Genomic DNA, 71,037 nt, shown 5'->3' on the forward strand with positions numbered 1-71,037 from the left:
AATGAGCCAATTGTATTTTCAGGAATGAACCAAAGATCTACTACCCATCAAGGTGAATATTTGCATTCTTTCTGAAGAATGTACATGGTTGTGTTTCCTTTTACCTTCTGTTGACTTTATTATGTGAACAGAGATGATCCACAAGCCGTGGAGCTCACCAGCTCAGATATTGCCTGTCTTAACCCTGGAGCATTTTTGTCATCACCAGTGATAAACTACTACATCCAGTAAGAATATCTCTATTTTTCAGCTGCAACTTTGTATTATCCTACTCTACAAAAATTACATTTTTTTAATCTTCTTGAGTGCATCCCTTATTTTTCAAACAAACAGGATGTAATCAATTCAAGGTTTGCTAAGGTAATATTTAGGTGTTATATTTTCTTTTTTAATGCTGCTTCACATTGTAATGTCTTGAATATCATCAAACTATTTATGGTGGGATATTAACTGAAGAATTGGTTAAAAGTAATATTATGTGAACTCTGAAATATGCTATTTGCGGAGAGGTATTGAAACTGAATAAAGGATTTCTGAGTTCTGATTATGCTGCATGTTGTCTTGTTTCGATGATGATGCTGTGCAGGAACATCAAAAGGACCAGATTGAACCGTGAAGATTGCAGAGACAAATTCTACATATTTAACACGTATTTTTATGGAAAGCTTGAAGAAGCATTGCATCCGCGGGTACGATCTTTTGTGTCATGCCGTCATACTTCTTTTACTAAATGACTTGCAATTATGTCTTTGTGCAAAAATGGGATAATTATACTCTTCTGGGTACGTGGTACATGAGTGCCTTGTAATAGAAGTTTTTGTTCTTCGTTTTTTTCCCTCGGATTGGCAGCAGATGTTCGCTGTTTTATTAAGAAGGAATGAAACACTAGTACAAAAGACAGCAAAGAAGGAAAAATTGAACACACAAACGCACCCCAACTCAAATTGTTAAATGTACACAGCCATGTCCAAGAGGAAAAGCCACCCAAACGAACATATTTATAGGATAAGGGAACTCAAGGCAGAAGCTTCTGCCGAACAACACAGCGAACATTCTTAAAGAACATCGCGGACCACAGCCAAGGTACTTGGATTCCGATTCTCAAACGCACACATTGCGATGCTTCCAGAGAAGCCGGACAACCAAAATGGCCAGAAAGTTAAAACCTTTCCGCCAGGGTTCATCCATTGATTGTACCGCAATACGGCACCATTCTTGAAAGGAGATAGGATCAGTGCCTTGCAAATAGAGGTTTTTTTCTTGATATGAGATAGACCCTTTTTTCTTGGGTAGAATTGCAATTAAATAAAAGTGCATACCCATTTTTCAAAAGCTCCATAGGGAAGGAAATTTCTAGACAGCAGTAGCCTTGCTTATTCTGTAAGGAAGCTGGTTCGAACCCAGGACCTCCAAGCTGCAAGTAGAAAGACTTTACCACTGCGCCAGGCCTGGCTTTCTTGAGCGATGAATTAAAAAAAAAATCTTGACCAGGGGGAGAGACATCTACCTGATTTTTATCTTAAGAAGCTTGTGCCGTGACTCCAACACAGGCTGGTTCAGCGAACCGCTTCTCTGGCGTGTTCATCTGATCAGTTGCACCGTGAGAGTGTTGGCTTGAGCGAGGAATTACAATGAACAATTTTTTTCCCCTTTGGTGAGGAGTTAACATTTGTTTCTTGTTCCCCTGCGATCATGACTGCTTAAGGGTTGGCCAGTTGCGAACATATTTGAGTTTTGTTTCAACTGCATTTCAATACTTATTTCATTTCGAACGTTCGCCCATCAGTCCTTTACAAAATTTCATCCTCCTTTTTTCTAATGACAAAATTCAATTCTGAATAAAACATCCGTCCAAGTTTTTTTCTTCAATCATTTATTTTGTCTTGGCATTATCTTCTGTGCTACTTGTTTGTTCATCATGTTTTTTATTATCTTCAGATGATATTTTAGATTAGAAAATTTATGCTTCCTTGGATTTTTTTATAGGGTGACTTCTCAAAGTTGAGAAGATGGTGGAAAGGTGTCAATATATTTCATAGAGCATACGTCATCTTGCCGATCCATGGGACGTAAGTTGTTGCTGAAATAAGACATTTACATTATGAAGCCAAATTACTATTACTAGCCAATATGCCCGTGTGTTGCCACGGTCGAAGGGCCTGTACGGATCAGTTTTTTTTTTTTGAGAAAGATACGGATCAGATTTTTTTATGTGGTTTTTTCTTCAACATAGAGTTTATTGTATTTTCACGTTCTCATTGTATTCTAGTCCATTTAGGTTACGTTATATAGTAGTATAGTTGTTCGATTCTCGTTATATACGCTTTGGGTCCACTTGTCAGTGATACGTGTTGGACCAAACGAAAATTTCTGGTGGAAACGTTGCTAGTTTTAGTAACTAGCAAATATGCCCGTGCGTTGCTACGGTCGAAAGGCCCGCACAAGTCGTAGCTGATTTTTTTTCCTATGATGGGTTTTCTTAAATAAAAAATATTGTTGTGTTTTCACATTCTCACTATATTCAAGTCCATTTAGGTTACAATATAATGTTGTTATTTGGTTCTCATTATATACACTTTGGGTCCGCCTGTCGGTGATACATGTTGGACTAAACCAAAAATTTTTGGTGGAAACATTATGTGCTTTAGAAATAGGTATAGATTTAGATCCATGCAGTATAATGATTAGTTTTTTTAGCAAGTTTCATGGTTCATCTGGATCTGCCTAGGGTCATGCATTGATTCAAATATGGCTCCTGTGATTCCTAATATTCTTTGGAAGCATTGCAACGATTACGTCTTCAACAATGCTACTCTGAATGCATCTTTGATCGTGTGGATAGTAGAGGAGGGAGTTTTATGGTGCAGCCGGAGCCTGGGGCCTTGTTTTCTCCTTCTCGCTTGGGATGTTGTTTTTTAGCATGGCATTCCTGCTCTCGATTTCCTAGGGTGTGTTGTGTGTATGTCGTGTGTGTTGTACATTTGGTACTCATTCTTCTTAACGAAATGTGTGTTGTACATTTGGTGGTGTTTCTTCTTAATGAAATGACACCTATCCTGCTTCGCTCGAGAAAAAGTACCTAATATTCTACTTCTTGATGTATTGTCCTTTTTAGAATATGCTGAATGCATTTGAAATCTATAATCATGTCTTTCATGCTGTAGTTTGTATATGTAGTATATTAAAAGTTACCTCTTTGCTTGTATATTCAGGGCTCACTGGAGCTTGGTAATCATTTGCATGCCTGCAAAAGAGAGTGTTTCAGGACCAATCATACTTCATCTGGACTCCCTTGGGATGCATAGCAGTACTAAGATCTTGAACACAGTTGAGAGGCAAGTAACAATCTCAGCTATAGTCATCTAGTTGTTTTTACTCCTGCTATTCAGAAACAAGAAATTCTAAAATGTGGCAAACTTGCTTGCTACTGCATTTTAGTGCAAGTGGTTGACCATCTTGCTTCTGTATTACAGATACTTTGAAGAAGAATGGCGGCACTTAAAGAAGAATCCTTCTCCTGAGACATCAGTTTCGGAGATAATATGGGAGGATCTTCCAAGTTATATACACAAGGAAAAAGTTCAGGTACATAATTTGAACAAATATTGCAAAGTAACGCTATAAGGTGCTTCCAGTTGCTCTTGGTATATTGGTTTCCAGATGTTTGTTTTAGATAATTGTCCAGATTGTTGCTATTTTGTACAATTTACGCACCAATCAATCTAACATGATTTTAACAACTACAGGTTCCACAACAGAATAATGCATACGACTGTGGCATCTTCATGCTTTATTACATTGAACAGTTTATAAGAGAGGCACCAGAAAGGTTCACGATAGATAACCTTGGCATGGTTATTGCTTCCTACTCTTTTCTATACTTATTCAGTTCTTGCGATGCTTTTTCTGTTGAGCTCTGTAAGACTGTTTGAGATAGTTTAATACTGAATTTGTGTTTGCTACACAGTATACTGAACTTGTGTTTGTTACACAGTTTGATTGCAGTTGGTTCAAACCTGAAGATGCTTCTGGGCTAAGGCTGAGAATAAGAGAGCTACTGCAAGAAGCATTTGAAAGTGCCAGGCTGGATGATGCTATGTCAGAAGCAGCCGCATCTGATGGCTCTTATATTGGTGACAGCATAAAGGGTGGAGAATTGGAAGCAGATGCACCTTCTGACAGTTCAGAAATGGTCTTAGAGTTTGGAAACACTGGCAAGAGAAATGAAGGCATCAAGGTTGCAGCCTCAGGAGAGTCAGGCAACTCTGGTAAGTGTAATGAAGGCATCAAGGTAGCCGAATCAGAAGAAGCAAGTGGAGAGTCTGGAAATGCTGGGAGAAGTATTGAAGGATATGAAGGATATGTTGCAGAATCAGAGGAAGAAAGTGGGGAGTCTGGAGAGGCTGGTAAGAGTGATGAAGGCATCAATGTTGCAGAACCAGAAGAAGCAAGTGGAGAGTCTGGAGATGCTGGTAGGATTATTGAATTTATCAATGTTGCAGAATCAGATAATGCAAGCGAGGAGTTTGGATATGCTGGTAAGACTAAGAAAGGCATCAAGGTTGCAGCATCTTATGGAGCAAGTGTGGAGTGTGTATCCACTGATAAGAGTATGGTGTCTGTATCAGACAAAGCACCGGCTAGCAACAGCAAATGTGTTGAAAATACTGCAGGCTGTGCTCTATCAGAAGCAGCTTCATTTTCTGATAGCGTGAAAGATGAAGAAGGTACCATGAAAGCAGATTTGGGCAGCTCAAAAACTGAGAAAGAAGGATTGATTGCAATTGTATCGCCAGAAAGGCCGAGGAACGAGGGGGGCATTCCTAGGACACCCATTCCAGATGTAGTTTGTGACAGCTGCAACAGTGACACTGAACCCACGATGAAGATTTTAAGAATTTTCAGAAAAAGTCCCCAAAAAGTTTCCGGCCGGTTAAAATGGGATAGCTGACCCGAGGGGCCAAGCGCGGTACTTTTGTTGCTTTCCCAGGAAGGTGGCAAACAATGCCAGATGTCAGCAAGGCTACTTTGACGTGGCTGGTACCTGTTGGCCAGATGATGTTACCTGTTGCTGTGTGCCCACCCGGTATCCGAGAGGTAAACCGAAGACTTGGCATGCAGTGTGCGGGTCAGACACATGACCATCTTATATTCTTTTGCTCTCGGGTCCTTGCTCCTGGTAGCAGCTTTTGTGTAGGAAGGCCATGGGCATGGGCGCGAGACATGTAAAGTGTACAGGGTTAAAGTAGTTAACCATATAGGGAGTATCCAGGATGGAAGTTATGTTTGTTACACCTTCGGACACCTGCAAGTGGTGCATGCATTCCGTTCTGAGATAAGCTATTGAAAATTGAAATTGTAGCAAGGTTCAGGTTCTGTGTGATTGATGTATGTCCATGGCGTATTTCTTTTGTTCCTTTGAGCAAACCAGCATGTGCGTCGTCGGTGCCCAACAAATTCCCCGCTCTCGCTTTGATAACATTTCTTTTGACCTGGGTGGAGCCTTCATGTGCGAAGCTGCTGTGACAGTGCAATGGCATTGGTGGATGCCATGACCAGATGCTGATTGGAAGGTTCATGAAGTGGTATGGTTGGCAGATTAGCATCTTCGCGTTGCTTGGTAACCCTACCATCTCGATGGATTGATGTTTGGCTGTTTTAACTCGACTTCACTCGAGTCCTCTTTTGATGTTACATGGACAGTCGGAATGATGTTTCAACCAACTTGGCAGCAATTAGCTAGTGGGCGATTCAGAGGAGATGGACGGAAGCGATCCAACGCTGCAAGCAACGCCACGAGGGGATGTAGCTCAACGTCGCTGAATTTGTGGTAGAACAAAGCACAAAAGTGTTTGCTGCACTCTTGTTCCTTCCCCCTAAATTCTCATGGTACTCAATGCTCGTCAATTGACAGACTTCCAGTTTCACTTTACTGTCTCAAAACGAGCAGATTTAGAGCTGGTTTGATTGGATGTTAAGATATTGGTATGCCAAAATATAGGTATGTCAATATTTTACTAAAATCTTGACAAGTTTAAAATAACACTTGGTTAAGTGGATCGTTTTTTAACCTTCAACTAAATAAGTGCTAAAATTTACCCATAGCATGATAACAGTTTGGAGACGAACCAATCGCACCCTTAGCATCTTTCTCCCTTTCAAGGAAAAAAGAAAACCATTCTTTCCTGGTTGCGCTGTGTGTGCCTCCCAGCTTTAGCTTTTGCTCTCCCGGGCGCCGTGCACGTCTCTTTCTCCCTCGACGCGTCCCATGTCGTGGAGATCGGCGAAGGCGGAGCCCACGTCGCTGCCAGCCGGTTTGGCGGTTGCTGTTGCAGCTGCAGCCACAGGCCCACAGCCACACGATAAGGACAAGGGAGACGCCACCGGAAGGCGAGGGCAAACCTGGCCTAGCTCCCGGATCTTAGCTCCATCTTCCTCACTGCTAGAAAATCTCTAATTAGTACCGGTCGGAAACCTCCGGTTTGTACCGGTTTCCCGACCGGTACCGCTCCTCCGGTACTAAGTGCACGCGCACTTAGTACCGGTCAGCTGGCCCGGTACTAAACGGCCTGTTTAGTACCGGTTGGTAACACCAACAGGTACTAAACTGCTGGCCACGCCAGCAGCTAGGCCGAGCAGTTTAGTATCGGTTGGTAATACCAACCGGTACTAAACGATTTTTTTTTATGTTTTATATTTGTTCTCTTTTCCTTTCAATTTCAATTAATTAGTATTAGTAGTCGTACTCGCAGCGGTTTGTGTATTCGTACTCGTACTCGTATCTAGAATTTGTATTTGTATATGGAGCAAAGCAAATAAAAAAATTATACACATACATGGATAAAAGAAATGTTAGAAATTATATACATACATGGATAAAAGACAATAATATTTACAAGTATGAATTCTCATAAGTTTTTTCCGACAAATTCTTCAATAATTCTAATCATCTGCATCGTCATCAGCACCAGCATCCTTCTTGCGGCGTTTGTTGAGTTTATCAGCTCGAGCCACACTTATCATTGGATCGGAATGAAATTCACCTTTTGGATTTATCACCTCATCCAACAGGAATCCACAGAGTGCTTCTTGAATTGCCCTAATTCTTTCCGGTTCGATGAGGTTCTCTTTCATTCTCCAAATCTGTCAACAACAAATAAACACCAATAGTTTAATTTAGTACCTGCATGGAATTAGATACAAGAAATTGTTACTAATGTTATATGTACTTTGAAGTTTTCTTGTGTCACCCTCTTGGTATCTCTGTAAAAAAAGTGCATGTGCTCACATACGTATATATCTACCAAATTTTTACAAATATCTACAAATTTACTATAATTTGAAAAAATATCTATAATTTCCACTATTTACTTCATTTGTATAAATATCTACAAATGTTCGAGAAATTTACTATAATTTTTTACATGAAAAATATTGTAACCATTCGTACTATTTTCTATAAATTTTTACTAATGTTCACAAATTTTCACAAATGTTTGATGCAATTCTTCATTTTCTATAAATGTTCACAAATTTGTTCAAAAGTTCACAAATTTCGTTGATTTTAACAAATGTTCACAAAGTTCATAAATATCTATAGACATTCCATCGATTTGAACAAATTTCTAACGATTTCATCAATTTTCTGCAAATTTCTAACAATTAAATAGCTTTACTGACGTCAGCACGTACTCGTGCTGACGTCAGCCCCAGTTCTCACAAATGGCGACGGCGGCAGTAGCAGCGGCGGCGTTCGAGGCGGCGGCGCCCGAGATTCCGGATCCCCCGGACGACGGCGCGGATCGAGCGGCGGACGACATAGAGGATCGTCGGAGGGCGCGCGGTGGACGGCGCGGAGGAGGGTGGCGCGTTCGAGGCGGCGTACGTCGGCGCGCGCGCGGATCGTGCGGAGGCCGGCGCGGAGGTGGCGCTGCGGATGGCCCGAGGCAGCGCAGGAGCCGGAGGCGGAGGGGGCCGGGAGCCGCGCGGCGGCGAACGGCAGCGTGCGCGAGCAAGGAGGCGCCGGCGGCCGGCGTGGAGATCGGGGGCGCCCGCTTCCGAGGAGGAGAGGGCCCGGCGTCGTGGTGGAGGAGGCAGAGGCGCGACGGGCGTCGGCGCGGAGACGGAGGCGCGGCGCGGCGGTGGGGCGGAGGCGGAGTGGCGACCGGCGGCAGCAGCGGCGGCGAAATCGATCTGGGCGGAGGCGAGAATTGAAGGTGAGGGGGAACGGCCGGGGCTGTGTTATATATATAGGGGCGCCACTTTAGTACCGGGCCAAGGCATCGCCTGATACTAAACTGGCGCCAGCGCAGATTAGTACCGGGCGTAGCCACGGCCCGGTACTAAATGTCCACATTAAGTACTGGTCAAGGGTATCGACCGGCACTAACCTGCCCTATCTGGCGGGAAAATTTTCACGTAGCATTGAGTCTAAATTTTTTATATCTGTTTCAATTGTGTGTTTCTGTGCAAACTATTATATAAATGCATAAAAAATAAAATATAAGTTATTTCATACACCATATATTACATCAATCACTTGGTTACATGAACATGAAAGTATAACATAATGATTACACATCATTGTTTAATGGAACATTGACAACATTTCTTTTTACGAATGTCCCTTGATCATGATCGAGGCGTAAGTAAGGAGCGTCCTCTTTGGACAACAGGATGCTAGGGTCAACATCGATAGAGAATGGAGGACGGTCGTAAAACTGATCAAAGTCTTCTGACTTGTTCGAAATGTCTTCAACTCCAACGATTTTTCTTTTTCCTAGAAGAACTATGTGGCGTTTTGGCTCGTCGTCGGACTTGCCTTGATTTTTCTTAGGTTTGCTTGCCATGTCCTTCACATAGAAAACCTTCGTCACATCCTTGGCGAGGACGAATGATTCGTCTTTATATCCAATCTTTTTGAAGTCCACTATTGTCATTCCATACCGGTCTATCGTTACACCGCCACCTGCTCGGTTCATCCATTGGCATCGAAACAAAGGAATCTTCAAGGGGCCATAGTCAAACTCCCATATTTCCTCTATGACACCAAAGTAGCTGTCTTTATTTCCATCATGGCCTATTGCATCAATACGCACACCACTATTTTGGTTCGTGCTCTTTTCATCTTGGCCTCTTGTGTAAAATGTATATCCATTGATCTCGTATCCTTGGTATTGCATGATTGTGGCCGATGGTCCCCTAGCAAGCCATTATAGTTGTACATCAATCGTGCTGTCACCTATGAGTTTTCTTCTCAGCCAAACCGCAAAGCTATCTATGTGATGACGTGTAATCCATGCCTCAGACTTCCCTATGTTTTCATATCGGACAATATTGATGTGCTCATCCATATATGGGGCCACGAGGGATGAATTCTGTAGAACAGTGAAATTTGCTTTGCGGATTTCATTTTCAGAGATGTGCATATTAGATTTCTTACCTAATGTGCCCTTTCCTTCCAATCGCCCATCATAGCGTGACATGGGGACCCCAATCGGACTAAGTTCATCAATGAAATCAACACAAAACTCAATGACCTCCTCTGTTCCATAGCCCTTGGCGATACATCCTTCTGGCCGAGAACGATTCCGAACGTACTTCTTTAAAACTGCCATGTATCTCTCGAAAGGGAACATATTGTGTAGGAATACAAGGCCTAAAATGTTTATCTCTTTCACAATATGAACCAGGAGGTGGGTCATAATATTAAAGAATGAAGGTGGAAAGACCATCTCAAAACTGACAAGACATTGGACCACATCATTCTGTAGCCTTGTGAGCTTATTTAGATCGATTGCCTTCTGCGAAATTTCATTAAGAAAGACACATAGCTTCACCACTGTTAATCTTACATTTTCTGGTAGAATACCCCTCAATGCGACTGGAAGCAATTGGTTCATCAAAACGTGGCAATCATGAAACTTTAGGTTTGTGAACTTTTCTCTTTCATATTAATTCTTCCCTGCATATTCGAACTTTTTCTCTTTCATATTAACCTCGACCCTGCGGTGATGACAATGTCTTTCGGGGGGACACGGTGCGGTACAAGGATGTCACCAATCGGTCAGTCGCAGCACCAATATTTCCGGTTAATAGGAACACAGCACTAGGCACAGGCAGCGTGCTCGTTGATATGCTCTCAGTGCAACAACGGCCACGCTGACTGCGTCAAATGCTGTCTTCGTATCAATCGGAAGTGCTGGTGATGCGACCAGCCGATTCACGACGTCTATATAGCGCATAGTGTTTCCCCGAAAGGTAGTGTCATCACTATTGGATGGAGATTAACGATGTATACTTGTTTCGAAATAAAGATTTTTTTAGCTTATAGATAGTTTCAATGTGAGACTGAATAAATACATCACTAGAGTGTCAAAATAATCAATTCATAATAAAAAAATCTATTATAATTCTTTCATTAGTTCATTATAAAAAAAATTAACTATCCACATTATGGTTATATCTACTACAATCACATGTTTTGTCTACACTCATTCTAAAAATTTCTACTATCCACATACTCATCTGAATCTAAAAATAAAAAATGTGCTACGGTCATTTGTAATATATAGAAAATGATTGAAAAATGTCTATAAATTTTTCATATTCAACCTAGCCAATAAATCTACTCCCACATTCAAGTCATCGGTTCTATATATCTCAAATTATTGCATAAATCAAAGAAATCATACTCATCCTCACTATTTCTAAAAGTCACAAATTTCTCTAACTATAGGGCATAAAACGAAGAATAAAGACTATCAATGAAGAGAGGATGAAGTTGCAAACCTTTGGCGTACTTGGATAACTATAACACTCACTAAAACTAGAACAAATGGCGGCAACTCTCTAAGGGAAGAACAACACCGAGCTCGAGCTTCTCTGGTGAAATGGCACTGGCTCGGGCTCAGGGAGGAAGAAGGGTGCTAATTTATGGTGGGCGCATTAGTACCGGCTGGTGGCTCCAGCCGGTACTAACGTGCTACATTTAGTACCGGCTGGAGCCACCAGCCGGTACTAAATTTCCTCGCGGCAGTTTAGTACCGGCTGGTGGTTCCAGCCGGTACTAAACTGTCACTAACTGTCGGTGGCGGATGTCAGAGCCTGTCAGTGGTGGACTTTAGTACCGGCTGGAGCCACCAGCCGGTACTAATAGGCTCCTAGGGCCACTATTCCTTTGGTCCGGTACTAAATTTGCACGTTAGTACCGGCCAAAGCCGTGACCGGTACTAACGGCTGCGGACGAATGTGCGTTTTTCTAGTAGTGCCTGTTACTTCTAGAACTCATCATGCAGTTTTTTTTTTCAAAAAGACCGAAGCGTGAAATTTCGCTCGAGCCATTATCTGTCGTACAAGTTCGGAATTTTCCTTTATATTAGGGGTGCAAATGGGTGACTCTTAGGTGTACCTCCAATACTCTTTAGTTCAAAATTTTGTGCTAATTTTCCAAATTGAGATATAATTTTGGAGATTTAGTACAAAATTTTGAACTAGAGAGGATTGGAGGGGCACCTAATAGATACCCATTGGCACCCCAACTTTATATGGCGTTGCGAATTGGTCCAAAATGCCCCTAACGCCCGAGTGAGGTGCTCACCCGCTAAGGAGCATGCTGTGGCAAGAGAAATCGGAACCTCCCACTCGTGGGTATCTATTCCGTTTTGGCTTTTATATGAGATAATGATGACGGTGATGACGATAAGCTACTAAAACACCGGCACGCTTAATCTTATTCTCGGTGTTCCAACATGCACCGTTAGTTTTATTCTATCTCTATCCCCCAGCTTGATAACATTTCTTTTGACTTGGGAGGAGCAGCTAGCATTCTTGTGATCGAAGCCAGGTGTCAGAGCTTATCATCAAACCTTTGGTACCCCCACAATATTATTACTGTGTGTGTGATGATGATGATTCAACGTGGCAATTCTGTGATATTCCATTGCATAATAATCACATCAGCCCCAAAAAAAGAAAAAAAAAACGTACGTCTTGATCAGCCGCAGAAGAGCATGGAACACTGTTTCCCTGATGCCCTCCTCCTGAGTCCTGATGAAAACGGCCTGTTTGTTGCCGTTTGATAGTTGCTATTATATTATGATCGACCGTCGTGGAATCTTTTATTTACCCTTTCTCCTCCACTTGCATTTGACTGTACTAAACTACCACGGCATTTTGACAAAAAAAAAACTACAACGGCATTTGCCATTGCTAGATGTGATGTGGCGGCAGCCTATCACTAGATGTGACCAGGGTTAACCATTTCGTTTTCCGGTCAAATCCCGGTGTTTACCGGAAACGAAATTTCGTTCCGAAAACGAAATTTCGTTCCGAAATTTCGGTAAATTTCGGCGAATTTCGGTGAATTTCGGTCGAAATTTGTTGAATTTTGAATTTGAAAACGAAATTTTCCGAAAAATACCGAAATTTCGAATCCCGGTAACTAGCGGAAACGGAAAATTTTCTGAAATTTCGGCGAAATTTCGCCGAAATTGTTAACCCTGGATGTGACTGCCGTTTTTGAGGGTAGGTGCAGTGAACCTGTCCCTGTACGCCGTCGCAAACCGAGGGTGTGTTTACTTGCTGAAAAAATTTGAGTTTTGGTGTTGTAATATATTTTATTGTTATTTGACAAATAATGTCTAATTATGAACTAATTAGATTTAAAAGATTCAGCTCATACTAATCAATTAGACTATGTAATTAATTATTTTTTAACTGTATTTAATGCTTCATGCATATATCTGAAGATTTAATTTGACAGGTACTGTATAATTTTTTTTGAAACTAAACAGGCCGGACGAAGTTTAGGTGCTCACTCACTTGTCATGCTCTCTCGTCGTTATCGCTGGTTGCTGACGAGGATGATCGATCGCGGTTTTTGTTTGGATTCTAAAAGGAGAAAAGAATGATAGCGATTCCATAGAAACACTACCACTCGCTCTGAACTTGGATACTGTACATTTGTTTTCACCTGGCCGAAGACAAATTGTGACTTGTGCAGTTGTGCTTCTCTGTCACTTTCTGCCTACCTACCAACTTCTAACCCATTTCACATCTCTCATGTATGCTAGGGTCAACATCGATAGAGAATGGAGGACGGTCGTAAAACTGATCAAAGTCTTCTGACTTGTTCGAAATGTCTTCAACTCCAACGATTTTTCTTTTTCCTAGAAGAACTATGTGGCGTTTTGGCTCGTCGTCGGACTTGCCTTGATTTTTCTTAGGTTTGCTTGCCATGTCCTTCACATAGAAAACCTTCGTCACATCCTTGGCGAGGACGAATGATTCGTCTTTATATCCAATCTTTTTGAAGTCCACTATTGTCATTCCATACCGGTCTATCGTTACACCGCCACCTGCTCGGTTCATCCATTGGCATCGAAACAAAGGAATCTTCAAGGGGCCATAGTCAAACTCCCATATTTCCTCTATGACACCAAAGTAGCTGTCTTTATTTCCATCATGGCCTATTGCATCAATACGCACACCACTATTTTGGTTCGTGCTCTTTTCATCTTGGCCTCTTGTGTAAAATGTATATCCATTGATCTCGTATCCTTGGTATTGCATGATTGTGGCCGATGGTCCCCTAGCAAGCCATTATAGTTGTACATCAATCGTGCTGTCACCTATGAGTTTTCTTCTCAGCCAAACCGCAAAGCTATCTATGTGATGACGTGTAATCCATGCCTCAGACTTCCCTATGTTTTCATATCGGACAATATTGATGTGCTCATCCATATATGGGGCCACGAGGGATGAATTCTGTAGAACAGTGAAATTTGCTTTGCGGATTTCATTTTCAGAGATGTGCATATTAGATTTCTTACCTAATGTGCCCTTTCCTTCCAATCGCCCATCATAGCGTGACATGGGGACCCCAATCGGACTAAGTTCATCAATGAAATCAACACAAAACTCAATGACCTCCTCTGTTCCATAGCCCTTGGCGATACATCCTTCTGGCCGAGAACGATTCCGAACGTACTTCTTTAAAACTGCCATGTATCTCTCGAAAGGGAACATATTGTGTAGGAATACAAGGCCTAAAATGTTTATCTCTTTCACAATATGAACCAGGAGGTGGGTCATAATATTAAAGAATGAAGGTGGAAAGACCATCTCAAAACTGACAAGACATTGGACCACATCATTCTGTAGCCTTGTGAGCTTATTTAGATCGATTGCCTTCTGCGAAATTTCATTAAGAAAGACACATAGCTTCACCACTGTTAATCTTACATTTTCTGGTAGAATACCCCTCAATGCGACTGGAAGCAATTGGTTCATCAAAACGTGGCAATCATGAAACTTTAGGTTTGTGAACTTTTCTCTTTCATATTAATTCTTCCCTGCATATTCGAACTTTTTCTCTTTCATATTAACCTCGACCCTGCGGTGATGACAATGTCTTTCGGGGGGACACGGTGCGGTACAAGGATGTCACCAATCGGTCAGTCGCAGCACCAATATTTCCGGTTAATAGGAACACAGCACTAGGCACAGGCAGCGTGCTCGTTGATATGCTCTCAGTGCAACAACGGCCACGCTGACTGCGTCAAATGCTGTCTTCGTATCAATCGGAAGTGCTGGTGATGCGACCAGCCGATTCACGACGTCTATATAGCGCATAGTGTTTCCCCGAAAGGTAGTGTCATCACTATTGGATGGAGATTAACGATGTATACTTGTTTCGAAATAAAGATTTTTTTAGCTTATAGATAGTTTCAATGTGAGACTGAATAAATACATCACTAGAGTGTCAAAATAATCAATTCATAATAAAAAAATCTATTATAATTCTTTCATTAGTTCATTATAAAAAAAATTAACTATCCACATTATGGTTATATCTACTACAATCACATGTTTTGTCTACACTCATTCTAAAAATTTCTACTATCCACATACTCATCTGAATCTAAAAATAAAAAATGTGCTACGGTCATTTGTAATATATAGAAAATGATTGAAAAATGTCTATAAATTTTTCATATTCAACCTAGCCAATAAATCTACTCCCACATTCAAGTCATCGGTTCTATATATCTCAAATTATTGCATAAATCAAAGAAATCATACTCATCCTCACTATTTCTAAAAGTCACAAATTTCTCTAACTATAGGGCATAAAACGAAGAATAAAGACTATCAATGAAGAGAGGATGAAGTTGCAAACCTTTGGCGTACTTGGATAACTATAACACTCACTAAAACTAGAACAAATGGCGGCAACTCTCTAAGGGAAGAACAACACCGAGCTCGAGCTTCTCTGGTGAAATGGCACTGGCTCGGGCTCAGGGAGGAAGAAGGGTGCTAATTTATGGTGGGCGCATTAGTACCGGCTGGAGCCACCAGCCGGTACTAAATTTCCTCGCGGCAGTTTAGTACCGGCTGGTGGTTCCAGCCGGTACTAAACTGTCACTAACTGTCGGTGGCGGATGTCAGAGCCTGTCAGTGGTGGACTTTAGTACCGGCTGGAGCCACCAGCCGGTACTAATAGGCTCCTAGGGCCACTATTCCTTTGGTCCGGTACTAAATTTGCACGTTAGTACCGGCCAAAGCCGTGACCGGTACTAACGGCTGCGGACGAATGTGCGTTTTTCTAGTAGTGCCTGTTACTTCTAGAACTCATCATGCAGTTTTTTTTTTCAAAAAGACCGAAGCGTGAAATTTCGCTCGAGCCATTATCTGTCGTACAAGTTCGGAATTTTCCTTTATATTAGGGGTGCAAATGGGTGACTCTTAGGTGTACCTCCAATACTCTTTAGTTCAAAATTTTGTGCTAATTTTCCAAATTGAGATATAATTTTGGAGATTTAGTACAAAATTTTGAACTAGAGAGGATTGGAGGGGCACCTAATAGATACCCATTGGCACCCCAACTTTATATGGCGTTGCGAATTGGTCCAAAATACCCCTAACGCCCGAGTGAGGTGCTCACCCGCTAAGGAGCATGCTGTGGCAAGAGAAATCGGAACCTCCCACTCGTGGGTATCTATTCCGTTTTGGCTTTTATATGAGATAATGATGACGGTGATGACGATAAGCTACTAAAACACCGGCACGCTTAATCTTATTCTCGGTGTTCCAACATGCACCGTTAGTTTTATTCTATCTCTATCCCCCAGCTTGATAACATTTCTTTTGACTTGGGAGGAGCAGCTAGCATTCTTGTGATCGAAGCCAGGTGTCAGAGCTTATCATCAAACCTTTGGTACCCCCACAATATTATTACTGTGTGTGTGATGATGATGATTCAACGTGGCAATTCTGTGATATTCCATTGCATAATAATCACATCAGCCCCAAAAAAAGAAAAAAAAACGTACGTCTTGATCAGCCGCAGAAGAGCATGGAACACTGTTTCCCTGATGCCCTCCTCCTGAGTCCTGATGAAAACGGCCTGTTTGTTGCCGTTTGATAGTTGCTATTATATTATGATCGACCGTCGTGGAATCTTTTATTTACCCTTTCTCCTCCACTTGCATTTGACTGTACTAAACTACCACGGCATTTTGACAAAAAAAAAACTACAACGGCATTTGCCATTGCTAGATGTGATGTGGCGGCAGCCTATCACTAGATGTGACCAGGGTTAACCATTTCGTTTTCCGGTCAAATCCCGGTGTTTACCGGAAACGAAATTTCGTTCCGAAAACGAAATTTCGTTCCGAAATTTCGGTAAATTTCGGCGAATTTCGGTGAATTTCGGTCGAAATTTGTTGAATTTTGAATTTGAAAACGAAATTTTCCGAAAAATACCGAAATTTCGAATCCCGGTAACTAGCGGAAACGGAAAATTTTCTGAAATTTCGGCGAAATTTCGCCGAAATTGTTAACCCTGGATGTGACTGCCGTTTTTGAGGGTAGGTGCAGTGAACCTGTCCCTGTACGCCGTCGCAAACCGAGGGTGTGTTTACTTGCTGAAAAAATTTGAGTTTTGGTGTTGTAATATATTTTATTGTTATTTGACAAATAATGTCTAATTATGAACTAATTAGATTTAAAAGATTCAGCTCATACTAATCAATTAGACTATGTAATTAATTATTTTTTAACTGTATTTAATGCTTCATGCATATATCTGAAGATTTAATTTGACAGGTACTGTATAATTTTTTTTGAAACTAAACAGGCCGGACGAAGTTTAGGTGCTCACTCACTTGTCATGCTCTCTCGTCGTTATCGCTGGTTGCTGACGAGGATGATCGATCGCGGTTTTTGTTTGGATTCTAAAAGGAGAAAAGAATGATAGCGATTCCATAGAAACACTACCACTCGCTCTGAACTTGGATACTGTACATTTGTTTTCACCTGGCCGAAGACAAATTGTGACTTGTGCAGTTGTGCTTCTCTGTCACTTTCTGCCTACCTACCAACTTCTAACCCATTTCACATCTCTCATGTATGTACCTTTAAATTTTAATAGTTGTCATTTTTTTTTCACTTTTGCTATGGGATTACTGGTTGCCATTTGCGACATTTGAAATGTGTGATTTCCCCCAGAATCGAAGTGTTTGCGATGAAGTTGGCGGGAGCGAAATTTCTTGTATTCCGAGGCAGATTGCTAACTAAATTTTCACAAAAAGACTAGTATTAACTAAACATAATTTAAGAAATAAAATTGATAATGTTTGGAGATAACCATAACAGCCCTACTAGGATCCGGATGTCCGATCACGATTTTTTCATCGGACAGTCCGTCGCAACATTAAAAAATAATAACTGCAACATTAGAAACCAAGTTTGCAATGTAAAAAAATGTGTACAAATGATTCTGATATCCAATTTGCGAATGGAAATTCGCACCGCAACATGAACATCATGTTTCATACCACATTAACTGTGCAACAAAAAAACTAATAATTGCAACATATGTAAACTCTTGCAACACAGCATATCACACGTCCTAATTCTAGCATTTCGTAACCATAAACCCTACTGCCCCGTCAAGGCCATCACAGCCGAGCCCCATCTTCCCGGCGCCGCTCTCCTTCCTCCTATAAATCCTCCCCACGCCGAAATCCAAATCCCAAACCCCAAATTCCAGCCTCCACATCGCGAGCGAGCAAGGCGAAGCTCACAGCGCCCAGCAGGAGCGGCAGCAGCCAGGGCGAGGCGAGAGATGGTGGGGACCGCCGGCGGCGGCGCTGAGGAGGCGGTGCGGCGGTGGGTGGAGGCCGGCGGCGGGCGCCTCGTGCTGGACGGTGGGCTGGCCACGGAGCTCGAGGCCAACGGCGCCGACCTCAACGACCCGCTCTGGAGCGCCAAGTGCCTCCTCGCATCCCCGCACCTCATCCGCAAGGCAAGCCGCACCACGCCACCACCTTTCCCCCAAAAAACTACCACTCTTCCGGTGAAGCAGATTTAGTTGGTGTTCTACTTTTTTTTTGATTCGTTCGATCTTTGTCTTCTGTTCTTGGAGGAAAAACTAAAGCTCGCGGCGATGCGGCCTGCAAAAATCTAATATTTTTCCCTTTTTTTGTCCCAAGATTGGGAACAAAATTAACAATTGAAACTCCACGAGTAGTCAAGATTGTGATATCGTTGGGACGACAATTCACCACTATAATTTACACGGAAGTGTGGGGAGCATTCTTTTCCTAGTTCCAAGGGTGTTGGAACTGGAAGGAAATATCGCCGTATAAAAAGAATATGGGGAATGTCCCCACAGCTCCAATAGAGTAGGTAGGCTAGTACCACGACTAGTCAAGAACAGGGCAGTAGCATGGTACTCCTATGCTGGCATATGGGCTTGTGGTGGGGATTGGACTAAAAGATCGATAATTCATGCTTTTCTGCCGAATTTGCTCATGCATCAAGAGACAGTTTATGCTACCTACCGAATTTGGTGGGCATTCAGGAACAAATTTTGCTTTTTGATGATTTTGAGCTTGCTCTGGACCACTCTTAGGCAGTTTGGCACAGACTGTATGGCCGCATCGCAATCATGTATTTGCTGACTGGTCCAGCGTATCAAATTCCCAGATCTTATCCAGACTTAGACTTATCCTCAACCGAGTCTATCACAATGGCGCTCAGAATTCAGAAATCAGAGTAAAGTTCATCTCCAGTCCTTAAACTTGTCTGATTGCGTTACTTAGGTCCCTATACTCTCAAATTGCAGATCTGGCTCCCTAAACTTGGCCTCAGGTGTCGTTTAGGTCCTTGTACTCTTAAAATGCAGATCTTACCCCCTAAACTTGGGTTTGTATGTCGTCTAGGTCTATATACTCCCAGAATATGGTGTCATCCAATCAATAAAGTATGATAGGATCAAATTGTTATGCTTTCAAGCAAGCCATTACACTCATTGTCTTCTCTTTTGACTCATTTTGTTGCCATGGCGTGTTTCTAAGCCTTTGATTCTAGTTTGCAAAGTACAGCTACGAGTTATTAAATTTTTGAACAATCTTCCAAGAATAGAGCATGGCTGCCATGTACATCTAGCAAGATAGGAATTGCGTCAGAAGTGAAAAATCATCAAGCTTTCTAGATTGATAATCATCAATATTCTCTACACATGCTAAGCAAAAAATTAATTTATTTGAGTATAATTAAGTTATATTTATAAAAAATAAGCAATATAATTGGAATGATGCTGCATTTTGAGAGTATTGATCCTAGATGACAACCGAAGCCAAGTTTAAGGGTCCAGGTATGTATTTTGAAAGTACAGGGACTTTTGATGGCCCCTGAAACCAAGTTTAAGGTGCTAAATATGCAATTTGAGAGTATATGGACCTAAGTGACACATACAAACAAGTTTACGGACCATTCCTGCACTTTACTCCAGAAATCAGGACCCATGTTTGACTTAAATCATGGAAGCTGGACTTACGTGTGTAAACTTCTAGGTTAGCAGTGAACTATTAGGTGTAATGAGAAATCAAAGTAAAAAGGGTATGAAATAGCAAATTCTTGTGGTGATCAGTTGTTCAAATCTCTTTGTTGTTTCAGCAGTTACAAAAGGGCGTACCCAGTGCCGTAGGCTTCCCGCACTGTGCGGGGTCTGGGGAAGGGTTGTTTTTAAGCCCCAAGCCTTACCCACACAAATGTGCAGAGGCTGGGGCTTGAACCCGGGACCTTCCGGTTACAGACGGTAGGCTCTACCGCTGCACCAGGCCCGCCCTTACCTAAGAAACATTTCTCTCTCTCTCTCTCTCTTGAATTTTGATTTAAATAGTTATGCTTTCATACGCAAACAGCAATTTTTGGATTGTTATGGCATATTAACGCCCCTTTGTTTACTTTTGGTGAAACAGGTCCATATGGACTACCTAGAAGCTGGTGCAAACATTATAATCACAGCATCATATCAGGTTCCAAGCTGGAACACCATACTTCTTAGTTTTATGTGATGTTCATTTGTCAACAGTACTGACTGTCATCTTGGATATTGCAGGCCACGATTCAAGGGTTTGAGTCAAAGGGTTTTTCAAAAGAACAAAGTGAAAACTTACTAACAAAGAGTGTCAAGATTGCACAGGAAGCTCGTGAGATGTTCCTGAAGGAACATTTAGATCAATCCATTCCTGCACAAAAACCTATTCTGGTTGCAGCTTCTATAGGAAGTTATGGGGCTTATCTTGCTGATGGCTCTGAGTACAGGTATTTAACTACTTAACTACAAAGAACATGTTTTCACATACGAATGCCAGACTTTGACTTCTATTTTGCTGAAATTAGTGGGGACTATGGTGAAGCTGGTACAGTAGAATTCCTGAAAGATTTTCATCGGCGGAGGCTTCAGGTTCTTGCTGAAGCAGGTCCTGATTTGATTGCTTTTGAAACGATCCCCAACAAACTTGAAGCTCAGGTCTACTATTTTGTGATCTTAATCTTTTGCCTTGCACTTTATACTCATCCTTGTCAAGTCTCTGATCGTTGGCTAGTTTTGTCTTTTAGGCATATGTTGAACTTCTTGAGGAATGTAACATACATATCCCTGCATGGTTTTCCTTCAACTCAAAAGATGGAGTTAATATTGTAAGTGGAGACTCGTTGATTGAATGTGCTACTATTGCTGACAAGTGTGCAAAGGTTGGTGCTGTTGGGATAAATTGCACACCTCCAAGTTTTATTCATGGACTGATACTCTCCATTCGAAAGGTATGCACCACCTTATGCCCTCAATTACAAAATTAGTTCCTCCTAAGCATACAAAGTGCATATCAATGATTTGCATTCTTGTTTCTCTTACACATTGCACAGATCATTGTGTTGAGCAGGCTGCAGTTCTATTTATTTGACTTGCTATGTTTAATTACCACAGATCACAGACAAGCCTATTCTGATATATCCCAACAGTGGAGAAAGATATGATGGTGAGAAAAAGGAGTGGGTGGTAAGTTCATCCGGCGCACTTAAGCTTATTCTTACAGCAGCTATCTTCTTTGGAACATGAAAAAATGAAAATGAAATACCTGGTTTTATTTCTTTTTCTTTTTCTTTTGTCTTTGCTGTTTGGGTTTTCATTCCACCAAAGTTAGAAATGTAAATGCATGCAAGTCCTTCCCTAGGTGCAAGGAAAGTTGTACTAGAACAGCTTATCGTTATCCCTTCCTTTTCCCACGAACAACATGGCTGTTTGTTGGTGTATATTGAGCTCATGTGTATAGAGGCCCATGTATATGAATTATATATACTCACCCTTCTAGGGTTGGAGGAATACATCCATTATTCCCTCCTACATGGTATCATTAGCCTAGGATTAGCCTCTCTCTCCTCTCTCCCAGCCGCCGCCGCCGCCGCCGGTAGCCATGGCCGGCCGCCGGCACCTCCACTCCCCTCCTCCTTCCCTCCCCTCCCCCCTCCTCCTCCCCTGCGCCGAGCGCCGCCGCTGCAGCAGGAGATGCGGCCCGATCCGCCGCCGTCCTGAGCGCCGCGGACGCCGCCGCCGCGGCAGGGGCCGCGGGCGCCACTCTGGGCGCGGGATCTGCCGCCTCCTCTGCGTGGGCCGCCGGCGCCGCTTGGCCCTAGCTCCGGCCGGCGGTTGCCCTTGCCCTGCTCGAGCCCGCGCCCGACGGCGCCGCCGCCGCCGCTGCTGGCGCGGCTGCCAGGGCTGCGGGCGCATGGGGAGCCGATTTCCACCCACCGCCGCTCCAGGCGCCGCCTCCTCCCCTGCATGCGCCGCCTCCTCCCCTGCGGCGCCGCCCCTGCCCCTGATGCAGCCCGATCCGGCAGGGGCCGCGGGGGCTGCGGGTACTGGCGCCGCGGGGAGCCCTGCGGCCGCCGCGCAGGCCGCCGCGCCACCGTCGCCGCCGGGAAGCAGCCTGCTGACGCCGCCCTCCGCGGGTAGCAGGCCGACGCCGCTCTCGCCGCTGCTCTCGCCGCGGCCCTCTTCGCCGCCAAGTCGGAGGCTTCGGCGGCCCAGGAGCGGGTCCGCGTGGCTGCCCTCGCCTGGGAGCGCGAGCGCGCCACGGCCGACGTCCTCGCTCTCCGGGTCGCCGAGGCGGAGCGCTTCCTCCGCGTCTCCTCCGGCCAGCCCGTCGACCCCGAGCACGGTGCCTCTTCCTCCCACCAGGCTCCGCCCGCTGGATCTGGAGCCCGGTACGACCCGACCGACCCCATGGTCGCCCAGCTCCACCTCCAGGCCGCCGGTGTCCAGAACATCAGGGCCCTGGTCTTCGTCCTCCTCGACCCCGCGTCCTCCTCCTACGGCCGCTGGCGGGACCAGGTCCTCCTCACCCTCCGCCGCTACGCCCTCGACGACCACATCCTCGTCGACTCGTCGATCGAGGCGCGGGACGTGGCGTGGCTGCGCCTCGACAGCGTCGCCATGTCTTGGATCTTCGGGACCATCTCTCTAGATCTTCAGGACCTCATCAGGACCCACGGCGGCACCGCGTGGCAGGCCTGGGTGGCGCTCGAGGGGCAGTTCCTCGGCAACGCCGAGTACCGCGCCCTCCAGCTCGCCGCCACCTTCCGCACTTTCGTGCAGGGGGACCTCTCCGTCGGTGAGTACTGCCGGCGGATGAAGAGCTTGGCCGATGCTCTTCACGACCTCGGGGATCCGGTGTCCGATCGGGTCTTGGTGCACAATGTCCTGTGGGGCCTGAGCAGCACCTACGACCACCTGAAGAGCTGGATCGCCCGCCAGAGGCCCTTCCCCACCTTCCTGCAGGTCCGGGACGACCTCGCCCTCGAGATCACCAGGGGTCTCGCGCCCGGATCGTCCTCGCCCACCCACTGCGCTCGTTGCTGCTCCACCGGCTTCCTCCGCTGCTCTTGCCACCTCCCTCCTTGGTGCTGCTCCCGCCGGGCAGACCGAAGGAGGGGGGGCGTGGACGTCGCCGGGGGGGGGGGGGGGACGGGGTGGTGGTGGTGGCACTGGTTGCCCTGCTTCTGGGGGTACCGGTACCGGTGGGGGCCGTCAGGGCGCGCCAACTCCGGCTCCCGCTCCTGCCCCTGGAGGTACGCCCTGGCCATCCTTCAGCAACCCAAGGTCAGGGCGCATCTCGATGTGGCCGTTCCAAGGTCCGGGAGGGGGGGCTCGTCCTAAGCTCTAGCCAGCGGCCATGTTCACTGGCGCTGCTCCACTCTTCGCGCTGTCCTGGACCCTGCCCGCTCAGCCCAGCCAGCAGCCGACCTGGCCTGGGGGGTGGGACCAGACCGCTTTGGCGCAGTCCTTCAGCACCATGGGACTGACGCTGCCGGCCAGCACCGAGTGGATCGCCGACTCGGGTGCCTCGTTCCACACCACTCCTGATGCCGGTATCTTCTCTTCTGTCCGACCCTCACACCCCTCTTGTCCTTCTATCATGGCTGGTGATGCCTTCCTGTCACCGCCGTGGGTTCTGCTCCTCATCTTTCTAATGTTCTTGTTGCTTCTCAAATGGTTCACAACTTTCTTTCTATTCGCCAGTTTACTGCTGACAACTCATGTTCTATCGAATTTGATTCCTCTGCTCTTACTGTGAAGGATTCGGCTTCCCGGCGTCCGCTCCTCCGATGTGACAGCCCGGGGCCCCTTTACACTCTTCGGCTTCCTGCTTCCGCTGCCTCGCCTTCGGCTTTTTCGTCTACTGCTTTTGCCGTGACGCCTTCTTCCACCACCTGGCACCGCCGGCTTGGTCACCCCGGCCGTGACGTTTTGGCTTAGCTCAGTCGTAGTACCGATGTTCCATGTACTAGGGCTCTTGCTGAGCACCTCTGTCATGCGTGCCAGTTAGGTCGTCATGTTAGACTTTTGTTTTCTTCTTCTTCGCATGCTGCGCATGCTTTTGATCTGATTTACTGTGACCTGTGGACATCTCCTGTACTCAGCATGTCTGGCTATAAATATTATCCGGTCATTGTTGATGATTTTTCTCATTACTCTTGGACTTTCCCTTTGCGCGCCAAGTCTGAGACCTTCCCCACCCTCCTCCACTTCTTTGTCTGGTTGTCCACTCAGTTCGGCCTCACCGTTAAGACCGTCCAGTGTGACAATGGGCGGGAGTTCGATAACTCCACTTTCCGGTCCTTCTTCCTGTCTCGGGGTGTTCAGCTGCGTATGTCTTGTCCGTATACCTCTCCTTAGAACGGCAAGGTTGAGCGGATGATTCGCACGATGAACGACGTCGTGCGCACCCTTCTGATCTAGGCTTCTCTGCCCCTGCGCTTCTGGGCTGAGAGCCTCCACACTGCCACCTACCTGCTCAACCGCCTTCCGTCTACTGCTTCTCCTGCTCCCACTCCACACCACGCTTTCTTCGGCACCCCTCCTCTCTACGACCACCTTTGGGTCTTCGGGTGTGCGTATTACCCTAACACTTCCGCCACCGCTTCTCACAAGCTGGCGCCCCGCTCGACTCGTTGTGTGTTCCTCGGGTACTCCCTTGACCACAAGGGGTACCGATATTTTGACCTCACCTCTCGTCGCGTTCTGATCTCCCGACACGTCGTCTTTGACGAGTCGGATTTTCCCTACTCCTCCTCCACACCTTCTCTTGACCCCGAGCTGGAGTCTCTGTTTCCGACTGACCCGGTGGTTCAGCCACCGTAACCTGTCTGTCCTTTTCCTGCAGGTTTTCCCGGCACGCCGGCACCGCTTCCGGTGATCCCTGCTGCGCCGAGCGCGGCCCCGGTGTCTCCCCCTGCACTTGCGCGGTACGCTCAGCCGGTGCAGGTGTACTGGCGTCGCTCGGCGCCGCAGTGGTACGCTGAGCCGATGCAGGTGTACCTGCTCCGGAGGCTCCTGCGGCGCCGTCGTCGCCGCCGCCTCCTCCAGCTCCCTCTCGAGCCGAGCCGGAGGTGTACACCCGCCAGTCATCTATCGGGATCCTCGGCATATCCATCCCATGGTGACTTGGCGGATGACGTCTCAGGCCGCGACTCTCTCCGCCACCGAGGGAGAGCCGCGGGTCTCTCTAGTACCCTCCTATGTCCGCGACGCCTTGGCGGAGCCTCACTGGCGTCGCGCGATGGAAGAGGAGTACGCGGCTCTTTTTGCCAACCAGACATGGGACCTCGTGCCGCGTCCGTCTGGTTGCAATGTGGTGACTGGCAAGTGGATCTGGACGCATAAGCGTCGGGCTGATGGCACACTGGAGCGCTACAAGGCTCGCTGGGTTCTCCGGGGGTTCACTCAGCGGCCTGGTGTGGACTATGATGAGACCTTCAGCCCAGTCGTGAAGCCCGCTAAGGTGCGCACGGTCCTCTCGCTTGCGCTCTCGCGCTCTTGGCCTGTGCACCAGCTGGACGTGAAGAATGCGTTTCTTCACGGAACTCAGTCAGAGACTGTTTACTGCTCTCAGCCAGCGGGATTTGTGGACTCGAGTCGTCCGGATATGGTCTGCCGGCATAACAAATCTCTCTATGGATTGAAGCAGGCTCCTCGGTTTTGTTACTCTCGGTTCGCCACGTTCTTGCTGACATTGGGGTTCATCGAGGCCAAGTTTGACACGTCTCTCTTTGTCTATCGCCGTGGGGATGAGGCTGCATATCTGCTGTTCTATGTCGATGATATTGTGCTCACAGCCTCCAGTCAGCAATTGCTTCAGAGTGTCATCTCCTCGCTGCAGCAGGAGTTCGCTATGAAGGATTTTGGTTAGCTCCACCACTTTTTGGGCGTCACTGTTGAGCCTTGCCCGTCTGGTCTTCTCCTTCACTAGCGGCAGTACGCACTTGATATCCTGGAGCGAGCTGGGATGACTGATTGCAAGCCCTGCTCCACTCCTGTCGACACTCAGACGAAGCTGTCTGCTGATCTGGGTGATCCGGTGGCTGATCCTACTGCCTACCAGAGTCTGGCCGGCACGTTGCAGTACCTTACCTTCACTAGGCCGGACCTCACCTACGCTGTCCAGCAGGTCTGTCTCCATATGCATGATCCCCGGGAGTCACACCTTGCTGTGCTGAAGCGTCTCCTCCGCTACGTCCGTGGCACAGTGGATCTCGGTCTGGTGCTTCACCGCTCGTCCTCTGCTGAGCTGGTGGTCTACACCGACGATGACTGGGCTGGCTGTCCGGACACTCGTCGCTCCACCTCTGGCTACGCCGTCTTCCTGGGCGGCAACCTGGTCTCCTGGTCGGCCAAGCGGCAGCCAGTTGTCTCCCGCTCCAGTGCCGAGGCGGAGTACCGGGCTGTCGCTAACGGCGTGGCGGAGGCGTCCTGGCTACGACAGCTCTTGGCGGAGCTCCACAGCCCGCTCGCCAAGAGCACGCTCGTCTACTGTGACAACGTCAGTGCCGTGTATCTCACCACCAACCCCGTCCAGCATCAGCGGACGAAGCATGTGGAGATTGACCCGCACTTCGTGCGTGACAGAGTCGCCATCGGCGATGTTCGGGTACTCCATGTCCCGACTACCTCCCAGTTTGCTGACATCTTCACCAAGGGGCTGCCCTCCTCGACCTTTTCAGAGTTTCGCTCCAGCCTCAACGTAGCCAGTGGTTAGTTGTGGCTGCCGGGGGGGGGGCGGTATTAGCCCTTTGTACTCTCTTCTTGTTCAGTCTTGAACACCGCTGCGCTGGTTGTTCAAACTGCGGGGGGGGGGGGGGGTTGCCGTGTTGGCTTTCTTGTTGTCCAGTCTTGAACACCGCTGTGTCGGTAGTTCAGACTGCGGGGGGGGGGGGGGGTGTTGGTGTATATTGAGCTCATGTGTATAGAGGCCCATGTATAGGAATTATATATACCTACCCTTCTAAGGTTGGAGGAATACATCCATTATTCTCTCCTACACTGTTCAGTCTAGTATTTGTGGGGGACATTATGAAGGAGAGATGCATTCTCTTATTCCTTTTCCTTTTGGATACATATGCATAGCCAACATTGTGCATTTTCTCCCTTCTCATGTTCAGTATTTTTTTCATGTTAAATACAAGCCATCCTTAAGCCAAATAGAGTATGTCAAAACAAACATGGGGTGGTCTGAACTCTGGAAGTTCCATATGCTGTGCAGGAATCCACTGGTGTATCAGATGGTGATTTTGTTTCCTATGTAAGTGAATGGTGCAAAGATGGGGCTGCCCTTATCGGAGGTTGCTGCAGGACAACTCCAAACACCATCAGGGCCATTCAGAGAACTCTAAACCAAGGCTCCAACACGCTGCAGTTACCTGTGGCATAGAGCTGTGCTATACTTCCAGATGCGTATCTCCTCACGGTTACCTTGACCAGCGGCCTGATGTACTGTTGCATATCCTGCAAATGAGATGGTTCTGCACCTATGTCTGTAAATTCTGGTGTATTTCTGAGTTCTTAAGCTTTTGCACTTGGAGGTACAGCTAGGGAAAGGATATGAAGCAACATGATGATCGAGTTCTACTGAGTGGGTGAATCAACTTGCGGCTGAGTTGATTAAGCTTTATTATCAGTACTAAGAGTTCAAGAGTTTGTACAACTGAGAGTTGCTTTGGAGATGCTTTCTTGCAAAGAGTACTTCCAGTTCCCTGTGAAATATTTGTTAAACCATGAGTTTCATCGGATAAATATATGAATGTCCTGAATTGAAAAGTTCTTTTATTTTGTCACCGCCGAGCTTCTGTGAGGGTGCCATCAATTTTAGACTTCGGGGGGGGGGGGGGGGGGGGGTCCTCACTGGTATTCCAGAAGTACAATACCAGCTTTCTTTAGTAAATTGGATGACATCAAACTGCTAAGAATTTTTCCCACTGATAACAGATCGAGTAGCACAGGCTTACCGCCTTGTGTTCACGCAATAATGTATCCAAGCAAAGGTTCATAACATGGTATCCATTAGGATCTGTCATCAAAGGAATTGTTATGTGGCTCGATGCAGTCACAACCATCGAAGCAGCCTCTGTCACACCTATCGAAGCCGCCTTTGTGGTAGCTATAGTCTCGATGACCTTTTGCATTACACGAGTCCTGAAATTTTATCTCTAAAAGATAAGAGACTAAAGCAGTAAATATTAGTGATGAAATAGCAACGATCAGATTATGTTCATACCCATGCGCGTTGCAACAAATTTTAATAAGCTCTGCAGGTGCTTTGGTAATTTCATAAATTATGCGCATCCTTCAATCATTGATTCCAAGAATATTCTGCACCAAAAAGTTGGCAACCGGATCAGATTATGTTCACCAATATGATCAATTATTCCATAAAAGACTTTATCAGCATCCTCTTGAGTGCCTTCTGTTAATATTTTCAGCAGAAAGTGGAAGTTTTTCTGCTCCTTAGCTAGGATACATATTCTTCCAACAACTTCATCAACTGTCAGCTCAGTTTTTTATGAAAGTAACTGGAGCATGGAATTACTACTCTGAATGCCAAGGTGGTCATGACCATAACCATTAATCCTGTGGTCCATATCAGCATAGCCATTAACTGAGGGAGCAAACTTGATAGCTCTAACTGAATTTCCAACATCATGACTCCTCAGGAAGCTTTCTGGATAACTGCCTGTGTTGAATCTACCAGATGTCTGATGATGCGAGAAACCTAGTCTATATGGATGAGCAAGGTAATCTGTTTGCTGATGATGCGAAAAACCTTGTCCAGATGGATGGAAATACTTTTCAGCTTGCTGACGATTGCGAAAATCACCGCTGCCACATGAACTGTCAGTGTAAGATGTAATGCGTAGGCTGTCTGTGAATGTATTATTCAGCCAGTTATTTCTGTTCTGAAAAGCAGCAACATTGAAGTAAGGATACCCATTTTCCAGCCCATGAGAATTTGGTGTTCCAATATACGAGGATGGGACATTTGCAGGATTACAAACTGCAGCATGTTCATTTCATCTATGTTGATAAACATCAAAACCAGAAACTTGTTGCATTTGTGGTTGCACAACAGAGTATGGTTGTACACCATGTGGCCATACGAAGTTTGAGCTTACATTCTGATTATGGGGCCTGTACATCTGAGATTGCTCATCAACATAACATTGTTGCTGGAAGGGTGAAGCAGATGCAGTTGATGGGTGGTAAGGAACACCAAAATTGCAATTCAAGCTTTTCAGCCCAGAGGTTCTTGAAAAATTCCCCAAGTGCGCTGGAAACCCATAACCTTGTTCTTGGTGTTCGACATCAGACTTTTGCTTAGCATGTGCTACACTAAACTGTGGAGGCAGGGAATCATCTTGGCGTTGTTGCAGGCACATGTTGCTTGTTTGGGGTAACATCCACATGTCCAGATGGATGGTGTCCGTTTGTCAGTGCCACATTGTGATGGCTGGTAGGCGGATCATCTGCACGGGTCTTGAAACCGAGAGTCATGTCGTCAAAAGCAGATGTGAGGGACTAGTCACAAGGTAGCCAACACGGACCATGTAACAGTAATATTATAGTGACATCTAGAAATTACATAAAATAGAAAACATCAAAGCTTTAACAGTACTTCCATCACCCAGAAACAACAGTCTCGTCCATAAGCAACATGGCATAATTGTAGCTCAAACATTCCACAGCCCCAAGGAAAAGAAAAAGGAAACAAATTCAGAATTAAATGTCGTCACATGCAGCGCTAAGTGAGGTCAGCTAAACTGACAGTAGATCCACATATTTTAAGCCATGATCTTGGCCGATCTCATGTAAAGGCTGTCCACGACCTTCCCAACATTCGTGATTGTCTCGAGTGTGGCAGGGAAGATCTCCTCGGTCTTGGTATCCTCGAAGATGATGAGGCAGCCAGCACCCTGATCCAGAGTCCCCGCGAATTTCTTGTCGAGGATCATCTGGGACAGCTTCTTCTCAACATGGCTGATTGGCAGCTCAATCATCTCGGCTATGTGTGCAATCTCCACCCTCGAGTAAGGCTCAATCAACCTGCAGAGGTTCTGCTCCAGTAGGGTATCGTACAGAGACGAGAGGTGCCTGTGGACGATAGGATCTTCCTCCAGCTGGGCTTTGTAGTCACGGAGGGCAGTTTCAAAGTACTTCAGAGACCTTTTGGAGTAGGCATCGGCCACAGCTTTCATGGCATCAACATCAGGCCCCAGATACTTCAGACCAGCCTTTGATGAGATGATTCCTGCAACATCATCAGCTTGATTGACCATTATCTTGCACAGAAGCATGTACTTCAAGCTGAAGATGGCCTTAGGATCCTCCAGAGAACTGAAAGCTTCAAATGCTTCGAAGAAGTAGCTGTAAGCAGTCTTGTAGTCTTTCTCTTCAGCATGAAGGATTCCACTCTGCAGATCAATGGTGCCCTGCTGAGATGGTGGCACATAAATGGCATTGGCTGCGGTTCTTGCAGCAGTCAGAGAAGCTTTGGCCTTTGGCAGGTTTCTCAGAGAGAAATGGAGTTTGCTCTCCAGAAGGTCAATGTCCACAAGAAGCAACTTGTCGTCCAGCCTCCTGACTTCCTTGATGAGACCGGAAAGGAGCGTAAGGGCCTCAGTATACTCCTGGTTCTCTAACAGAAGGGCTGCCAGCCTTGCTTCCACACGCTGCCTGAGGAAGGTACGCTTCTCTGCACGGGTCCATTCTACCATCTCCTTGCAGAGTGAGATCTGAAGCTCAGATGTTCCAGGTATCTTGGCAACAGCATCAATGATACCACGCACAATCTTCGCAGTCTTTGCCTTGGGGATCAGTGCAAAGAAGGGCCTGAGCTGGGTCAAAAGATTCCTGAGGTCCTCAGCTCTGTTTTCTTTCGTGAGGTAATTTGTCAGATTTGTAATGGCAAGCTCTTTTACTCTCACTGCATCTGCTGAAGAAGATGGGTCTTCGAGCACTTGGTAGAGGATTGAGATGGACTCAGAAGCATCCTTAGCCTCCTGAGCCTTTGATATCGACTCAGTGGTAGCAGGAAGGTACGATGATTGCACCGAAGTAGACATCGCCGTTCCCTATTGCAAGAGAGTTTACCACACATGGTTAGAAAATAGAACAGGATGGCCAAAATGTAGAAGAAAATAAGTAATACAAAGTACAGGGAACTGCAGGATATGGTATGCACATCATCACACATACGAAAAATAGTCTACTCACAAAGTAAATAGGCAATTTCAACAGAAAACTAATAACTACTCGCAGTACACAGGTATTTCAGCATGCCTACATAAGAAAATAACTACTCACAGTACACAGGTATTTCAGCATGCGTACATAAAAAAAATGTATGCAAATGGAACCAGCATGAACTAAATACGGCTTCCGTAACTAACAAAACAAACGGGCTTAGGATTTAGAAATCATTACAAAGTGAGATAGTGTGCATTCTGAATCAGCTAGGGCTATGCCACACGGCAATTAACAGACTACTTGTTTCTGCCTAAAACATCAATGGATATGGACTCATGAGTCATGACAGAACAAAAAAAAAACTACAGGCACATTGGTTCCTTCTTCTGGTTTGCAGTATCATAAGTTGACTAGCAGCCAAAGGGCCTCTAGCTGAGTTGGTTAGAGGAGCCCAGCGGCACTCCTCAGGTCCTGGGTTCGACTCCCCGTGGGAGCGAATTTCAGGCTGAGGTTAAAAAAATCCCCTCGCTGGCCCCGGTGCCAATGCACTGGTGTGGACGGCCCACCAGGTCGGCCTGAGGACCCTTACATGGCCCAGGCAGGATTCCCATGGGCTACGGCCCCCAGTGTTAGGGCGGGGCCAGGGTTCGGGGATTTTCTCGGTCGGGGAAGCCGAGGCTTCTTCTAGAAAGTCAATACCGGTCTTTCCCCACCCGGCCGAGTTTCTTTTTTTTATAAGTTGACTAGCAAATAATTTAAGTTCCATAATGGAAAGGACCAGGACACCACCCTGCGTAGAACTAAAACAGTTCGGTAAACCTAGACACAAAGAGGAACATGACACTTGAGTAATTCGGCGGAAGCCGTCCATCTCCTCTGGTAGAGGTGGCTCCTAGAGCTAACGGCCTAACCAACAAACCAAGCGCTAGCGAAGGGAGATGCTGTACTCAGGGCAGAGCAAGGGACACGAATCCTGCCCGGATTGCGCCGGCCGAAAACGGCGTCCCGGCTACGGGCTTCCGAAGGGCGGCAGCGCGCGTAATTCAGCGAGCAGACGGCTCGATTGGTAGGGCAAGCGCAGCGAACAAAGCCGCGATTCACAGGGAGGCGGCGGGAGTCCGATCTGATCCCACAGCTCGCAGGGAAGAAGAAACGAACAGATCCCACGGAGAGAGCAAACACGGATCCGTACAGGCAAAGCTAGGGCTCTGTTTACCTTGCGGACGGAGGGAGAGGATGTCGATCCGAGCCCGGGAGGAGGCGGCGGCGGCGACCTTCTTCGTCGGAGCAGGGCGGCGGCCGGCGGGGTCCGGTTCGGTGGAAGGAGGCGTGTGAGGGTGGTTCGGCTTCTGGCTTCAGTAAAAAAAGGCTTTCTTGTTTGTAAAGAAAGAAAAAAAAGGGAAGCTTTTGTACATTAGGCCCAGTTAGGAACGGGCCGACTTCGTGTTGCCTGGGATTTCTTTTTTTTTCTTTTTTTGAGCGTGAACGCTGGGATTTCTAACAGCGGTTTTTTCTTTTTTAAATTTAAAAAAAATTAAAATTTCAAAAATATATGTCCGTTTTGGAAAATTTCAAAAATATACCCCGGTCGCTCTGGGGCGACAGGGCTCAAATGTAATTTTTTTTCAAATTTGCAACGAAGTCCCTAGAGTAAAAAAAAAGGGGGGCCTGTCGCCCTCCCAACGGGCGACAGGCCCTTGTCGCCCGTTGGGGGGGGCGACAGGGTCCCCTCCACCTGGCCGACCTGGCCGCCATATGCCGCCATTCCCTTTGTCATTTGAGCCTAAAAATTCAGAAAAAATGCTGGAGTGCTTGCCGTGTTGTCACATCTTTTTGAAATGGTGGAAGGGCACTGTTATTGGGTCACGTATGTCTGGGCAAAGAATGCGACATTTGGGAAACTCGTGATCGCCGTGCTGAGTAGTGGCAACCTGTGATCTCGTACTCGCAGCTAGATACACTATGGTTCCTATTTTGAGCTATTCGAGCGTGTAGTCGTCATCATCGTCGGCAGGATCTCGGCCGCTAACTCCTACCGCACCTAACTTGTCCTTTATTCAATCACGGAAAAAAATCACAAGAACTTCCCTTATTTCACGAGCATTATGGAACCCACAAACATAACAAATTCACATCAATAGTACCTATAGAAACAAATGACAAGTAAACTAGCACAATCATAAACATCGGATACAAATAAGCGGTCCACAGCTATCTCATTACAAATAAACATCAGAGATACAAACATCAGATATATCTAACTACCCCTAGGGCGTCGGACCCTCTTAGCCCTCTGCTGGGCACGGACATGGCCCTCGGAGTAGGTGAGAACATCCGGAGACCTCACCTGTCGCTCAGGAAGCGCAAGGGGCTGCGGTGTCTGCTGCTGAGAGATCCCAAGTGGTGCTCCTCCTAGCTGTGAATACCCCAAGACATCAGGGTCACCTTGCGCGGCAGGCTCTTCTGGAGTCAAGCTGTCGAAGTCGTCTAAGGTGAAGGTCTCGTTATCTGGTCGAAAGGAGGAAGAAGAAGGTCCGGCGCCCGCATCGGGGTAGAATCTTACGCAAAAAATGTGGATGTTAGCGTACGCTCGTATATTTCGTAATGACATGTAGAAACCGAAATACGAAACATAAACTAACCTGTGTAGACCGGTATCTGTGGCCCCAGTACCATCCCTGGATACGGTCCGCCAACTGGTGCTGTCCCTCTAAACATTCCAGTATGGCCGAACACAGTAGCTGGATCGTATCCTGTATGTGATATTAGTAAATATATAGGAACACTTGATCTAATTTGAAGAGATATGTATGTTACCTGCACTTGGGAAGAACTGCGACGTCGGCCCGTGCACGGTCGACGGACACGGGAACGAAGACGAGGCCTGGGACGACCCGTGGCTGTCTTCGTACTGCACACGGCTTCCCAAGTTGTGCACTACCTGACGCAACTGATCACGTTGCCTCGACCATGCCTCTGTCTGCTCAAACTGGGTCATTGGGGATCCGGCACGTACCCTCGTCAGGTAAGTCGAGCAGTCCGTGTCCATCATGTTGCAAAGGCGAAACTGCATCCATTTAGTAAAGGTACAATTAGAAATGCACGAATTATCTTACGAATATGAATATATATATATACACCGCGCCAGCTAGTGCCTCCACGTGGTGCCGGGCGTAGCCATCCTGAGTCCTCGCCTGGTGTGGCTTCGGGTGAGTGTCAACATAAACCAGACGAGCCCGAGTCCGGGGGTAAGTACCAGGTGAGGTAAGTCCTAAAGGAGCTGTCTGTATGTGGTCCTGTTGGATGGACCAAGTGCTCGTCTGCCTGTTCCCATTGGTCCACCCACGGCTGAATCTTGGTGAGCCAATCATCAGAGCACGACAAAGCCACTCTTTGACAACCTACAAAATTGGACCACGAAGAATCATTAGATTCGACACGAATGTATGAGCCAAGTTCATTCATAATTACCTGTGGTCCTGGCGACTGACAAGCTCCAACGCGGTGGGCACCGGAAACTCCTGGCGCTGCCCAAACTGTCTCCTGACTCTCCAGGGGCAATATGCCTCAACCGCGATGTCATAAACCAGGACGGCGGTAGTAAGCCACAGGCTCGCATTCGCGGAGCAGTGCGAAGACAGACCTGCTGGTGCACGGGTAGCCACAGCCTCTGGGCTGTAAGGCTCCCATGTTTTGGTTCTCTGTCTCTTCTGACTCATTTTGCTCAACATAATTGGTCTCTCTTCGAATACTCGGAGTTCCTTGATCTGCACAATGTTGTATTTCATTTTGTGTCTTCTCCCGGATTTGAACAAGAATGGCCAGAGGCCACCCACGCTCTAGAGCTGCTTGCATGTACTTCTGCCAGTCATCAGTGCTGTGTATCATCATTAATTCTCATAATTCACTTTCTACCTCCCAATTAACAAGAGATTGGACAGTGATCACATGTGTCAACGGATCAACACGGAACCCACGCTGCAGCCACTTATATATGGAACCAAAACTCCTTTCTAGAAGTTTATCTATGCCGCTAGATGTGCACTTAAAGACAGAAAGATCTACTCTATTTGGCCCATACATAACATTGTATTCACCATAAAATACTTGAAACTGCATTTTGCTCGACATATCTGTATATCACATAATACTTATCGAGTTATACTCTTTGCTTCACTACCTTATTCAATAATCCGTAAAAACTAAGTATGAAATTCAACTACAACGTATAAGTATTCATAACTACGTGATGACACTCAAATTCTATACTGCATATGCCAAATTCTATTCTAAATCATAATTAATTTATAAACACGTCTCTAATAGTACTGCAATTGTAATAATAAATGCGTAGTACTAATTTTTTAAACTAATTTACTACTACGTAACTACAAACTAAAATATCATTAAACTCCTACTTAAATGGTTCTACTATACCACTAATTAAATTAAATTACTCCCCCCTACTTAAATTACTCATACTTAAATACGTAGTACTTAAATATAACAATATATAAACTAAATGTACTAACCTGCAGATCACAAGTGCTGAATCCGACAGGGCTTCGCCGCTTTCCTTCTCCTCACTCCTCTCTTTTTTTTCTGGATTTTTGGTGGAATTTTCGGGCTCAAATGAGGAGGGAAGGGGAGGGTTGGAGCTTATATAGAGGGGCTTACCCCGGTCGCCCAGGGGGGGCGACAGGCCCCCTGCCGCGCCCGCCCAGCGATCGCCCGAGGGGAGGGCGACCGGGGTATATTTTTGAAATTTTCCAAAACGGACATATATTTTTGAAATTTTAATTTTTTTAAATATAAAAAAGAAAAAACCGCTTTCTAACAAGAAGAACACTGGGCTTCCCCTCAAAAAATGAAAAAAAAGAAGAGTGGGCTTGATTTTTATTTTAGTGCTATATTTCGTTGGGTATTCAAATAACTAATATTTTTTATATTGGAATAATTACAACCATTATGTTGGGTGGATGACTGATATATTTTTTCTGTAATTGTTACGCAAATTTAAGGAACACCATGGTTTTATAAAACGTCATTCCACTAGGCAAATCTACGGAGCGTTCGAACTTGGATTTGTTCAAACGCAGCATGTTGTTGATATGATGGCTGTAGTGTTCTTCCTTCTTCATCTATTCCCTAACATCATCCTTCCTTTTAATTGGCAGGTTCAGAGGATTCATCTTTACTCTGCCGAGATATGAGTTTTTTTCTTGTGAAACTTGTCAAGACAAGGCTTCCAAAAGAGAAGAGGGTAAATTTCCAACAGGTTGCTTGGAAATGTAAATGGGGTTTTTTTTCTTGAAAACGCGCGCAACGTATCATTGTATTAAGAAGAAGAAGAAGAAATTGGTATAGTGTTCGGTTACAACCCAAATAGAACGGACTCCAGATGGACACAAGACGGCAAGCCAACTAAATACAACCCGAAATATAAACTTCAACATGAACGACTCACATCACATCCCAGACAACCTAAACGTCTAGCTCTAAACATAGCCCAGTCAACGCTCCATCTCATAGAGGGAGAACTCTTGCTCTTGTTCTTCAACATCGGAAATAGAAACATAAATGGATAAGAAGATAACTGTAGCTACTCCATCCGTTTTTATTTACATGTCGTATTAAATTTGTTTTGAGTCAAATTTGACTGACTTTGACCAAATCTCTATAAAAATATAGCACCAACTATACTATCCATACTATCCAATAAAAACAAATTTAGTATTGTAAATTTATTATTTCTTCCTATAAAATACTGACATGTGAATAACAACAGAGGGAGTACTCCTAACGTGGACAAATCTTTGTAATTGGCTGGTTCAGAGGGTTCAATCTTTACTCTGCCGAGATATGAGTTTTTTTCCCCCCTGTGAAACTTGTCAAGACAAGGCTTCCAAAAGAGAAGAGGGTAAATTTCTAACAGGTTGCTTGGAAATGTAAATGGGTAAGAAGATAACTATAGCTCCTAACGTGGACAAATCGACCATTTTACAACCTGTTACGGTGGTCCTGCTACGGCGTCCCGACCGCGGCAGGACGACTGAGGGACAGCGCATCTCGTACGGCGTGACAGTGGACAGCTCTGAAACATTCATCACCTGTCTGAACTAGGAGCTCCTAGTCGACTCAACTTGACTTGAGGAGAAACACAAAACGTCCTGCTTAATTTTCCTCACGCCCCTTTTGCACTGTACTCCTGCTTGACTATTGACCATGCATCCTCATGTATCTCTTCCATCTGTCTTTTTTCGCGAATGCCTGAGCACGTTTTTTATTAAAAGGGTAGAAAAGTTTAATTACAACGATAGATTACAGAAAGTGGAATCCACCGTGAAAAGAGAAGAAAAGAAGCTTATTGCATAGTAACCATTGGCGATCCGAATCCCTACCAAAAGCAACAGCCACCGGAGCAAGATGATGATGGCCAGCATGGCACCAGGAGATAACCTCATCGGCAATCAGAGATTGCAAGTCCACGATCGTGCACGCGCGATGATCAAAAGTCCTTCTGTTGCGCTCTTTCCAAAGGATCCAACATGTTAACACCACCAAGGAATCAAAACACTTCCTATCTGCTTTGGCGATCTGCTTGTGGGCTGCACCCCACCAGTCAGCAAAGGAAACACTGTCAGCAGAGGGTACGAGGGCAGTCTAGCCGAGCCTGCGCAGAATCGAGTGCCAGCATTGTCTAGCGAAGACACAAAGCACCAGTAAGTGGTCTATAGTTTCAGACGACTGATCACAGAGGATGCAAGAGTCATCATCCTGGAGGTTACGCTTCTTACGGCGATGGGCTGTCCAACAACGGTCATGAAAGGCCAACCAAATGAAGAACTTGCATTTGGGGGGAGCGCGAGTTTTGCATAAGATATTGGCTCCTTTGATCGGATGCTGGCCAATGAAAAGGAACCGATAAGCTGAAGCCGTAGAGAAAGCCCGATCAGCAGTCCATTTCCAGCATACTCTATCTGGAGAGGCGCTTAGTTGGATGAGTTGCATGCTATCCCAGGTTCGCAGATATTCCACAAGAACCTGCACAGTTAGGGCTCCCGTGATATCCTTGATTCATTGCCTGTCGGTAAGGGCCTGGGCCACTGTGCGCCGCGCACGAACACGAGAGGAGACGGCCCTGCAAAGACTAGGAGCCACATCCTAAGGGCTAGTTTGGGATGCCGGGGATTAATCCCCGGGGCTTCCCTCCCCTAGGCCCCTCCCCCCTGCGCCCGTCAGACCCCCGGGGTGCGCTCTCCCCGCAGGGTGCCTATCCCGGGCAGCATTTGGCGCCTCCCCACCCTCTGCTGCTGCTGCGCTGCTGCTTCCGGCTGCGCTGCTTGCTGCTGCTCGGCTGCTGCTACTGCAGCCAAAAGCAGCCCACTCCAGCCCTCCAAACACAATGAATATATTCAATAGATCAAATCTGCGACGTACACACACTTTGGCATATAACTCAAAATGCCAGCACGTGTGAAACTCAAAATCTGCGACGTACAAAATATATTCAATTCATTCTCAACCGATCACAATGCAAGCCAGAGTAGTTTTCCATTGATCAAATCCCAACACGTCCAATTCATCCATCACACAACAGGATAAAATTCTTGAGAAATTCATGAAGACAGAAGCAGAAGCACGCAGAAGCAGAAGCTGCACTTGCATGTCTCGTGGCAGGATAACAGCAGAAGTAGAAGCACGCGTGAACATGCTGCCAAAGGAAGAAAGAAACAATACTGCCAAAAATCTCTTGCAGGAACTAAAGTAGTAGGAGCATACATCTGAAGGCACAACCAAGAACAATATATAAGAGCCTGTTATTCTTCAACAAATGGAATGGTCAGAAACAAATGCTAACCTGCATGGAAACAAGCTCAATGGTCCCACCATTTCCAGCTGGTAACATTGTAAAGACTTCAAGACCCCGACAACCACGAAACCAACTTGGACGGTCCTTCAAGATCTCCACAATCTATCAAGCAAGCTATCATAAGAAACCTCCAGAGAATTTACTAAGAGCAACAGTATGTTCCAAAAAATTTCATTAAAAAGTTCCAAGTTTTGGAACGAAGTGGCACTAGAGGATAAGTGTCCAACATTGCAAGGTAGATATGAACAGAAGATTTAGTAAAGAATCCTTGTATATGAAGCACCTAAGCTACCTGTTTTAAGAAAATTATTTTAACCAAATAATACAAAAACGATTTTAGCCCACTGAGAGAGCTGTATTTGAGGTTATATACATTTAAACCTGCAACCTAATTTAATCAGCAAGCAGCACATAAGCATCTCCAGAAGCTACACAAATAACACAATATATTACTTTAGACGAATTAGGAGTTGCCTAGCCAACAGCTCATATATTCTCCAGTTATATGATCTATACACCCCATTTGTAATAAAGGAATGAGTTTTCATGACTGATGCGAGTGTCAATTTTTTTTTGAAAGAAATGATGTTTCAAGTTGTTTTCCCATTGCTGTCTCAGCACAGTCCCCTCCCCTGGAGCTCCTTTGATGAGCAAGACTTTCTTGTGCTTGAAACTCTGCAGGCAAATGTCAAACTCTCCACAGCTAGGCCACTGTGTCTCTCCGCACACCAGGAACAGTGTAAAGACCGGAGATGAGATGCAGACTGATTGATCTTTTCTTCTTCCTTCAAACTATTAATAACAGGGTTCATGGCCATCAAGTAACATAGGTGACTAAAATAGCATGCAGCAATTCATGAACATGTAAATATCTAACAGCCCATCAGTGACCTGTCAGAAAGGCCTTGACAACCACAAACAAATTTATTAAAATGCAAGCAATATGTCAGACTAAAATAGCATGCCGCAATTCATCAAAACCACCAAGAACACCATCTGAAAAGAATCATGCAGAACATACCAAAACACACAAAGCAACAGTCCTGCATGCACACAGTTTAGTCACTGCCTTACTGCCCAAAGCACCACCATTAAAACAGATGTACTCTATGTTTCATCAGCATATGAATAATGTGTAAAAAAAAAGAGTCTCTAGTGACTAAACTGTAATGATGCAAACCAGGAATACCCATATATAGTGATGTGCGTATGTGAGATATATATAGTTCTTTTCTCAGTACAGAAAGAACGGATGAGGCATGAACATTGGAAACTTCTGTGACTGCTTGCTTCCACCAGTTGGTATGCAAGTTTTAGAGATATCAAACTAAGATTCAGAATCCAGTTACCATCAAACTTTGCAGCAGAACGGATGAGTTTATTAATACTGAGACATAAATGTACTAAATTCGGAATCCAGTTACCATCAAACTTTGCAGCAATTGGTATGCAAGTTTTAGAGACACGCTCGGAAACTAAAAAAAATTTCAAGCGTAAAGGACATGCTCAGAAACAGGGCCATCATTTATGTCGAGATTAATCCGTGATTCGTTTCTTTTTGTGCAAAGCAAATTGAATACATTATCACATCTTTCTGTGACTGCTTGCTTCCACCAGTTGTTATGCAAGTTTTAGAGATATTAGCCGGCAGCAACAACATTAGCATATTATTTTCATAGGGTACCAGGACTGAATGACCATATAATAATTTACCATACATTAACAGTTTGGATATAAAATAGAGTGATTATTGGAGATGACAAAGGAACCGATGCAAAGTGATTTTCCTCAGCAACCAGAGCTTACCTAGGCCAACAATGTCGATTGAAGTGATCAGCAGGTTGTGAATCTTGGAGATGCCAGCCAATCAGATCAGAAATCACCAAGATCTAAACAAGATCTAGAAATCAGGAGAGAGGAGATCAAACCCTAGGCAATATAGGAGAGGAGAGGAAGAACTCACATATGACGAGGAAGTGGAGGCACCGTGGTGGCTCTGGAGGCGGCGGCGGCCGAGGTGGTGCCATCGTCGCAGATCGGATGCCGTGGGGGTGCGAAGGCGGAGCAGCATCACCAACAGGGAGCTGCAGGGGTGGCGTCTAGACGGGGGTGGAGCGGCAGCGCCGAGCCGAGCCTTGGAGCGCAGGTGAAGCGGCAGCAGAAGCAGGGAGGCAGAGCACGCGGCGCGGCGGCGGAGCGCTCGCCTCGCCTCGCGTCGCTCGCGAGCGGACAGGGATGATGTTCCCGGACCCAAGAGGTGGGGACGAGTCTCCCCGGGGAAAACGCGAGGATCGGGTCGCCGAGCCCCCCGGCGTGGGCTTCCAAACATCAGGGAAATTTAGCCCGGGTTAAACTTCCACGTGGGCCTCTAGCCCAGGGAAAAGTCCGGGATCCCCGCCGGGATTGGGACTCCCAAACTAGCCCTAAAGCGAAACCCCCTGCAACCACCGGTCCGACCAGAATAGAGCGGTGGCACCGTCTCCAAGTTCCAGATAGATGGAGGCCCGAAACATTGCATCGACCACGGGCTCCCTATCGTCACTCAGATGTAGCCAAGGTCTGGAGGGATCTGTTCGACGCAACCACAACCATTTCATTCGGAGAGCAAAACCAAAACGGTTCAGATCCAAGATCCGCAAACCACCAAGATCAGGAGGCCGGCACACACGCGGCCAGGCAAGAAGACAGTGACCATTCTTAGCCGACGCCGCACCAGACCACAAGAAGCCTTTACGAATCTTATCAATGCACTGGATTGCCCAAGGAGAGATCTTGATAGGCACCGCACAACAGTATGCGTGGGAATTGCAGACAAGGTGGACTTGATGAGCACTGTACGACCAGCTTTATTGAGCAAGTTTGCCTTCCAGGATGGCAAACGCTTGGCGACCTTATCAATCAGTGGTTGCATATCTATCTTCTTGAGCTTCTTAATTCCTAGAGGTATTCCCAGGTAAGTAATGGGAAAAGGGTCGATCTTTGCTGGGAAGTTTGTTAAGAGTGTAACCGCGGCTTGCAAATCACACTGAATAGCTGGCTGAACTTCCATCTGCCTGAACTTGAAATTTCAAATGGCACCACATGTGTTTCATTTCAAAGCCCCAAACACACACCTGATAGTGTAACGAACTTGGCCTCATTTAGGCCATTTCGAGTGATTTTGGTGATCGAGTGAGAACGCAATCAATGTGACTAACGAGTTTGCGAGATCATATTTGTAGGATTTCTTAGGTCCCTTGGATGACGTATGTCCAATGCACCGTCGAGACGAGATGTCCAATGCACCGTCGAGATGAGATGTCCAATGCAACGTTGAGACAAGACGTTCAATGTGCTGTCGAGATGAAACGTCCAATCCACCGCAAATATATCAAGTCGCAGTGAAAAAGCAGAGACGAGATGTCCAAATGACCGCTGCGACGAGTCGGACAAGTGGAACAAGAAACAGAAAATTCCAGTGGGGTCGGATAATCCGAATGTGACAGGTCGGATAAACACTTCAAAGCAGCCGGATTATCCGACGCGTTGAAAACACATGTCAGATTTTGAGTAAGAGTATTCTGCAGAGAGCATATTTTCAGGGTTGAAAATTTCCTATGGGGTCGGATTATCCGACGCTATGCAAACTGAAGGTCAGACAAAGACTCGAGTGATTCTGCAGAGAGCCTGTATTCGCAAGATGGATTTTTGGCTACAGGGTCGGATGATCTGACGTGGTAGTCTCTGAGCGTAGGACTAATGAGCAGTGGCAATGATCAGTAACCATTGTTTGGAATTCAAATATGGCAGTTGCACCGGATGATCCAACGCGCCATTCACAGAGCGTCGGACTAATGGGTCGGATGAATGACATCAGCAGATCGTTTGAATTGTAACTGCTTCAGGGAAATGATAGTGGGGTCGGATGATCCGACGCCCTTGGGCAGGCACCGTCGGATTATCCGACGCCTACGCAGAAAAAATGGTAACGGCTCAAAACGGCTAGTTCGACTTGGTTTCCTATATAAGCGCCTCACCCCGGCCATTTTGGAGTTGCTAGAGTTCAGAGAAACCCTAGGCACTTTGAAGAACATCTCCAAGCCAACCAAGAGCAAATTGATCACATCTTTAGGATTAGTTCTAGATTAGCTCTTGAGTGAGTGGGCAAGGTTGTGTACCTTGTGAGCTGGTTCTTGAGTGAACGAATGTGTATCTCGGTGAGCCGGCCATCCTTGGAGTCTTGGTGCTTCGCCGGCACGTCTTCGACCCTCCGGCTTGGTGTGGAGCGGCGACGACAAGCTTTGTGCGGGGGACGTGGAGACTCCCTTCCTTGGTGGAGAAGCTCCTTAGTGGAACCCGGGATTAAGGTGACCGTGGACTCCGTGTCTTCAGAAGAGAGTTGATTGCCGAGAAGCAATACTCTTTGTGAGTGCTTCAACAGCGTGGATGTAGGTGTGCCTTTGTGGCTAACAGAACCACGGGATAAATCCTCGTGTCACAAGAGTTTACTTTCTCTCGTCTCTCTTTAAGCTTCCGCATTTACTTATTGCAATATTTGTGTGCCTTTACTTTCTAGAGTAGAATCTTAATAAGATTGGCTATAGGTTGCATAATTCTTTTGGGATGAGGGTTTTTACACTAGAAGAACACTAGGTGCACATTTAGGTAGTATGTCTTAGTTTAATTTATGTGCAAATAGTTAGAGTTTGAGGTTAAGGTTTTTAGTTTGCCTAATTCACTCTCTCCCTCTCTTAGGCTACGAGCACCCGATTCCTTTGATGCAAATGGCACGTGCACGTATGATTTTTTCCAAGCCACTTTTCTGAATGAAGACTTGAACACAAAACCACCACAACTTGTTTAGAAAATGCATGTGTCCTAGCATGCAGTCAAGAGTCATTTTGGCTGCTGACTCTGAACGACTCAGGATTGGGAAAAGATCTTCCACCCCTGAGCATCAGGGTCAAAAGAGTTCTGAGCATCAGCTGTCTGTCTGCACGATTTGGAAAGAGGGCTACGTCTCAAAGAGAAGAGGGAGACGACGACAGAATGAAGGTGAAAGAAAAAACAGCAAGAAACGGCGTCGGTGGCCGGCCGATGGCCAGGGCTTCTCATCGCCATCTCGTTTTCGCCCTCACCACCGTCGTCGCCTTGCTCCGCGCCGTGGCCAAGGACGACAACATCTTGCGGCCGTGGCCGCCTGACTGCTCGACGGCGGACAACTACTCGGCCGGCAGCCAGTAACAGAGGAACCTCGCCCATCTCCTGTCCAGGCTCCCCGCGGCGGCCGGCGACAACGGCTGGTTCTAGGAGGGCAGCGCCGGCGCGGGCGCCGACCAGGTGTTCGGCCTCGTCATGTGCTACGCCGACTATAACGCGACGGCGTGCCGGGACTGCCTCTCCAGGGCGCCCGCCGGGATCACGACGGTGTGCCCGGGCAGCCGGAGCGTCCGCGCCATGTACGACGCGTGCGTCCTCCAGTACTCGGACACGCCGCCAATTCCGGCCACCGCCGACCTCGCCGTCCTCTACAGAGTGTACCTGTCTTTCCCTGGGGTGTCCGTCACCTCGGAGGGCCTGCGGGAAGCCTGGGTGCCGCTGATGAGCGAGCTCACGGGCGGCGCCGCCGCCTCGCCGCTGCGGCTCGCCAACGGCAGCACGCCGTACTCGAGCTCGCAGCAGGAGATGAACGGGCTGGCGCAGTGCACGAGGGACCTCAACGCCAGCGAGTGCGCGCGATGCATCAGCAACTACGCCAGCCAGCTGGGGAAGGTGTTCACCAACAACTCCGGCGGCGACTTCAAGGGGTACAGCTGTTACCTGCGTTACCAGGTGGCTGCGCTCGACATCACCCTGCCGCCGGCGCCCGTGCCGGCGCCGCCAGCTCCAGGTAAACATTCGATTCACGTACGCAGACCTCACCTTTATCGATTGGCGAAGCACCTTCACTCCACAGGACCTTCATCGTCTTCCAAGAAGGGGATTGTCATTGACGTGTCCGTCTCCGTCGGTTCCGTCTCGACCTTGATGGTTCTGGGCTTCTCCGGGTGGCTTCTTCTCCGGTGGCGGCGGCGGAAGATGGCTAAACTCCACGAGGAAACGTTGGCGATGGAAGACGAATTCGATAAAGGGACCGGGCCAAAGCGGTTCCGCTACGGCGAGCTCGCCATTGCCACGGACAACTTCTCGGACAGGCAGAAGCTCGGGGAAGGCAGGTTCGGGTCGGTGTACAGGGGATTCCTGAGGGAGATGAACCTTCACGTCGCCATCAAGAGGGTGTCCAAGGGCTCCAAGCAGGGGAGGAAGGAGTACGCCTCGGAGGTGAGGATCATCAGCCGGCTGCGGCACCGCCACCTGGTGCAGCTCGTCGGCTGGTGCCACGGCGGCGGCGACCTCCTCGTCTACGAGCTTGTAATGAACATGGCACCATTTATGCCATTTCGAGTGATTTTGGTGATCGAATGACAACACAACACTTAAACTAATATGATTGTTAAGATTATAATTCTCAGGCTTTTAGGTTCAAGTGATGACAAAGAGAGAGAAGATAGACGTAGCAAGACCCGAAGGGCCGCCCCTACGGGGGTTCCGCTACCCGGTTAGCGGACGGGGGTCGAGGGGGAGCCGCCCCTCGCGGGTCTCAGGGCAGCGCCCTGAAAGCTCTTCGGTTAGGAGCACCAGAAGAACCGACGCCAGGGGCACCGGTGCATCCGACGCTTGTCGGAAGAACCGACGCTACGATGTTTGGTGCAGGAGGAAATCGAAGCCAAGTTAGCCTAGAGGCACCGGTTGAACCGACGGTCCAAGAAAGGGCCTCGGTGCATTGGCCGTCCTATGTTCCAGAGACGATGTCAAGAGCCCAGAAGAAGTTTCTTCAGCACCGGTTCAACCGACGGTGCATCGGTGCATACCACCGGAGTAATGACGTCAGCGTTCAGAAAAAGATCCTTCAGCACCGGTTGAACCGACGAGGCATCGGTGCATTGCATCGGTTCAACCGGTGGTCACTGTAGCAGCAGTCAGAAGTTTAACAGCTACTCCGTGGCTTAGAGTGACCGGATGAACCGACGCTACCCCGCCAAGAGGCATCGGTTCTTCCGGTGGTACGCAGATTTTCAGCTGACCGTTGGAGCAACGGCTACAAGACTTGGTGGCCTATATATACGCCTCACCCCGGCCATTTGAAGATTGCTAGAGTTGCTGGACATCCCACACACACCCAAGAACATCTCCAAGCCATACAAAAGCATCAAGATCATATCCTTAGCCCTTAGCACACTTTAAGAGTGTTGTGTAAAGGATTAGCTCTTAGTGAGTGAGATTGCAAGGCTTAGAGTCTTTGTGCTGTGGTTCATTAGTGAACCAAAACAAGAGCTTGGTGCGCCGGCACCTTGGAGCGTGAAGCTCGCCGGCAACGTCATCGACCCTCCGACTTGGTGTGGAGCGGTGACGACATCTTTGTGCGGGGGATGTGGAGACCCCCATCCTTTGTGGAGTAGCTCCTTAGTGGAACCCGGGGCCAAGGTGACCGTGATTGTGTTCACGGAAGAGACTTGGTGGCCGAGTAGCAATACTCTTAGTGAGTGCTACAACAACGTGGATGTAGGTGTGCCTTTGTGGCTAACCGAACCATGGGATAAACACCCGCGTCAAGAGTTTGCTATCTTCTATCCCTCTCCTTAAGCTTCCGCATTTCATACTAGCAATTTGTATGCCTTTACTTTCATAGAATAGTTTCTTAATAGGAAAGGCTATAGGTTGCTAAACTCTTTTGGGATAGGGGTTTTACACTTGAACAACCTAGTTGCACATCTAGATAGCATGTTTTAGTTTATGTTTTGTGCAAACTAGTTGGAGCCATAGGTCTAAGTTTTTTATTAGTGCCTAATTCACCCCCTCCCCCTCTTAGGCTAGAGCACCCGATCACTTTCAGAGCTGATACCCAACGGTAGCCTCGACAAACTATCATGGTCACTCAGGCAAGTGTTGACAATCTCAAGCAGTTGCCTTTTATTTCATTTTTTTTTCTGTCTACTAGGCACAATCTCAAGCAGGACCTCTAAGATTTTCCACCCAAAGCATCTCGTGTTTTTTCTTTAAGATCAAAACTCTAATAGAATAAAATTGCAACTAGTAATATCAAGATCCTTCAAGATCATGTATTCTGCAGGCACAAGATTGTTCTCGAGATCGCCTCGGCGATTCTTTACCTGCACCAAGAGTGGGAGCAGTGCGTCCTGCACAGGGACATCAGGGGCGGAGACAGGGGGCGGGTAGGGGTCTGACCCCTATGGTTCCCAAATTTATATTGAATATTTGAATTTTAATTAAATTTTTATATAAATTAGTATGATTGGCTCTCCCTAATAATGAAAAAAATAAATTCCTGACTCCGCCCCCAGGGACATCAAGCCGAGCTACGTGATGCTGGACGCGACCTTCAACACCAAGCTCGGTGACTTCGGGCTCGCCAAGCTCGTCGACCACGCCCGGGGCTCGCACACCACGGCGGTCACCGGCACGCTGGGGTACATGGACCCGGAGTGCAGGGTGAGAGGCCGGGCCAGCGCCCAGTCCGATGTCTACAGCTTCGGCGTCCTCCTCCTCGAGGTCGCGTGTGGCCGGGCCCCCGCCGTCGTGCTCGACGACGACGGCGCCGTGATCCACCTGTCGCAGCACGTGTTGGAGCTCCACGGCCAGGGAAGGGCCCTCGACGCCGCCGACCCGCGGCTGGGCGGGGAGTTCGACGCCCGGGAGATGGAGAGCGTGCTGGTGGCCGGGCTCCGGTGCACGCAGGGCGACCGGAGCACGAGGCCGTCCATAAGGCAGGTCCTCGCCGTGCTGCGGTTCGAGCTGCCGTTGCCGAGCCTCCTCCCTGCGAGGGCGCCGGTGGTGGTCTACACGCCGCCGGCTGGCCTGCTGATGAACTCTGATCCATCTTCTCATGGGACAGACAGCACCTCTGCAACGTCAACCTAGCGCCTGTTGGGAATGATCTCATCTTAACCTTGCGTTACGATAACTAGTCTATCAACCGTGCTTCCGCATGGATTAATTAGAATTAATATAAATATAAAAATAATAATTATAATTATCCATCTCATGTCAATTTTCATCTATTAAATATTTTAACACATACACCAATATATATATATATATATTTATTATTATCTAGTTACAATAGATTTTATTTTGCATCACACCTCCATATATATTTGATATATATTTAGTTGAACTATTTATTTGTAAATAGTCACCATATCATGGATATTATTTTTATATAAACAACAATATAAATATATATTAAAAATGAAATAGTAATTTAGAATTTTATATTGATTCACTTTAATATTTATTATAACTATATAATTTAGATTCAGATTTAGTAGTAACTTAACTTGTAGTAATATTGTCATAATTGGATAATTGATAACTCTTGGCACTTATGCATGGATTATCGTGCGCTGAACGAACAGAAGGTGAAGGATAAGTTTCCCATTCCGGTGGTGGATGAACTCCTGGACGAGCTTCGCGGCGCTCATTTCTTCACCAAGCTGGACCTCCGTTCCGGCTACCACCAGGTGCGGATGCACCTCGACGATGTGCACAAGACGGCATTCCGCACCCATGAAGGCCTCTACGAGTTCCTGATCATGGCTTTCGGCTTCCAACGCACCGGCTACGTTCCAAGCTTTGATGAACGAGGTACTCCACCCCTTCCTCCATCGTTTCATCTTGGTTTTCTTCGATGACATCCTCGTCTACAGCGACTCCTGGGCGGAGCATCTTCGACATCTGCGCCTCGTCTTCGATGCCCTCCGCGCGCACCGGCTCTTCGTCAAGCGCAGCAAGTGCTCCTTCGGCACCTCCTCCGTGGCCTACCTAGGGCACGTCGTCTCGGCTGCGGGTGTGGCCATGGACGTCGACAAGGTGCGTGCGGTCTAGGACTGGCTGCAACCGCGCACTCCACGCGCCCTGCGTGGCTTCCTAGGGCTCACCGGCTACTACCGCAGGATTATTCAGGACTTCGGCGCGGCGGCCACCCTTCTCACTAGGCTCCTCCAGAAGGACGTGTTCGCATGGCCGCCGGACGACACGGCCGCCTTCGACGCCCTCAAGCGGGCGCTCACGACCGCATCCGTCTTGGTGCTTCTGGACTTCACCAAGCCTTTCCTCATGGAGTGCGACGCCTCGGGCTCCTGCTTTGGCACGGTGCTACACCAGGACTCAGGGGCGATCGCCTTCTTCAGCCGTGCTGTCGCTCCACGACACCAGGCGCTCGCTGCATATGAGCGCGAGCTCATCGGCCTCGTGTACGCCGTTCGGCATTAGCGGCCGTACTTGTGGGGGCGCTCCTTCGTCATCAAAACGGATCTTTCGAGCCTCAAGTTCCTCCTCGACCAGTGCCTCGCCACCATCCCGTAGCACCATTGGGTGAGCAAACTATTGGGTTTTGACTTTTCTGTGCAGTACAAGCCAGGCCGCACCAACATCGTCGCCGATGCGCTGTCCCACCGAAACACCGACACTGAGCTGCACTCCGTCTCGGCACCGTCATTCGACCTCTTCACCGAGTTTCGTGCCGCCAACTCCTCTGATCTGGCCCTGGTCGCTCTGGCGGAGCGGATCACATCCGGCGCGCTTCAGGCGCCCTGGGACCTAGTGGACGGGCTGGTGACTTTCAACCGGCGTATCTACGTGCCACCGTCTTCGCCTTTGCTGCAGGTGGCAGTAGCGGCAGCCCACGACGAGGGCCATGAGGGGGTCCAGCGCACTCTACAGCGCTTTCGCCGGGACTTCCACACGCCGGCTGCTCGGCGTCTCGTCCAGGACTACGTTCGGGCCTGCTTAGTCTGTCAGCGCAACAAGACTGAGAAGCTTCATCCGGCAGGCCTCCTCCAGCCCCTACAGATCCCCGCCGATGTCTGGTCCGAGGTGTCCATGGACTTCATGGAGGGTCTTCCTAAGGTCGGTGGCAAGTCTGTCATCCTGACCGTGGTGGACCGCTTTTCTAAGGCGGCGCACTTCATTCCGCTTGGCCACCTGTACTCTGCTGAAACGGTGGCAAGCGCGTTCTTCGGCGAGATCGTCCGCTTGCACGGTGTTCCGACCTCGATTGTGTCGGACCGCGACCCGGTGTTCACCTCCGCATTCTGGAAGGCCTTGTTCAGTGCCACGGGCTCTAAGCTGCAGATGAGCTCCGCCTTCCACCCACAGTCGGACGGCCAGTCCGAGGCGGCCAACAAGGTCATCGCCATGTATCTCAGGTGCTCCACAGGCGACAGGCCGCGCCAATGGCTACAATGGCTTCCATGGGCCGAATATGTTTACAACACGGCATACAACACGGTGCTGGGCGACACACCATTCAAAGTGGTATATGGCCGCGAACCACCTTCGCTTCGCTCTTATGAGCCGGGAGAAATCCGGGTGCCCGCAGTGGCACGTTCGCTGGCGAGCCGTGATGAGCTCTTGGTGGATGTTCGGGTTCATTTGGAGCAGGCACAAAAGAAGATGAAGTCCTACTACGACAAGAACCACCGGGAGCTCTCGTTCGCAGTCGGCGATTGGGTGTGGTTGCGTCTTCGGCATCGCACTGCATCGGGCATCATCGACACAACCAAGGGTAAACTGCGTCAGCACTTCTTTGGACCTTACCAGGTAGTGGCTGTTATCAACCCCGTCGCTGTGTGCTTGGCTTTGCCACCCCGAGCTCGCATTCATGATGTGGTCCATGTCAGCTTCTGAAGCCGTTTAAAGAGGAGCCTCCATCTGCGCCACCTGCTCTCCCTCCGCTACACCATGGCGCCGTGGTACCTCAGCTGGATCGTGCTCTGAAGAGTCGCTTGTACCGTGGCGTTCGTCAAGTCCTCATTCAGTGGAAGGGCGCCCCTCCATCAGCTGCATCTTGGGAGGACCTTCAGGAATTCCAGGAACGCTATCCGTCGTTTCAGCTCGAGGACGAGCTGCTGGTTGAGGGGGGAGAGATGTCATGTGGGGCCGTGTGTATGAGCGCCGCCACATGAGGAAGGACGTGGCTGGTTAGGAAATATATTAGATTAGCATCTTTAGTTTGGTTAGTTGAGATGTTGGAGTTTATCTCCTTTCTGTTAGCTGCGGATTGGTTTGGAGTGCAAGGCCTTGTGCCTATATTATTGTAATCTGGGATTAATGAAAGACAAGCTAAGAGTTATCTTCCTCCTAACCTCTATCAGGCCGCAAGAACAGTAGGGTTCGACCCTGCCTTGTCGTGTGTCCTATCCTTGTTCTATAACATATTTGGTTCCCAATTGTATAAGAGATAGGGATCCTCTGCTCAATCAATTCATAGTGTGTTGATGTTATTTGTGTAGTTGCAAAAGCAGCCGCAACAGATGCTGAACCTTGAGCCGGTAGCGCCTAAATCTTATTTTTGTGGGCTAAACTTTAAATTGTACTGATAAGTAGCTCAGTTTAAAATCTTGTTGGAGTCTAACCATGTCATTTCCTTACATTGCTGCATTGAATTTTCATTTGGCTTCTTGGTACATGAGGTGTAAATTGTTTTTAGTTTAAACAATGCCTTTATTTTCTCCTGGAGACATGGCCTTTGAATAACATGTAAGTATGTAACTACCATGGATCTGTCAAAATATGTCTTGAACATTAGGAGCAATTTATCATGCATATATTATGATTAAACACAGATGGTACGCTATTCTTTTTCATGTATCTGATCAACTTTCTCTATGCAGGATGTTCTATTGACCTGGTGGAGCATCTGCGTTGTTTTCTGGTAAAGATGCCTGTAGGGCATTGGCCAAGATGTTCTTTGAACTGCAGGAACTGAATGGTGAAATATCTTGAGGTTACACCATCATGTGAAGGTAGGGACCATGAGAAGAGCAGCGCCTGCGGCTCCAGCTCTGTCCAGCAGCAACCTCCAGCCCAGGTACTTGCATCCTCCAATTTGATCGTCCTCTAGCTGTTCGATTGGATTCGATTACATTCTATTTGGTTCCCAATTGTATAAGAGATAGGAATCCTCTGCTCGATCAATTCTTAGTGTGTTGATGTTATTTGTGTAGTTGCAAAAGCAGCCGCAACAGATGCTGAACCTTGAGCCAGCAGCGATAAGCTTGTCTTCGAGGCACACCGTCACAGTTCATGAGGCATTAAGTATTTAAGTTCTTGGTGACATCACGGGGGACGCGGATCGGAGCTGGAGCCCTACATTTCTGCTGCCACTCCATCAAGGGCGCCATCACCAGGTGATGTTTTTTTTTATTTCCTCTAATTTTTGCCTCCTGTTGATCGGATCCATGATGTAATCTTTGCATCACACCGTGGGATTGAAGACTGAACAAGAATGACGTACTGATGCAAATTATGTGCATTGCCTGGCACTATGCATACTCCATCCGTAATGGCCGCACGTCCATTTTCCTGTTAATGCCATCTTATTTGTGCTGCATCTTGACATCCAGAAAATGTTGAGTTAGCATATGCTTGTTAATTGTTATATATTTGATGAGATGCTTAATAGCTCAACCGATGCTGCAAACTCTGAACAACTCTCCTTATCCAAACAGAAGAACTACATCCTAGGAGTTTATTAACCCTCTAACTGAAACACTCTACCCTTCCTGATGGAAAAAATAACAGGGGATTAGCGTACGTCTGTACTTCTAACACCCCCATATTTTGCTCCCCTCCCTGTATGTATCACCGTGGCCAAATTGGCCAAGACGCCGACCAGACGCCGTGCGCGTGCCGCGCATCCCCGCCTATGCCGTGCCCATCCTGCCGTGCCCTTATCCCTTCGCCCAGGTGCCTCACCCCCTTCCTCTCCTCCCTAGACCACGCCGGCCTCCCTTGCTCTCGCCCGAGCTCCACCACTGGCCGCCATGGCCGCTGGCTCGCCCTGAATGCCGAGCTGCCATCCGAGCTCACCCCGACCTCCACCAATCTCCCTGGCGCACTCATGACCTCCCACTCTACCTCCCCAAGCCCCCAGACCGGCTGCGCCTTGCCCCACCGAGCCGGAACATGTGCGCCACCGCCGGTGCCAGCCATGGCCACTGCCCCCTCCATGGTGAACTCCCTCCTCCGGACCACCTCCGCTCGAGCCGAACCCCGGAACGGGTCCCCCTCGGCCCACTGAAGGTCTCCAACCCACCCCTACTCGTGCAGCCCCGCCGGACCGCCATCGGAGCGCCGCCGCCTACTGCTCTCGCTGCTAACCCCTTCCCGGTCGCCCCCGACCCCAACCGAGCATACACCCAGGTGGCCCTCACCTCCCTCATGCTCCACTACCCCTCCCTCACCGCCAACTGGGCACCACCTCGCCGGATTTTGGCCCGGACCGCCACTGACCTCTATAGGGGCCACATCACAAGAATTGAGTTCTTTCTAGGAGCCTTAGCGCATAAAACCAAGGACCTATCTGTAAAGTTTCGAATTCAACCCTTGTTTCAAAACTGCAAAATTGTAAAATTCATATAAAATCACATAAAAATCAAAAAAAGCAAATTAAATTTTTTTGGGTTCCTTGTGACAAGATCTACAATTTTTCTTACAGTCACATCATTAGTTTCTAAATAATTTTTGCTCTAGATTAAATGTTATTTTAAATAGCTACAAACTTTGAAAATGCAAACTAAATCTTAGAAAATTTTTAAAAAGGAAAGCGAAGATTTGGAATTCTTGTGAGTAGATCTATGCAGTAAATATATAACCTTATATGTGTTGGTAGAAAAATATTGCTCTAGATTTTTACAAATGCTTTTTAGGGATAAATTCGTATTTGTAGTTATGTTACTCCTTTGGCTATAAAATTTTTTATGTAGGCTATTCATATGATGCAATTACTGTGAAAAATGTTTCGGAATTATTGGTGCATGTATGCATGAGTTAATAATTTAACTTGTCTAGTTCTTAATAAATAATTTCTTTATATATAAAATCCTACAAAAATTATGTAAAATATGTTAATTCTATCCTAGCATGTTAGGTCCTGTTCTCTACCAATTTGTTTTCTATGTTTGTACTCATAAAATTTAATCGATCCTAGCAATTATAATTTAACTTATTTCTACTTTGTAGATATGATTTTACATGTATGCTCTTGAAATAAAAATTCTCCAGGGTCTAGCATGTTAGATTAGACTAAGTACCAGTGGCTGAAGTGTTTAAACCATGATTTATGCATGCCTAAAACATCAGCTAATAACTTCAGGTTATGAGTAGTTAAGTTAATCGGTATCCGAGATTGTTTGAGCATTAGTTTATTAAAGGAAAAAACTGTAGACATGAAGCATGATAAACTTAGCCTTACTTTATTTCTCAAACATGTTATTTTATGAAGTTAGATAGTTTATTTTATACTCAGTAAATATCTGCCCTATATATTCTAGGAGATGTACATTTATATTCACTGGCATTTCATGTAGAAACCGTAGTGAGGACGTCGTCTGCAAATTGGTCGTGAAGCCCAAGAACAACTGAAGTGGGCCCAAGATGAAACTCGCAAAGACCCGTCCCATGGCTGAGACAAATACTAACCCTGCTCAGCAAGAAAGGCAAGCCCTGAAGCATACCCCACTATTTTAAGTTATAAATCATTACATATTTATTACTTGTGCATTACATTTTTAGGAATTGTTTGAAACCTTAAATGCATGATCCCTAAGTTTTCTCAATTAATCCATTAGTATGTGTAGGTTGTTAGTACTGCCATGCTTAAATAGAATCTAGTAGAAGTCGAGTGATTTCCTGTCACTCGCGAGATATAGGACCACTTGGATTTTTATGGCAAAGTTACTTGAGAATGAATTAATGAGGAAATAAAAAAATAGAGTCCGGGCAGAGATGAGTTTGGTTAAGGATATGAAATGGATGGAAAGTAAGACTCCGCCTGTGTCGCTTAAGGCCCGTTCGTTGTTGGCAGTACTAATCGAGGATTGAACAGTAATAATCACATGCCGGGAGTAGGAGGTAGTCGAAACCGATAAACCTTGTACCTTCGTGTGTGTGAAAGTAGATTGAGCGTGATACCATTGTCTTATTCATGTGCTAGTCTATAACCCATGACTGACTGTTGATATTTCATAGCGTCTACTTCAGATACAAGGTTGTTCAGCATGATTCCTGTAATAGCATCAGAAATGCCCGGCATCGGTGCCAACAATGCCTCGACATTCCATATAGCAATTACTGGAAACCAAGCTATCATGAACCATGAATCATTCCGCACGCGGACGGAATCACCGGTGCAGCATTTTACCCAGAGAGTATTCCGGAGTGTCATTTATAATTCTGCAGGGAGGGTGGTGACTAAATTGTGTGGGTAGGCAAAATGAACTAATCTCAATGGAATATTCAATTGCATAAATAGGGGTAAGATAAATATTGGATAAGAGGTAGTGTGACACACAAGTGAACTCAGCTCTGCCAAAGGTAAAAAGAGGCAGGGAGCTAGGTAGAAGTTAGTTAATCAGGTCTCTCTAATGTTCTTATATCATTTATACAGTTTACTAGCACTTTATACTTTGCACAAGATATGGTTAGCCTCTATCTAATTATTCCTAATACAAGGGAGAACTGTGCAAATGGCAGACAGATATGACTATCTAGCCATCACATTATTTTATAACCCTCCTACCCCCTAACCGAACGTGGAGGATTATGATGGCACTAAACAGGGCTGTCACCGCCCGCAGGCTACCTCTACAAACCGTGGAAAAGGGCTACATCCAGCAACACTTAACTAATCCAGACACCATGTCTACACTAGTAAGTGATACTCTAGAATCCCGCGCAGAACCCCCACCCTTCGGATGGACAGACATCATACTAGAGCAAACATATGAATACTGGAGCATATAAAAGTTAACTAGAACTAAGTCTCTAACCAGGCAAAGCATATAGTAACAAAGCAAACTAATCATGCAATCTATGTCTAACACCGCATGGCATAAATCATGCAAATATAAATAACTGTAAGATAAGTCTATTACATACGACCGAACATTTCAAAAGAGAACTAGTAGCGAACCTATACCTATTCTCCGAAGCACGTCCGGCGACCCGACAAAAACTTCACCTAAACTCTGCTAGCCTAGAGTTACAAGAGAGTGTTTGAGATAGAGCTTCAACTTATGGTGTGTCCTCATTCTTACCCTCCCCCTCTCATATTTATAGAGGGTGCTAAGGGGGGGTCTCTAGGCCGATTACCAGCAGTCCAGGTGCCTTGAACCGACTTAAGGAAGGAGGGAGGAAGCTGCATGTCCAAGGGGGGAGGTCGGTGCTGCAGTGGGCTGGTCGGCCGACCATGGTTGTCGGTCGATGGCCCACTGGGCCCCACCACCTCCAGCTTCCTCCTGTGGCCTGCCACGTGTCTCCTAACCCCTGTTCCATGTGCCTAGGCTTGAGATATGTCAGTTTGATGCTCCATGTGGGCCCTTTGATCCATATGAGCTTGAATTCTGAGCTCTGATTGGTCGACAATTTTCCCCGTGGATCATTAGGTGCTCACAACCTGCATTTTACCTCTTTTTTCCAACATTGTATAATTTTTATGAGCATAGTGGGTTTAGGTTTTATTTGGGATAAATATGCATATGAAATATTTAAACTCTTAAGATTTTCTGATCAAATTGACTCTTGAAATTGGTCGCTAACAAGCGTCAACAAGTTTCCCCAAGCTGTCCTTTGCTCGTCCCGAGCAAAGTAGGACAAATCAGGTTGTTGATTAGAAAATCACTCTAAGTCATACTTACTTATCATGTCAGAATCTATAACAAAGTAGCTTATCTATGAATTTGAATAAGTTGGCTCACATACCTCAACCTTATCCTATACTCATCCATGGGGCTTTTAGCCTTCTCCTCATATTTAGCTGTTGAGAGTTAGAATAGTGCATAGAACCACATTTACTTATTCATAGATCAGCAATCCATCTGGAGATTTTTCTAAAAAAAAGATTTTCAACAAGCAAGGCAAAGTTCCTCAAATGATTCTCTCGAATCACTCAATATATGTATCCTTACCAGGGCAATGATGCCTTTTTCCTTTCCTACTAAAGGCTTTTGTGGAGCTCAAAGGTAGGATAAAAGAATAAGCATACTTGCACTTCATATATTGTAAAGTCAAAGAATGAATCCATGAAGAAACTAAATCATACAAATGTGATCAAGATGTGCATGTGTATGGAATGAGTGGTGATATGACTAACTCCTTGTCATGAATCATCTCTCTTTTATTTTTTTCATGGATATGGGCTATATACTTTTTTTTGACATGTCTTGTGAGCATGTGGCATATCTTCTTTGGGTATGCATCTTTTCTCTTTCTTTTTTTTCATAGCCCATACCATTGATGATAACATGGGGAGAGTGATCATGAAGCAATCATGGAGTTTTTATTTTATGGATGGATGGTGGATAATGCTAATTCCCAATGTAGGAATTTTGCACATGAACATGGGCGTGTACGTGGTCTTGATCACAAAGTACGAAAAGATTCTTACTAGGGTCACACAATTTGACAAAACTCAATGAAATAATAAGCAGCATATGGATAAGGTTTTGCAACAATTACTCATATGGCTCTGGTAGGTTTTTATCATTATCGAGAAACTTGCCTTCTTATTTTATTTCTTTCCAAAAATCAAACTCCAGACTTCAAGCATCACTTAGAAAAAGATCATATTGCTCTAATTACCGTATCTATACTCACAACAATTTAGACTTGGATTAAACATATGCAACCCATAGGATTTTCAGGTTTTTAGCAAGGGGTTTATCAAGCCAACAAACTCAAATTTAAGAGAGCTTCAAAGTTATAAACTAGACAGACAAAAAAAGTAGAAAAGAGCAATTTTTCATCCTTTCAACTCTAAAGAGATTTAAGCATTTCATAAGCATATGACGAAGGGAAATAAATATGATAGAACTAATTTTATTTTATTTTAACTAAAGAAAAGCAGTAAAGGATAAATTGACTTGGGGGAGGGAACCTCCCCCAAGCTAGCTCTTGGTTTAGGGTCTGATGAGCAGGACCTTTCTCCATACCTGGTTAGGTTGAGGTCGATTCGTCCATACCTAGAGAAGTGGTGGACGATGACGTCTTCTTCTTGCGCCACACCTTCTTGGTCTTCTTTGGTGTTGTAGGTGGCGCGGGTGAGAGATCCTTGGACGGTTGGCTGTAGGTTTCCCAAGCTGATTCTGTTGGTGACTCATGGATCTCCCCTTCCTCCCAGTCTGGTTCTGTTGGAGACTAATGGATCTCCCCTTCCTCCCATTTTGGTTCAATTGGAGGCTCATGAATTTTCCGGTCTTCCCAGGCTAGTTCTGTTGGAGGCTCATGGACCTCCCAGTCCTCCCAGCTGGGTTCAGCATGCAGCCCTTCTCTTTTGTCATCCTCATGAATCAGGAACAGTTCTTGCTTTTTGTTTTGAAACCTAAATTTCATGTTCTTTCCCATAATGAGGAGGCTGATCTTTCCAGTTCCAACATCAATGATTGCTCTGGCGTCTCTCAGAAATGGTCACCCAAGAATGAGAGATATCCCTAGATCTCCTTCCATATCGAGAACCACAAAATCGGCGATGATGAAAGTATCATTGACTTGTACTAGTAGATTCTGGACAATACCCTCAGGGTATCGTATGGTAGAGTCAGCCAGTTGTATGCACATCATGGTAGGGGAAAGAGTAGGATAACTGAGTTTCTCAAATGTGGTCTTGGGCATAATGTTGACACTTGCCCCAAGGTCACATAGAGCCTGCTCGAAGTGGCAATCATAGATCGAGAAGCTGATCATTGGTGTCCCGGTATCTCCTCCGACTGATGCTGCTAATTCACCTCACGATCCTCTTCTTGACCGTGTGAGCTTCTCAATGTAACTGGAGTAAGGTGCTTTCTGTGGTGGCTTCCCTCATCTTGCAGTTACTGCGTTGACACTTTCTAGGGTGGACTCGGACTGCCCCGAAATCTTCCCTGTGTCAACTGTAGGCGTAGCAGAAGACAACTGAGCTAGTTGGGTTTCTAGCATCTTGTTAAAGCTCAGCTGATTCTTGATAGCAGTGGAGAATCCATCCAACTTGGCCTGGATGGTCTCCAGGGACTTGTCATTGGCGGTCAGTTTCTTCTAGATTGTATCATTAATCTTCGCCTGACCAAAGACTAAATCCCTCAAGGTAGGCTGGTTCGGATTGAAATTTGAATTTCCATTGCCTCCTTGATAAAATAGGCGTGGTTGGCTTCACCCCTGACCTCCTTGTGGACGAAATCCATTGTTGTTGATGAACATGGCCTCTTCCTGGGTTTCTGGGCAGTCATTGCCCGAATGTCCAGTATTTCAATAGACCTCACATGTCATGCGAGCATCTAAGACTTGAAGTGTCTCAATTTGAGCCTTGTCTTGTGGATAGCCCTCAAATTTCTTATGGAGGAGATCAATCTTCGTAGCGAGCATGTCTGTTTCCTTGACAGAGTGCATGCCCCGCTGACATGGTTGGAGTCAGTCATCGCTCCAACCTTGGTTGGAAACCATCTTCTCAACTAAAGATGTAGCTCTTTTAGGGGTCAGTGAGAAGAAAGCTCCACCAGCAGCAGCGTCTACATGATCACGGGCTGTCTGAGTCAGCCCGTTGTAGAAACTTTGTAATATGAGCCAATTATCCATCCCGTGGTGTGGACATGCTAGGATGTACTCCTGAAGTCGCTCCCAAGCTTTAGGAATGGTCTCATTGGACGCTTGGTGAAAACTCGAAATCCTTCCACGGTGGGCATTGGTTTTGCCTGTTGGGAAGAACTTCATGTGGAATGCCTTGGTGCAATTATCCCAGGTATTTACTGAACTCCTGTTAGCATAGAACCACTGCTTCACTCTCCCCAGAAGAGAAAACAGAAATAATCGGAGCCGGATAGCATCTTGCGAAACTCCCTTGATAACAAAAGTGCTGCAAAGCTCCAGAAATTGCTGGAGGTGAGCGCTGGCATCCTCATTGGCCTTGCCACAGAAGGGGCTGGCCTGCACCATCTTAATTAAGCCTGTCTTGATCTCGAAATTCTCTCCCCCAGTGCTAACATATGGCCCGACAAGGACATTGCTGGCAGAAGGAGCAGAGAAATCTCAGAGAGTCTTCTGAGCCATGGAGTTAGAAGTGGATGGCGCACTAATGACTGGTTCTGATGCCAAGAGTGTACGCTAAGGAGGTACGACACGAGGTCGAACTCTTCTTAAGAGCGACTCTAGATTCTGCGTGAAGTTTTGCGGCAGATCAAAGCCAGTTATACACTACCCTGTTTTCATCACAACAATGGAGAAAACAAGCCAAGTAAGCCTGTTTAGCAAATGAATATCTATTTTCCTTTTGTTCATGACCTTGCCTACACAATTAACCTATGCCTTCTCCGGCAACGGCGCCAAAATGCTTGTTGGTATTTTGTAGCGTCTACTTCAGATACAAGGACGTTGAGCATGATTCCTGTAACAGCATCAGAAATACCCGGCATCGGCGCCAACAATGCCTCGACATTCCATATAGCAATTACTGGAAACCAAGCTATCGTGAACTATGAATTATTCCGCAAGCGGACGGAATCACCAGTGCAACATTTTAACCAGAGAGTATTTCGGGGTGTCATTTATAATTCCGTAGGGAAGCCGGCGACTAAATTGTGTAGGTAGGCAAAATGAACTAATCTCAATAGAATATTCAATTGCATAAACAGGGGTAAGATAAATATTGGATAAGAGGTAGTATGACACACAAGTGAACTCAGCTCTACTAAAGGTAAAAAGAGGTAGGGAGCTAGGTAGAAGATAGTTAATCAGGTCTCTCTAATGTTCTTATAGCATTTATACAATTTACTAGCACTTTATACTTTGCACAAGATATGGTTAGCCTCTATCTAATTATTCCTAATACAAGGGAGAACTGTGCAAATGGCAGACCGATATGACTGTCTAGCCATCACATCATTTTATAACCCTTCTACCCCCCTAACCGAACATGGAGGATTACGAAGGCACTAAACAAGGCTGTCACCACCTGCAAGCTACCTCTACAAACCGTGGAAAAGGGCGACATCCAGCAACACTTTACTAACCCAGACACCATGTCTACACTAGTAAGCAATACTCTAGTATTCTGCGCGGAGCACCCACCCTTCGGATGGACAGACATCATACTAGAGCAAACATACGAATTCTAGAGCATGTAAAAGTCAACTAGAACTAAGTTTCTAACCAGGCAAAGCATATAGTAACAAAGCAAACTAACCATGAAATCTATGTCTGACACCGCAGGGCATAAATAATGCAAATATAAATAATTGTATGATAAGTCTATTACATACGACCGAACATTACCAAAGAGAACAAGTAGCGAACCCATACCTATTCTCCGAAGCACGTCCAGGGACCCGACAACTACTTCACCTAAACTCCACTAGCCTAGAGTTACAAGAGAGTGTTTGAGCTAGAGCTTCAACTTGTGGTGTGTCCTCATTCTTACCCCCCTCTTATATTTATAGAGGGTGCTAAGGGGGGTCTCTAGGCCGATTACCAGAAGTCCAGGTGCCTTGAACCGACTTAAGGAAGGAGGGAGGAAGCTGCCTGTCCAAGGGGGGAGGTCGGTGCTGCAGTGGCCTTGAACCCCCCTCTTATATATATATTCTACCTTTCTAATGCTTTTGGTCCAATCAATATGTTCGTTACCTGGAGCTTTATGTGAGCATTCTCTGAAATCTGAAACTTATTGAGTATGGTCATATACCTTTAATTTGTTTTTTGAGCATAAGTAAAATTAAAATCTTGTATTTGTAGGCAAGTTGTGTTCGGTAGATCATGCTGCAAGACAGCTTATCATCAGTGTTTCCATCGACACATCTAGCTTTTTTTTTTTAAAATAGAGTAATCTCCTGCTTTTATAGAAAGCGATGACACATTTAGCTATTAATACTGGCATCAACCTGAACGTGTGTAACCTCCTTGCTCAGGGCCCTCAACCTACTCTCATATCTTTCTGGTAAGTAGACATCCATAAGATGTTGACCGGTGATCCGTGATAGTGCAGTGATAGAAATGGTGATTTCTGTTTGATGAACATCTAGAAACTTAAAACTATTTGAGGGTAGCGGGTGAGCATTCTGATGGTAATATGTTTTGTTCGTTGCTCTTGAACTTTTTGTGACTTGTTCTGACAAGAACTGCTTGATGCTGCAGGTATGAATTCCAAATACAGTACTCAAATTGGATGGTCAGTGGGTGCATTGCCTGGTGATTTCGTGTGATTGCCTCCATTGGTGATGGAAGCTTCCAGGTAATTTCACTGCCTGATTAAATATATTTTGCTCTCTATAGTTTGATCGATGATGGCTTGATTATGTTGCGATCCTGGTAATTGATACATGATGGCTTGATTCTAATATGACACCTGATTAAATTCTAATGGATGAAAATTGTATAATGGTTATATACATCTGATGAATTATAGCCGATGCTTTCCCATGTCTTTTAGGTTTTAGCACATTAGGCCAGGAGGACTGGAGGAGCTGTACACTGTTTCTGACCATGCTATTACCCTTAAATCTGGGCTAAGGAGTTGAGAATTTTCACTCTTCAGGAACACGGGTCTTTATTCAGCAAGCAAATAACAAAGGATCAAATTTTGTGGAGCCTAAATATGTTGAGAAATAAATTTAACTAGGATTCTTTTTAGGGTTTTCCTTCAGTGGACAAAGTTAAGGACTTGTGGTTTTTGTATATTGAAACACGCATCATATGATGTGTCAGACCAAGCAGACATGTTCTTAGCTGCCTATTCCATGTTTGGGCTTTAAGCAGTGTCTTTTGGATTTAATAATATGCTTTCTCTCCTTTTTCAGTAGCTTATGTGTTTTGTTATATGTGATCACGCTTTATTCGTCCCTGGGGTGTAAGATTTGGAGTCTCTTTCCATCAAGACCGAAAGCCCTTGATTCCGAGTCCGCTGGACGAAGTTATGGCTGTTCTACGGAACATAGTCAAGTCTTCACGATTTACTGCATCCGTCTTTCGCCTTGTTGCACCCATTGTTGGTGAGAATGTCGCTAAGTTAGGTTTGATAGAGGGGAGCATGGCGGATTTGGCAATCCTCCATTTTTTTTATGACATTTTGGTCCCGGAGAATCTTCTGGGTTGCAGTCGGAAATTTTTTCATTTAGGCGATTGTTGATAAACACCTTTATCTATCAGCGTGGGTGTGATTTTTTTGGATAAAAATTAATCCAAGTTCCTTATTAATGAGTTTTCATCCCTGGGGTGTAGGATTGGAGCCCTCTTTCCATCGAGACCGACAGTCCCTGATTCCGAGTCCTGTGGACGAAGTTATGGCCATTCTACAGAATATAGTCAAGTCTTCACGATTTACAGCATCCGTCTTTCACCCTGTTGCACCCATAGTTGGTGAGAATGTCACCAAGTTAGGCCTGATAGAGGGGAGCATAGCGGATTTGGAAATCCTCCATTTTTTACGACATTTTGGTCTCAGACAATCTTCTGGGGTCGCAATCGGAAAATTTTCATTTAGGCGATTGTTGATAAACACCTTTAGCTATCAGCTTGGGTGTGATATTTTGGATAAAAATTAACCAAAGCCTCTTATTAATAAGTTTTCATCCTGTTGACGCGAAAATTTCCCCGCCGGACCGGAAATCCTCGCGCTTCACATATGCTAAGGCTGGGGAGATCTGCTTCGCTCCGACATACCGAACCCAACAGGCGCGCGTGTGGTGCGCTAGGCGTGCCTGTCAATTTGATCTGCAATTGACAAGGAGAGTAGACGTTAGATGCAAAGGCTATCAGCTAGCTATCAGCTAGCCAGCCGATACTGATGACGCCAGCAATTGGCTATCGTATAGCCGATCGAGGGAGGGCAAGATACGCTTAAAGCAATGTAACTTGCGAGCAACACCTAGATCCAAATCGAAATTGGCCTGCGTGATCAGATCACTGGAGATAGTCGATCAAGATAGATCTAAGCTGGATAACTTATGACAAAAGCTTAAAACAAACTAGATTAAACAAATTAACCTAGCAAGATCTAAGCAGATGTCGATAACTTGTGGTAAGAACTTAAAAAAACTAGATTAAACAGATTAACCTATCAAGATCTAAGCAATTACCGGTAACTTGGTGATAAAAGTAACAACAAGCTAGATTAACGGATCTATTAACCTAACATATTGATAACTTTTACCAATAAATTGGTGAACAAACTAGACCCCGCCGGACGGATCTAGAGTGCTCGATAACTGGTGAACAGGTTAAACGCCGTCGTATGGATCTAACTTGCCTGATAAATTTGAGCGCTATAGACAGAGGATGAAGCGATGCGCCATTAAATGGATTTGTCTACGCAACTCGACTCGGAATTTCCCAGCAAACGATGAACGTGCCTGCTGAGAAGAACTCGTAAAGCTAAAATCTACTACAACTATGGCGAAGCCGCCTGCGAGAAAAGTAGATGTGCTGAATGTAAAGGTTTGTGTTGGATGTGGTTGATCAAAGTTTACAAATGCCGGAGGTCTGCTATTTATAGTCTAAACCTGGACCCTAATGCTGATACAGTGAGATTACAGCTTGACTACCAAGAAACAAACCTGCCTAATTTTAAATGAAACAAAATCTTAAAGATAACTTGCTGACTTATCTTCGCCAGCTCCTTCCTTAGCTCCATCGGCTTACGACACCCTTCTCCGGCCTGAAGGCCCAACTTGCTTCAGCTTTCCTTTCATTTCAGCGTCGGCCCATTCTCATCGGCTGCATGTCCATCAGATTGACAGGTGCCAAAAAATGGTGTTAACACATGCCCCCCCCATTTCGGAGTGAAATGTAATTTTACTCCTGAAATTCTTCTGCAGTCTGATCGGTCTCCCTTCTCCCCTGTGTGGACTCTGACATCACGCAGTCGATTCCTCGCGTCCCGTGCGAGCGGCGAGCTGAAAACTCTTCTTTGCCCCTGGCTCTTCACCTTCCTGACCACTCATCTGGAACACGGCGGTTAACCACCCGTCTTTTCACCTCTGATCTGTTTTCAATTTGCCCGGGGTCAAAACGTCTCCCCTTCCTTTAGCCGATTCAGCTTCCCTACCGAGCCCATAAATAGTAATCTATTGGTACGGCCAATCATATCAAGCTCCATCGGCTGTCGCCTCCTATGCTTCTTGAAACCCTAGCCCCCACTTTCATCATCAATGGTAGGAAACAAACGCGTGGGAGAGGGCTGCTCCAACCATCCGCCGGCCCTTCATGGTCGCAACGGGTAATGAATTTGCCACTCCTGCAACTTACCTTAGCCTGATTAGATCTAATCGGCTCTTGGTTTCTGTAGAGATGATGAAGCCTCCAGTGCACCACCCCGCTCTCTTTCTTCGGAACCTTCGAGTCCCTTCCATGGCATTGATGTGGAGACCCGAGAACTCATTCGGACGCCTCTCCGCGAGAAGGACGAAGCACGCACCAACTACGCCGAGGAGACCAAGAAGATGGATCGCCGTCAGGTCTGTCTAGAGGCGACCCGAGCGGGACAATTGGCTGCCGAGAACGCGATAGAGGCTGTTAGTGCGCAGCTCGTTGTGGCCGATGCCAAGGTAGCAATCCATCGGCTTGTGATGCCCTTCTCCGGCCCAAAAGCCCAACTTGCTTCAGCTTTCCTTTCATTCCAGCGTTGGCCCATTCTCATCGGCTGCCTGTCCATCAGATTAACACGTGCCAAAAAACGGTGTCAACACATTGCTGGGGTGTAGAATTTGGAGATCTACTGCTACAACACTCATGCTACAGCAATTGGTGAACAGTGAAATAGGCACAACACCACTGCTGCAGTAAAGAATGTCAGACTGCTGTTCACGCAGACACAAATTACTGTTCCTTCCCGTGACTTCGCTTCAGGACATCAGACAAGCCGCGCCGACAAATGACTGTTTCTTTGCGTGAACAGCAGTCTAACGTTCGTTCTTTACTGCAGCAGTGGTACGGTGCCTATTTCACTGTTCAGCGATCACTGTAGTATGAGTGCTGTAGCAGTAGATCTCGTCCATCCATCTGCGAATGATTCGCTAACGTGCTCAAGCAAAGTCAGCAAAATACTGTAGCGGTGGCTTTCGGTGCTTTTCCGGCCGTTCATTCGTAGATGGATAGTGCTACAGTGATAGGTGAACAGTGAAATAGGCACGGTACCACTGCTGCAGCAAAGAACGTTAGAGTGCTGTTTACGCGGACACAAATTACTGTTACTTTTTGTGACTTCGCTTCAGGACATCAGACAAGCCGCGCCGGACAAAGAGACTAAGAGAGGGATAAATGTGTCCCTTTTATTTTTGCTATACAATATACACAGCAATGAATGCATTCATGTTACCAGCTCCGGCTACTGGTCCTACGATGGTGGTGGCGAACGAACCCCGGCGGCGGATCGGACTGACGAAGAGATAGCATGTTGGGAGAGCCAATTCGGATGATGACTTCTCGGCGGAGTCATCGCTCGAGTTGTCATCTTGCATCACCTTCTGTCGCTGCTGGTCTGCGGAGGTTGAGGAATGTGAGTACTCTATCCTGCCTGTGATGAGTGAATTGTCAACCGTGCGGTGTGATCGTGCGCTTGGTCTTTGGATTGCAGGTACACGGGCGTCGAGTGTCGACGGTGAGCTGCCGTGGAGGAGCTCGAGCCGGGTGGCAGCTGTGGCGTCCACTCCCGGATCAAAGGCGCAAGCGGCGACGGAAGGCAGGTTTCTTGGTTTGCGCCACAAAACCAAGCAGGCGGATGGCGGTTGAAGACGCCAAGTCGTGGAGGCACGGGCGTCGGTCTCGGGACTGACGAAGGCGACGGGCGTCGACGGCGTCTAGGGCCTCGCTGCAGGCGAGGAGGTGACGGGCGTCGGGCGGCGTCTAGGGCCGTCAGAAGGCCGAGGCGGGAACGGCGTCTAGGGCCACGGCGTGGAGGCGGGAATCTTCCCGCGCGAGAAGTTTTGGCGGTTTTCTCAAAACCGGCCACCTACCCGGGTTTCGCGGACCCTCCAAAACTGCAGACCAGATCTTCATCAAGATGGCGGCATCGTGGAGAAGAATTCATTCCGAAGAAAGAACCGCAGCCGTCAGATGGGATCATGTACAGGGGGATACTGCATACCAACCGGTCTGACCGGTCCGTGGCACCGGTTTGACCGGTCTAACCGACCGGTCTGACCGGTCCATGGAACCGGTCTGACCGGTCTCCGCGGGTATAAATACCCCTTCACTTGTATTAGGTTAGCGCGGCTTTTGTAATCTATTCGTGGACTCCTCTGTTTCTCTCAGGCCGCCGCCCCTTAGTCTCTCTCTCCGTTCTTCTCTTTAGAATAGGATTAGTCCATGGATTGTTGAGACCTTGTGTTGGATTTGATTGGGAAAGGAGGCCCCATGCCCCTTGTGCCCTCTGGGCTTTTTGAATCAATCCAATCCCCTCGTTTTTGTGCCCTTGTGTGATGGATTTTGATTTTGTTTTTGGTACACATGATTGCGAGGATTCTACGAGCTCTTGGTTGTGATTCCCGTGCTTCTAGTCCTGTCCCAAACCCTCTGGAATCACGAGCTCTTTCGAATTGGATTTCTTGAGTTTTTGAGAAAACCCTAATCCTTCTTGATCTCCCCTCGAATTCTCAAGATTCTTTGATCTTTAGGGCGAGATCCCTTGGGGATATGTTCACTGGGTAGGGGCAAAGCTATCCCCCAAGTTTCATCAATTTTCGTGGTCGTTTGGTCGAGATTCACCGTTTGAATCAAAATTTTCGGGGTTTTCTGGGTGCCGACCGGTCAGACCGGTAGGCAAGACCGGTCAGACCGGTCTTCTCGCCTTTGGACGGACACGACCGGTCAGACCGGTTCAGTGCACCGGTCAGACCGGTCCAGGCAGACAGGGCTGCTGTTTTCCTGATTCGCTTCCAATTTGCTTCGTGGTTTTAGCTCACTCGTTCGAGGCCTTTTGTGTTGGTTTAGCCTTTTCATAGCTATTCTAAACTTTGGTCAGAATGCTTGAGGGCTTGGGTGATTTTAGGGATATAGGCCGACGGTTTGAATTTTGGAAGAAATTTTAATCGGCTCACATTCATCCCCCTCTGGTCGCCGGCTTCGGTCCCTCAATTGGTATCAGAGCTTGGTTGAGGTTTTCAGTACCTTAACCGGTTCGAAAATCACTTGGCGACCATGGCAAGTCTTGGGAAGATCCCGGTATTTTTTGGCGAGGACTATGCCTACTGGAAGGTTCGCATGAGAGCCTTCTTGCAGAGCATGGGAGCCGAGGTCTGGGATATTACCAAGAACCAGGCTTACGTGGTGCTTGCCGCTCGGGTCACTCCTCTTCAAGTGACTGAGCACGAGGCTAACGCCAAGACTATCAATGCCTTGTTCGCTGGCGTTTCTCATGCGGAGTTCTCACGCGTCCAGGGTTTTCAGGAAGCCCACAAGATTTGGACGTGCCTTGAGAACCACCACGAGGGCACACCGCAGGTGAAGGCCAGACTGTTCGAGACTCACCGGCGTGAATACGAGAACATCACACAGGAGCCGGGTGAGAGCATTGACTTGATGTTCAGTCGTTTTCAGTCGATTGTGAACAAAGTCAATGCGAACAGATCTGCAGATGCCCTTGAGTACACAGAGCACGAGAAGGCTCTCAAGTTGCTCTACGCACTTGACCGCTCTATGTGGGATCTCAAGGTGAACACCATCATTGAGTCTGCTGGCTATGAGACTCTGACGGTGAACGAGCTTTTCAACAAGCTCAAGGCCACAGAGGTGGATAACCAGACACGAGCCAAGCTCAATGGTGCCCCTCCTTCCAAGAGCATCGCTCTTGTGACTGGCCCAGGTGGATCGAGCTCTAACGCTAACTCTGCTCTTGGCTTTTCTCTTGCCTCCTTGCCTTCTGTAACAGATAAGCAGCTGGAGACGCTGGGCGACGACGACTTGTGCCTCCTCATCAGCAAGTTACAGCGCGTCTACCACAATAGGCAGAGGAAGAAGAACCCCGGGTGCTACAACTGCGGCGATTTGAACCACTTCATCGCCGATTGCCCCAAGAAGTCCGGCGGTGGCCAGAACAACCACTTCGACTACTACCGCCACCATGACCGCGACGAGGGAGACTCCAACAAGGAGCGTCGGTGACACAAGCACCACAGTCGTGACCGGGGAGGACGCTTCGACAAGGAGTCACTCAAGAAGCGCTTCCAGTACAAGGCCAAGAAGCGGGAGAAGGCCTTCCTGGCGCAGCTCAGCGACCTTGATAAGAGCTCCGACACCGACCGCTCTTCTTCACCGACCTCGGACGACGATGACAAGAAGAAGAAGAAGTGGGACAAGGAAGCCACCGGCTTCATCGGCCTTTGCTTGGCGGCTGGTCGGTGCAAGAGCTTCTGCACCATGGCGGGTGAAGCCGATGGTGCTCGTGCGTCTTCGGGTGGACATGCTACACCGATGCACGCCGACTCTTCTCCTAGATCCGAGAGTGATTCAGAGGTAAACTCCACGATTGACCTGCTAGATACAGAGGTTAGGGAGTTGTACGCCGCTCTCGACAACCAGAAGAGGCTGCTTAAGGAAGCAGCTAGAAAGCGTAGAAAGCTTAGGGCTGAGCTGTCTTGTGCTAGGGAGAAATGTAGTGAGGATGAGTGCGCTGGCTGCATATCTCACATGAATGATCTTATTGCTCTCCGTGCCAAGCATGATGAGAATGTCGCGAACTTAGATGTTGCTAAGACTTCGCTTGCTGACGTGTCTCATGAGCTCGCTAAGGCCAAGCATGAACTAGAACTGGTTAAGGATGCTCCTATTGTTAGCGATGTGCTTGAATGTGATGAGTGTCCTATCTTTAAGTCCGATCTAGCTTCGTTATAGTCCAAGTTTGCTACTGTTGTGTGCGAGCTAGAGGAGATGAAGTCTAGGCCAGTTCTGCTTGGTGCTTGCAAGCTTTGCCCCACGCTTAGGTCGGAGCTAGATGAGAAGAACGCCTTGGTTAAGTCTTTAGGGAAAACTAAGGTTGTGGAGTCTAGCCCACCTATTGACTGCTCTATTTGCCTTGGTTTGATCTCTGATTTGGATAATCTTGCAGTAGAGAAAGCCAACCTGGAGAATGAGAATACCTATCTTAGGGCGATTCTTAGTTGGGTTTCTGCTAGTGAGCCGCAGTTGGGCATGATGATCAAGCAGTTCAAGCGTGGTGATGGGTTTGGGGTCGGTTACACCTACACAAAGTCAGACTTTGACAGGTTGTATGGTAAGATCGGCAAGGCTGCTGGAAACACTGCTAGTACGAGCACGCAGCCTTCGCTTGTTGACCCCGCGGATGGTGTGCTTAAAGAACCACTGAAAACACCCCCGCAGAAGCAGGTTTGGGTTCCAAAACCCAATGAGCTGAAGAATCCTCTCGATACGCTCCCTGCTGCCGCAGCCTAGGTTGCCCAGAAGAAGGGGGCTGCTCCTCCCCGTCCGCAGGCTAGACCTCCACCTCCCAAGCGTGAGGTGAGGTACCACTGCGAGTTCTGTGACAGGGAAGGTCACCTGGAGGAGTTTTGCTTCAGGAGGAAGCGGGTTGTGAGGCGAGAGCAGGAGAGACGGAACGCGGACATGTACTCTGCTCGAGTGCATGGTCCTTCTCGGCGTGGTGGTAGGCAAGTTGCTAGGGCGTGCCGTGTAGGTGGAGGACAGGGAGACGGTGGTGCTTACCGTGCTCCAGCGGGTGGTCGCTTTGCCGGTCGTGCTCCTAGCCGTTTTCAGTACGGCTATGGACCACGGGACCGAGGCTTTGGAG

The 71,037-nt window shown here is 46.8% G+C and overlaps 3 protein-coding genes, 1 long non-coding RNA gene, 1 other non-coding gene and 2 pseudogenes across 7 annotated transcripts in view; 4 read left to right on the forward strand and 3 right to left on the reverse strand.

The window, feature by feature from the left end:
- Positions 1–5,383, forward strand: part of LOC120666879 (ubiquitin-like-specific protease 1D) — a 7,638-nt gene extending 2,255 nt beyond the window's left edge. Inside the window, exons 7-14 of the mRNA XM_039946867.1 lie at positions 23–52; positions 132–227; positions 587–689; positions 1,987–2,069; positions 3,213–3,335; positions 3,474–3,585; positions 3,747–3,854; positions 3,995–5,383. Coding sequence (XP_039802801.1) covers positions 23–52; positions 132–227; positions 587–689; positions 1,987–2,069; positions 3,213–3,335; positions 3,474–3,585; positions 3,747–3,854; positions 3,995–4,951 — 1,612 coding nt within the window. The 3' untranslated portion in view covers positions 4,952–5,383. The remainder of the gene's footprint in view (positions 1–22; positions 53–131; positions 228–586; positions 690–1,986; positions 2,070–3,212; positions 3,336–3,473; positions 3,586–3,746; positions 3,855–3,994) is intronic.
- Positions 5,384–17,968: 12,585 nt separating this feature from the next.
- On the forward strand, positions 17,969–27,952 carry LOC120666881 (homocysteine S-methyltransferase 3). Its single transcript, XM_039946869.1, has 7 exons — positions 17,969–18,310; positions 20,271–20,327; positions 20,411–20,616; positions 20,695–20,824; positions 20,914–21,117; positions 21,281–21,352; positions 27,393–27,952. Exons 1-7 carry the CDS (start codon positions 18,131–18,133, stop codon positions 27,558–27,560), a joined length of 1,017 nt encoding a protein of 338 aa, XP_039802803.1. The 5' UTR covers positions 17,969–18,130; the 3' UTR covers positions 27,561–27,952.
- A 175-nt stretch (positions 27,953–28,127) lies between these two features.
- Positions 28,128–29,804, reverse strand: LOC120668036 (annotated as a pseudogene).
- On the reverse strand, positions 29,717–32,756 carry LOC120666882 (26S proteasome non-ATPase regulatory subunit 11 homolog). 2 transcript variants are annotated; one of them, XM_039946870.1, is made up of 2 exons: positions 32,586–32,756; positions 29,717–31,254 (listed from the first exon to the last, which is right to left on the reverse strand). In XM_039946870.1, the coding sequence occupies exon 2, from the start codon at positions 31,243–31,245 to the stop codon at positions 29,965–29,967; it is 1,281 nt and encodes a 426-aa protein (XP_039802804.1). In that variant the 5' UTR covers positions 31,246–31,254; positions 32,586–32,756; the 3' UTR covers positions 29,717–29,964. The 2 variants fall into 2 exon arrangements, with proteins under 2 accessions (XP_039802804.1, XP_039802805.1); XM_039946871.1 differs by having other exon boundaries at positions 32,562–32,726.
- Positions 32,757–38,848: 6,092 nt separating this feature from the next.
- On the reverse strand, positions 38,849–41,548 carry LOC120666883. 2 transcript variants are annotated; one of them, XR_005671918.1, is made up of 4 exons: positions 41,206–41,548; positions 41,049–41,142; positions 39,231–39,344; positions 38,849–39,153 (listed from the first exon to the last, which is right to left on the reverse strand). It is a non-coding gene; the product is annotated as an uncharacterized LOC120666883 (long non-coding RNA). The 2 variants fall into 2 exon arrangements; XR_005671917.1 differs by having other exon boundaries at positions 41,049–41,131; positions 41,206–41,546.
- Positions 41,549–44,318: 2,770 nt separating this feature from the next.
- On the forward strand, positions 44,319–48,200 carry LOC120668037 (annotated as a pseudogene).
- Positions 48,201–59,886: 11,686 nt separating this feature from the next.
- On the forward strand, positions 59,887–59,993 carry LOC120668199. The gene has a single exon (XR_005672298.1). It is a non-coding gene; the product is annotated as a small nucleolar RNA R71 (small nucleolar RNA).
- Positions 59,994–71,037: the final 11,044 nt, after the last annotated feature.

Source organism: Panicum virgatum, chromosome 3N (assembly GCF_016808335.1).
Source record: "Panicum virgatum strain AP13 chromosome 3N, P.virgatum_v5, whole genome shotgun sequence".
NCBI lineage: Eukaryota > Viridiplantae > Streptophyta > Magnoliopsida > Poales > Poaceae > Panicum > Panicum virgatum.

What these genes read in the sequence shown, in the direction of transcription:
- LOC120666882 (XM_039946870.1), bottom strand. Translation starts at nt 31,245, where the DNA reads ATGTCTACTTCGGTGCAATCATCGTACCTTCCTGCTACCACTGAGTCG.
- LOC120666881 (XM_039946869.1), top strand. Translation starts at nt 18,131, where the DNA reads ATGGTGGGGACCGCCGGCGGCGGCGCTGAGGAGGCGGTGCGGCGGTGG. An exon ending in CCCCGCACCTCATCCGCAAG is followed by an intron (nt 18,311 to 20,270) that starts GCAAGCCGCACC and finishes TTGGTGAAACAG; the next exon opens with GTCCATATGGACTACCTAGA. An exon ending in GTGAGAAAAAGGAGTGGGTG is followed by an intron (nt 21,353 to 27,392) that starts GTAAGTTCATCC and finishes TATGCTGTGCAG; the next exon opens with GAATCCACTGGTGTATCAGA.